Here is a 72,089-nt window from a genome sequence, read left to right on the forward strand (position 1 = left end):
ATGTCATGGCTCCTTTGCATAGAGTGGTTGAGAGTAACCGGCACTTGATTGGGCCCGACACCCCTCTGTAATCCAGAAGGGCGTCGATGTTCTCGATGTGCTCGTCTGGGTCAGTTGTCCCGTCATATGTGCCTAGTGGCAGGGGCTTTTCAAGACCAGTCGGTAGGGGTGTCTCCAAGATGGCATGGGACAGAGGGCCCCGACGCTCCTCCTCCTCGTCATTGGCGGAAGGGGTGTGGACCGGATGCGGCTTCCCCTGTGCTGCCTACGGTTGTCGTCATGCCTCGCGGGAGGAGACTAAGATCTTCTTTTCGGTCGAGGAGAGTGCAAACAATGTCGGGAGCGGTGGTCGCTAGACCCTTTCTTGGAAATGGGAATTGCGTTTTCCCTAGGGAGGGAGAATGAGGGCGTTTCTTGGGGATTGTCTCGCGATGGGAGCGAGTTTTGTGGCCGGGGGGTATCTTCGAGCGATACTTTTGCTAGAGTGCCCCGATCTTATCGTTCTACTGTTGGATAAGGGCGTTCGTTTGTGCAAGGACAGCCATGACGGAGGCCATAGTTTGATCCTGGGGAGTTGGGCCCTTGGATGAGAAAGGGTTTTCAAGGACCTCTTCATGGTTGTCTTTGCCGCTGGTACCCACGATGTGATTGGCGGTGCCCTCGTGGAAATCTTTCAGGGAAGGAGACGCCGTGAGGCCGTCTCGAGGAACGGTATTTCTGGGTGGAGGAATGACAACAGAGATGCCGTTCTTGTTGATCATTGTAGCGTCCAGAGAAGAGGAGTCTTTGTTGTTACTAGCCATGAATGATGGTTGAATTAGAGCTTTGGTTTTTGGATTCGTGCAGGGGACAAGAATGGATCAAGAAGTGCAAAAAAAGGAAACGGGGGAGCTGATGTTTCCCATAGACGGCACCATTGATCTTACCAAGCAGATCAGATGGCCAACAACGGGGAAGCTTGATATTCGGAATGGTTGAAGAAGAAAAAAGATGGTTGTACCTGAAAGGAACTCCGATGGTAAAGTAAGTGTTTGAACAACAAGGTACAACTAAGTGAGAGATTTTGGGTAAGAAAAAGATTACCTTGCCCTCTAGGGCTAGATGGCCATTTATAGGATTATCCTATACGGAAAAGGCTCCATCTTCTGAGGACCCGTGCGAGGCGTTAGGCTGGAAATACGCGAGCTAGCTGTTACCGAGCACGAGGTTTCTGCGTGCTTGGTTAGGTTTGATGTTTTCCCGGAGCAGGCCGAGGAACGTTGTCGTGCGCGTGGGCCATGGTGCCTTGGGCCAAAGAGTGGGTTGGCCCAATTTAGATAATTGGCCCGGTCCAGAACAATATTCAATAGTTGAATTTTATATGTCAGACTCTAACTCAATTCTTTTCACCCATAAGATGACATTGTATTTTTGTGATTTTTTTACAACAATGTCCCATATATGAAAAATATACATCACATTGCCACTAGTTCAATTTTTTTTTTTATTTTTAAAATGTCACATTATACTTTTTGGGATCGCTCACATCATGGATGACCTGGTGAATTTTTTCTGGGCCTGTTAGGGTTCGGCCAGGCTTGGGTGACCCTGAACTGTGCCTTTTTTTGTTTGATTATTTTAAATAATTAAATAGTATTTTTCATTTATAAATATTATTAATTATTTATTTAAATTGTTAATTAAATTTAATATAATATTTAAATATTAATTCAATTATATAATAATATATGAAAAATGTAATAATAATAATTCTTTTACTAAGAGACATAAACAATTTACAAAAAAAAAATTATTTTTTCTCGGCTTTGGCTTTAGCTCGACCATATGTCCTCTAGTGTAACAACGGGGAGGCATTTTGTGCCGCTGCCCCTTGCCCAACTTGGGTTCATTGTTTGGTAGAGGTTGCGTTGAAGGAGAATCGTCGTATAAAAGAAATTCGTTCTGCTGGGTTGTACCGCCCATTGCAAATTTCATTTGTTCTTTAGTTATAGGCGGTAAATCCAGAAATTGATCATCAGTGAGTGTAATGTTGGGGAGTCGTTGGGATAGAGGTACATAGGTTTGTGGCTTAGACTGTTGAATGTCTAGATAATAGGCATTCACAATGTTATATGTGTATGTGAGTTGGGAGAGTGAAGGAGTTAAGGATTGTGGTTGCGACTGGGAGGACAATGGGTTAAAGTGATGTTGTTGGGACTGAGAGAATGAGTAGTCGAAGTCGGCTTAAGGGATTGGGTTCAATTGTAGTGGTGGTCAAAGTGCTGATTGTTATCGATGTTATTGTTGATGGTAGTAGTAGTTTGTGTGGGGGGTTGGAGTGTGAGGAGTTGGTTGTTGAGAGGTGGTGGCAATAAATGTGTATTGTTGTATGGTTTGGGTGTGATGGTATGTTTGTTAGGGGAATGAAGATGTTTGGGTTTTGAATTTTGTAGGGTTCATTTGGGGGATTTCTTGATGAAAGGGAGGCACGAATGTTTGTTGTGTTAAGGAAGAGGAAGCATAATGACGGGGGTCTGCCGGAAACTGTACTTGAGACATATGCACTAATGGAATATTTCTAAACCATTGCATATATTTTTTGTTGTGTTCCATAGTAGTACTCGTGTCCCAAACTAATACCACTTTTTTCCAGTCATTTTTCTCACTAATGTGCAAATTTCTCCAATTAGCATCCCTTGCATTGTTCATATATGTAGTGTGGTGTTCCCGAAGACATATTGGTGGAGCAGAGATGGGTTGAGTAAACCCAAATTGAAGTTTGGACATGTCTGCTTGATTCGTTTCCACCACATAAAAACATATAATATAAGTATTCGCACTCCACAACCGACTATCTCGTCGAACACAAGAAGGGTAATATGGGCAGGGCCTCGACAAAAACTCTAACACAAAATTTAATAATTAAAGTTCAAACTCGCATCCACGTAGATGAAAAAGTTAATATATGGTACAATTATAATCTTACATCTCCCAGAACCATGTGATCTAGTATGAAATAGTATCCACTTAGATAAGAACGAGGACTTTTGTAATATTCCATACCTTGTTGAGCAAATCCTACATTTTTAAACAGTGTAATTAAAAACTAAGCGATAAATATATGTATGCCTATACGATACAAATAATTTCTAAAATAAATTTACCTAACACCGTATGGATAGAGGGCACCACATCACTCTGTGGAGCAAAAAGTGGAATGCGCCAGAAGGTCCACAAGGCTAGAAGGGGCATCCTCTAATACTCATGACTCCTTTTTTACTTGCTTTGCACATATCCCTATAGATTTTATCCAAACAAGCAGAACCCCAACTATGTTGTCGGCATCTATCAAGATCTCGGACCAAGGTATCCAAGATGAATGCAACAAGATCTAAAACCGAAATGGACGACGTGGAAAAGGAAAAGAGAATGTGTGGGATCTGTCGTGAAGTAGGTTATATCCGGAGTAAATGTCAAAATATAGTTGGCCCTTCTAATAGGCCATAGTGTTTACGTCAACTAACTTTATTAATGTAATATATTGTATTTTTAATTCACTTTTCATTTCAATTATAAATAACAACACATAAAACAACATAAAACATAATTAAAACAACATTCGAGGGAACAAAATAAAGACAACCACAAATAAAACAACGAAAAAAACATAACTAAGCGATTACAACCATCAACACAATATCATCTAGTCCTACCATCATCATACGCACACAAGCATCATTTTTCACGGGTTTCTAGGAACGAGTTACTCCATTTGGGCCTGATACCGTAACTTGCTTGTCAATTCTCCTTATCTTTTCACCGTCGATAAGGTTTTTGTCTAGCCATAGAATCAAGTGCATATGAAGATGCTCAAATGTGTGTGTTCCATAGTTTGATCATCAATGGAGGTTTTGCAGCCAAAAATGTTGCATCTCTCTTCATAACTGGGAACATTGAAAAGCTGCCTAAAGATATCTTCAAGAGTTAAAATAAAATTTAAATGGTAAGTGGTGTGAGTACAAATGAGCAAGACATTGTTATTTATAGGCAACAAAAAATTTATAAAATATATGCGCTCGGCCATCCCTTGGCCGATCCTACACATGCCCGCATCTTCTTCACATGCTCATCCAACCTATGCCTTTTTGGTAAACTCACTTCACCAGATTGGCCATTGAAGCACCGACCTAATTATATTAAATTAATATAATAAAATATCATATTAATTATTTTATTATTAAACAATAATTCAATTAAATTTGTTATTAATTAATTATTTAATTAAAATAATATTTTAATATTATATTATATTCAATTAATAGTTTAAATAAATAACTAATAATATTTATAAATGAAGAACAATATTTAATTATTTAAAATAAATAAGAAAGAAAGAAGACACAGCCCAACGTCAGCTCGGTAGACCTCCACGCCCGCTTCACCAAGGAGGAACTAAAGAACAAGGAAGATCTTCGGCCAGAGACTGATTATCTTGTCCGACCTATCTCGGGGAACTTTTACTACAACGTAATGCCCTTCGACCTTAAGAATGCCGGAGCGACGTACCAACGCATGATGAACAAAGTGTTCCAGGGTGAGAGTAGCGACACACTCGAAGTGTATATGGACGACATGATCTTCAAAACGCGAGGAGACACCAACCACACCAACCATCTTGAGCGCGTTTTCGATCGAGCATGGCTATGAAAAATGAGGTTCAACCAAGAAAAATGCATCTTCGGCGTCCGAGCTGGAAAGTTCCTCGGGTTTTATCTCACCGAGCAAGGGATCAAGACAAACCACGACAAATGCGGAGCTCCCAACCGCAAACACAAAAAAAAATCATCCAAGTATTAAACGGGATGCTCACCGCTTTGTCAAGATTCGTTGCAAAATCCTCCCAACACGCTCTCCCATTTTTTAAACTCTCTTACGAAAAGAAGCGTCCTTCGAATGGACCGAGGATTATGATCGAGCTATCCTCCATCTTAAGCAGGTCGTGTCTCAGCCCTGTGTCCTCACTCGACCAGACGACGGTGAAACGCTCTACCTCTGCTTGGTTGTCTTAAACGAGGCCGTCGACGCGGCCCTGATACGAGAAACGAACGACGGTCAAAAACCCGTAGAATTCACTAGTAAAGCACTCCAAGGACCCAAGATTTGATATCAGCAAATCGAGAAAGTCGCTTTGGCTTTGATCACCGCCGCCTGGCGGCTTAGATACTCTTCCTAGCCCACACCATCGTCATCAGAACGGATCAACCCATCAAGCAACTCCTCAAATGACCAGATATGGCCGGTAGATTGATCAAATGGTCACTCGAACTATCCGAGTTCCATATCCAATACAAAATCAGGAAAAATCTAAAACCCAAGTCTTAGCCGACTTCGTCGCGGATATGACATCAAATGAGCACCATTCCTCTGTTTCTGATATACGGTCCATCTTCGTCGACGGAGCCTCGAGCTCTTCAAGAAGCGGTGCGGGCAACATCCCTGAGAATAATGACAAACTTGTAATTGAAGTATCCCTAGTTCTATCATTCCCCACCTTGAACAATCAGGCAGAATATGAGGCTTTCCTAGCCGGGTTGCGAATAGCCGAAGACATCGACGCCCGAGAAATTAAAATCTACATTGACTCTCAGCTCGTCGTCTCTCAGGTTAACAACGATTATCAGAAAAATAACGACACCCTCATCGAATACTTGGCCCTTGTCAAAGAAAAAATTAATAACTTCGCCCGAGTAGACGTCTGTCATACCCCAAAATTTGCCCAATCAAATTTACATCATCAGGGGTATTAAAATAAGGGTCATGGGGTTTTACATCTCTATTGTTAAAACACATTCTTTTATAAACCATTTTTTCAATTTAAGATGGGGGTATACAGTGGAGTATTTAATTGGGCTTATTATTCATAAAATATAAGGCCCAATTTCAAAATTCAAAATTATTTTTAAACTTGGGTTTTATAAAATTTCCTGGTTTATTTACACTATTTTGGATTTTATAATTATTAAAAGTATAATAGTTTACTCTTAAACTATTTATATTTTAATAAATAGAAAATATTTGCCTATGCTTCATACACTTTCAATTGGCTTTTTATTTAGGCAGAACCCCAGCTCGCGATGGGATCGTTCACACCACGAGCACTTGACCCCGACCGCAGCCTCGTGCTCAATATCAAACGGAGTCAACCCATTTACCCGCCATTCCCCCCCACACAACCGGGCATATGAGGTCGAGCATTAAAAATCCAAACTTAAACCAAGTGAACAACACTAGCAATAAATCCGACGGGCATACATAATTCAAGCTATGCAAAAAACACAAGTATGCAAAAAGGTAACATAATTCAAGCTGCAAGAAAACCATCCAAACGGTCGGCAATATCCAAATATTACAAACATGTGGGCACGCAGGCCCAAAAAAAAATTGAAAATAGGCACGTAGTCCCCTATCCAACTACGACTAAAACGGCACGCAGGCCGAACAAAAATCGACGCGGAGGCCCGAACGAACTATTCTTCCTCTTTTTCTTCCTCTTCCTCCTCCACAGACGAACTTGGAATCAGCCGGCCGTCGACTATCTTCGACCTCAAGCCTATACCCTTGGAGAGGAGTCCGGGGTTCAGGATCCTTAACTGCTCCACCGTAATCACGAAGCCCGCTTTACCCATTTCCAAACAGTCAACTCGGAAAGGCTCGATCTTTTTTACCAATGTCGCCCGAGTCTCTAGCTCTTTCAGATCATCGGCGTCATCATCAGCGGCCCTCCACTCGGCCTTGAGTTCCTCGATTATCTTCTTTTTCTCGGCGTCCCACGCCTCGATTTTCTTTTCACGATCCTCGTTCTTCTTCTTCAGCTTGTCCATAGAATTTTCAATAGCAATCTCCACCCAAAAGAGTTTATTCTCGGCAGCCTTCCGAATATCTTTGGACTTCATAAAAGCATCTGTTGAGACCGACTCCCCCCGGGCCAAATCATGCTCCATATCCAGGATCCGAAGAATTAAAGCACCTTCATCATGAAGCTGCTTCACGAGAGCGCCCAAAAAATCCAGGCTCAACAAAGCATTGAGGCAGTAAAAATCCCCGTTCCATATTTTCCTGCTAGGTATCCTTGGCAGCCCCATTCCGCTGCCTCTTCGTCCTCCTAGCATCAGAACCACCGATTTCCTATTCAAGGTCGGCGATAGGATGAGGGGAACCACTGCTCGCTTGCTTCCCGATCATGGTCAACTTCTTTTTGTTTTTTGGCATCCTAGTATCGTGCCCTAACTTTGGTGTTTTTTAGAATTAAAATGAAAGAGATATTAATTTTTGAAGTTTAAATCAAATAAGAAAAGAAAGTAAAAACAAAAAATGTGGACCACTGGATGATATCAAAACACGTTAGTAAACAAATCCAAGGGATGTGGCATACTGTGCATATCATTGACTTTAATGAATATCACACTGGATCAAACAAAATAAAAACAAATTTGAAAAAGAAGCATGGCACAATGTCATTGGTTGAGAGACGCCAACATGGTCGTCTTCAACCTCCAACCACTACGAACGAATTTGCAGGTTCTCAAACTGTAAAATCAGGAGCTCAAACTGGCAGCATTCTCTTCGTCTCATCAAGATGAAAACAAATATACCTTCGCGAAATATTTATATAAACTGTAGCTCAGTCGTTTTGGAAAAGACCAGAGAATTTTGAAAACTTAAAACTCAAAAGAGATGCACTAAATGCATTAATCTTTCAAAATTAAATAATTAGCAAGCATTAGTGATCATCAGAGTTCACTCTTGTAATTTGAGTTAGGAGAAATGATGCCTTAAACTACCTGAATGAAGTAGCCGAAATTTGCTCTGAAAATCAACTAGCTAGCATAATTTAAGACTCCTCAAGATTTGATTCTTGTTGGAGAAGCTTCAGTTGATCTCAAGGATGAAGACTTAGGTGAGAGATTTAAACGGGAAGGTCATTTTGTAAGAAAACAAAGTTATGGATTTCTCTAAAATTTGAGAGATGGACATAGGTTTGTTGGCTCTCTAAAGCTTGTCAAATGAAGTGGAGAATGCCTTTATTCAAAGTTTGGCATCCAAAATGACCTATAATGTCTTGCTTTCATACATGGCATTCCACTCATATTTTGCTCTTGACCATAAAAGATGAAATGAAGTAGACTCCTTAAAGACCATCATGGCTTTGGAATCACTCAAAAATCATTAAAATTGAGAGATTTATGGTTCCTTGAAGTTGGTGAAAATATCTTGAAACAGCCTAAATGACCTATAATCTCTTCAATCCTTTGAGTGTCTTCCGTCCATTTTTTGATCTTGTCATATCGAAATGAATTGTAGTAGACACCTTGAAGATCAATTTTCAAAAATGATGAGCTCAAGGTGATAAAAATTGACCAAGTTATGATCCTTTTATATGGACACACAATTCCTTGAACTTTCAAAGGAGGACCTATAATGTCTTCTCACTTTTGATGACTTTCTTCAAAAAAATTCCTCTTGACTTGTAAAGAGAAGTTGTTGGTGGTGTCGAGGAGAATCATTTTAAAAAAGAAGCACTTAAAATGTTGAAAATTGAGGGAGTTAAGCCCTTGTGATCATAGAATCAAGAACTTGCCAAATTAGGCCAAACTTCTTGAATCAAATTTGAATCTCTTGAACTTTCTTTGCATGATAAGGCATGAGGAGGTACATAAGATATTTAACTTATGTATTCTTGAAGCATACTTGATTGAGAGGCTCATGGCTCGATGAAACTTGTTGAAGATGGCATGAAAATAAACACATGAACTATGGAGCTTCTTGATGAACCAAGCCACATAATCTTGAGATGAATATGACCAAATGAAGTTGAGAGATGATTAAAATATGACACTTGATGATAAGAATATCTCTCTTGAAATCTTAAGTCATTTAGCTTCCGTGAATGATCAAATGATTGAGGGTTGATCCTAAAAAACTTAGTTTTAGGAGAGGTGTGGATGCACTTGGTTCAATCACCTACAATACACAAAGCTTTTGAAAGAGAAAGACATATTTTTGTATTTTGGTTCGTAGAACATAACAAATATGTATTCACAATTTTTCAACAACCATGGGTGTTTGGTGATCCCTCCAAGACAAGATTAGCACAAAGCTAGAGGTCAAACTCAAGATTGTGATCTTGATATGAGGTACGATTGAGGAATTTAGCAGGGTAAAATTGAGATCAAATTCATTGATTGACTTGACTCATTATTTTATTGACCAATTTTTTACCACACTAGCGTTGGCTTAATTTTTTTATGCCATGTAAATGAAGTTTACTCTACATATCAATATCACTCGGGGACTATAAAATATAAATTAAAAGAGGAAAAACTTGAGGGGCTAATATCAAACAATTGAAATTTTAGAGCCAAAATTAAACAAAGGGAAAAGCTAACATGTGCCTCAAAGACACAAGTTAATGAGATATTTATAAAAAAAAATTCTTAGAACTTGTGCATTCAATGTATCGAAACTTTAAATATGACTTTATTGCATTTAATTACTTTTAACTTTTTCTAATTATAGTATCATTAACATGTGCCCTTAGGGCACATGTTAGCATGACCCTTAAACAAAATATAAAAACTATACCATATCACACAAACGGCACAATATATATTCTATTTTGTAATTCGAATTGGTTTGTAATTTTTTTTTGTCGGATAATCCTGTTTCTGAGTCTAAATAGATGGGAGAATCCTTAGTTCTCCTTTATATATATTCTTGCTTACACAAAAGAAAACAAATTGCACAATGTTTAAAAGCTACATTTTATCCATACGGTCCATTATTTTATAAATATACCATTTTTAAATATAATTTAGCTTTTTTATTTTAATCTTTCATGTCATAAAAGGTTTGAACTATTTAACAAAATTGACTAATTTTTTTAAATCTAAAATGTCTACTAACTATGTTAGAGGGGCAAATTCAACATATCGACGTATTTGTAAACAATCGATTGTATTTTAAATTTTAAGAATAATCTTTTACAACTATATAAAGGACAATAATATTTAATAAATGCAAAGAGAATTCATACTTTAAAAATATAAATTGTTAAAATCATTTTTTAAATACGAAAGAAAAAATATGGTAAAAATTGTCAAATTTGTTTACATTATAATTATCTTCATTTCTTTATTACCGGTGCCATCCAACTGTGGAAGAAGTAATCCATTTTTTAATATTTGCAAATTTTGTTTGTTAATTTATGCAAAATATTTTATCAAATATCATCTAAATTTTTATTCTCATTTTGTAATATAGGAATTGCTAAATGTGTAAAGGATGATAATTGTTACAATATGCATTATTTGTGCCTGCCACCAAAAGTAATGAAGTGTGTCAAGAGACTTTGCACGTGTGCTAGTGTGACCGCTCTCATCTATTATGTTCCCGAATAGTTCTGTATTAGTTTCTTATCTAAGCCTATAATTTTATAATCATGCTATATAATCAATACACTTATCATCTATCCCACCATCAATTCATATTTCTCTTAGATTTTAATTTTATATTAATCTCATAAATGTCATTCAATTTAAAAAAATATATATAAAAAATAAAATTTTCAATACCACGAAGTTAAAATCTATTACAATAACTACATATTTATTAGAAGATATGTATGTGTTTAATATTATTATGCAAGGTTACAAGTAATCATAACATTTACATGTGATTTTAAATCAACTAGAATATAATCTTTGTGATTCACGGGCAAATATTTAAAAATTATTAACTTGAAATATGATAAACAATTAAATTAAATCATTCAAAAGTAGTATATATTATTAAGAAATGTGAAACTGAAATATATGATAATAATATTTTAGAACTTGAACTTTCATAGTAACATAATAAAAGAAATAGTACAGTTGGCACTTAATATGGAACATATGCTTATAATTATTTAGGAGAAGAAAGTTTGCTTTTTTTTTTGTTGTAAATATATATTGATGTGTACTAAAAACATTAAAGTTCTAAAATATAACAAATTAGGTTAGAATGTATGGTAGATAGCAAAAATAAGTTGTGGTAATATTCTTTATCATAATTTTTATATAAATTTATGGTAAGAAATGAAATATTTAAATATTTATATAACATTTCATTTATAAAATTATATTTTAGAATCAATTTTATATAATGCAATTGAATTTTCTTTATTGTAAAACGTTTATTCAAAATGGGGCAAAATGAAACATCAAAAATAAAATACAAAATTTTAAAATGTATCCGACATATATAAAACAAAATAATGAAAAAAAAAGAATATAATTTTTTTGATAAACACAGAATGGTGTGAAAATTCCTTTTTTTTTTTTTTTTGGGTGATTACATGTTGTAGAACAATTTCTTGTTGATGAACTTAGAATTTGCTACTTCTATAAATTTTTAACATAAGTATATTATATGTTAGGGTTTTTACAAATTGTGGTCCATTAATAGAACTATTATAAAAATTAGGATTTTGAGAAAAAAATTAAGATGGAGTCACATTCTATAAAAAAAATCTTTATCTTGTAACGAGTTTGAAATTCTATTACAAGTTTTACATATACTACGACTCTCGTGATTTTCTTAACGAAGCCGAGCAGATATCTACCATTGTATGGTTGGAGGATGGAACAAAGTTTTACCTTTCGATATGCTTTATTATATATACATAATATCACATGAGTTAGTGACCTACAAATATGTGGTCAAATATGTCATGCACTGTTGGTGATTTTAGTATCATCAATATAATTTTAATAGTAATGTGATTTACTGAAGGCCGATGCAATTATGCGTTAAGCTTGAAACGAGTTAGGGTAGTGCGGAGTGCACGCTCGTGGAGCCAAACGTGCAATTGAATACGATTAATAGAAACGGGGTTCCAAGGGGCGGAGCCCCTGGCGGGGTGCGGGGCAGCGCCCCGTCGGGATCCAAGGGGCGGAGCCCCTGGCGGGGTGTGGGGCAGCGCCCCGAGCAAAATTTTCGTTTGAATAGTTGCACCCTTTCCCAACGGACATAACCGCTTTACCGAATAGGTGCTTCGTTTCCCAACCAACATAACTGTTTTACCGAACAGGTGTGTCATTTCGGTTTCTATTGTTGATCTTCTATATAAGGAGTCATTTGACCTCGGTTTCGAATACAAAAAACACACTTCCTCTACATTCTGATCTGTTCTCCATTTTCAGAAACAGATTGATTCTTCAAGAATTATCCCTGCAAAGATTTCGTGAACCCAGACAAGAATAGGGTCGAAATACTTTGTTAGGAAAGTGAACGAACACAATTCTTGAAGATATCCAGGATTATCATACAAATATCTAACATACACTAATCATCACTTTGATAATGATTGAAGCATGATGATATGTGAAATATTTTACTAAACTTTGCCAAAGAATGAAAGTAGGGTTTGTCATTTGCATGATAATTTGTTATGGGCGCCTCCTTATGAGAGTAGGCAACAACTTTTTCTTAGTGCATTGAATTCATCGATATCCATGCTTTGAAGATCGTTCTTTAATTTTTTAAGAAATAGAATCTCCATGCCCATGAAAGATGATCCATGGTGGGCAGGTAGTCTCACTGATTAGGTGTCTAGCTAATGGGTATGCTATTAAAGGAATTATGTTTCTTGATTGCATGGAACACCCTAATTCATCGAGGTTTTTCCTATGATTTTTAACATTCTTACACATTTACATACATGTAACACACAATAATTTATCTTGTTCACTTTATTTCCACTTGAAATTACATGTTTCATACATGTTTGAGTTATCCGTGACACAAACACATGGATTATTAAGTTATTTGAGCCAATTTCAAACCCACTCTAGTCAAGGTAGGATAGGGATCCGACCAATACAAAAATATAAAGAACAATTGGCATGTTTTTTATAACTACACTTCATGTTTGTCTTTATCTCTCTTTTAGATTGTTTTTAAGATAATTTTTTGGTTAATTTTATATTCGAATCCTTCAAATGATAAACAAATCCTCCGAATAAATATTTATACATTTAAATTTATAAATGAAATTTTTAAACATGTATTTTAATTAATTGAAATATATTTTATTATAACTATTGATAAATTTGAAGTCTTAAGTTCATATTACCTTTAACCTTGATATAAAGAAGAGAGAGAAAGAGTTTGGTTCTCTCCCTTCTCTCTAGGTTTTTTCTTCTTCTGCAAAGTTATAGATTGGTGGAGAGTACACAAGAAAAATTTTAGGCACATTACTTCAAGGTGGGATACCTTTCCGTATGGCGGGATGCAAGTGGGAGAAGGGGAGGAAATCTCTTCCTTTTACTTTTCGGAGTTTCCTGAGAGGAGCAGGGTGGTGGATATTTTCAAGCTTTTCACTTGTGTGGGAGAGGCGGTTGAGGTGGTGATTCCTCCCAAACGTAATAAATTCGGAAAATGTTTCGGTTTTTCAAGATTTAAAGAAGTGAAGGAAGAGAGATTATTTGCTGTTAAATTAGATACCATTTTAATAGATGGAAGGAAAATTCATGTAAACCAGCCGAGGTTCGCGAGGGACGATAAGGATGGAAGAATCCCGGGGACAAGTCAGAGGACAAGTCAAGAAGAAGATTCATGGTGGAAGCCGAAGGGAGGTGAATCCGGGGAGTTTCAATATAAGGGTGGAAAACTCCTTTTCCTTCGTTGACATTGTTCAGGGAAGAGATCCGACGAAAGAAGTTGCAGAAGATAGCCCTTTGCTATATTTCAATTCCTCCTCTGAAATGAAGGAAAGATGGAAGAAAGCGTTCATTGGTGAGGTTCTTTTCTCGGGTGAATCGTATAACATTCAAACACATCTGGAGATAGAAGGTTTTTTCTCTATAAAAGTTCATCCGTTGGGGGCAAATCTATGCCTGCTAGAGGAAAGGGAGAAAGGGATTGTTCACGAACTCTTAGATGAAGGAGAATGGTGGTGGAAGCAATGGTTTAAAAGTATCAGACCTTGGAAATAGAACATTGTTGATTCTGAGAGGGTGGTATGGGTGCAGTTGTATGGAGTCCCTTGCCAAGCTTGGAGCATTGAGTTCTTTGAAAAAATAGCTAATCATCTAGGTTCGTTCATCTATGTGGATGAAAACACTAGTGCTGCTACTAACATGGATATAGCAAGAATCATGTTAAGGGTCCCTTTCAATTTCACTCTAAAAGAGTAGATGGTTTTCTCAATTGACGAAGAAAGATTCAATTTGGTTTTACGCGAAGATACTTATGGCCCGATTAGGATTATGGAAAAGAAGGTCTCTGAATCAACCCTAAATTCTAACTCCTCGTCTAATTTCGATATGGATTCACACAGAGATAGTGAATCTAGTGGGTATGAAGATGATGAGAATATGGAGGAACACAAAGATTCAGTAGGTAAAGAGATGCAGGAAAATGGCGTTGGATTGGGAGAGACGAGGAAGGAATAGAACGACGAAGATGAGCAATTTTCACACAGCAAAGGAACAAGCGATCCTTTGCACGGTAGGGATAGAGTTAATCATGGTTTTCCTAGGGAAAATAAAAACTTTTTGATAGAGTAAGCAAGTAAAGCAGAGGGCTCCTCTTTCGATAAAGCAATCCAGGCTATTCTTGATCTTAAAAGAAAGGAATTGGCAAATCTGAATCACGTGTCCGAAAATTCTTCTGAACATACCATCTCGGTGCTGCAACAACCAAAGACTCATGATGGATCCTCAAAGAAGTATGGTGGGACCATTTCATATGATGTTGTTTCAGAATCTTTTTTCATTGAAAGAGAAAGATCTCGGTCTGCGTTTTTGAGTGAGGGAGGAATGTGACTTGAAACAAAAAGCGGTGATTAAGAAAAAGCCTCTGCTTAAATAATTAAATGAATTGGGTGGGACCAAGGACGGTACAGTTGATAGGACAAGTAAGAGATCTTCTTTACTTAAGCCCAATAAACTAATGAAGGATGATTCTAATGTTTTGGGTGGCCCAATCCAGGTTTTATCCTCTAATCCTATTTCTCGCGCTTTTGTTGTTTCTTTTAGTTCCAACGATATCATTGAATCTGCTTCTTCTGCCTCTCAACCGGTCGACTCTGATATTGTTAGATGTAAAAATAGGACCCTTTCCAATTTTGGCATAAATAGTGATGATAGGATGATTAAGGAAATGGCTAAGTTGGGAGGCTTTTATGCTCATAATGGGAAAGGATGCTCTAAAGAAATCGTTGGATTTAGACGTGTTGTCTAGGGGAGTAAATGGAACTGATGGAAGAAAGGCGCCTCTAAATTGTTTTAAATGATTATTGGGAGTTTTAATATTAGAGGGCAGGTAGTCTAATTAAAAGAAGAAAAACAATAAGAAGTTTTTTTATCAAAAGGAAGGGCCGATTTCTTTCTTATCCAAGAAACGAAATAGAAAGATATAACGGTTTCAATGGTTAGAAGTATGTGGGGGAGGATGATATGGATTTTTCTTTTTCAGGATCGAAGGGCCTTTCTAGGGGTTTTTTGTCCATTTGGAGAACCCAATCGGTTACTATTTTGGCTAGCTTTCGTGGCCCGGGGTTTCTTGGTTCAAAAGTTATGTGGAAAGGAGATTGTTACTATATTTTCAAAGTGTACTCAGCTTTCTCCATGCCTCTTAAGCTTATTTTATGGTCACGGTTGATTGAGTTGAAAAACAAATATCAAGATGGTGAATGGATTATAGGGGGAGACTTTAACATGGTGAAAAATAAAAGTGAGAGAAGCGGTGTTTCTTATAGAAGTAGCAATTTGGAGTGGAGGGAGTTTTCGGATTTCATTGATGAAACTGGCCTAGTAGATGTTCCTTGCAAAGGAAAGAGGCTCTCTTGGTTTAGTGGGGATGGAAAATCAAAAAGTAGAATTGATAGATTTCTAATTTCCAATAATATTATCTCTTCTTGGGGAGTGGTTGGCCAATGGATAGGCATGAGAGATGTTTTTGATCATTGCCCGGTTTGGTTGATGGTTGACAAAGAAGATTGGGGTCCAAAACCGTTCAAATTCAATAATGAATGGTTTAATGATAAGAGTTTCTTTGACTTTGATAAGAAGGAATGGGAAGAGATCATTGTTCATGGGAGAGGAGATTTTGTCTTGAAGGAGAAATTTCGGTTAATTAAGGAGAGATTGAAGTGGTGGGAAAAAAATGTTTTCGGAAAGATAGATTTGGAGATAGAGGAGAATGTGAAGGATTTGAACGAGTGGGACGATAGGTATAATTGGGAGGAAGAGGTTCATCTCGATAAGGTTAAAGCTTCTAAGAACATTTGGTTTAATCTCAAATTAAAGGAGAGCATGCTTATTCAAAAAATTATGTTGAAGTGGCTAAACGATGGAGATGCTAATAGTAGATATTTCCATAATGTTGTGAAGGAGAGGAGGCGTAGAAACCGTATTTGCTCGTTAAATACTAATGAAGGAGTAGTTAGTTCAGTTAATGAGGTGAAGGAAATGGTGAAGATTCATTTTGAAAGCAAATACAAGGAGGATTGTTTTGAAAGACTTTTGTTGGGTGGAATTTCTTTTAATTCTTTGAGCGAGGAGAAATCTTTGTCGATTGAGGTTCCTTTTTCTATTGAAGAAATTAAAGAGGCGGTGTGGATTTGTGATGGCACTAAAATTATGGGGCCGGATGGCATTTCTCTTCTTTTTATAAAGAAGTGTTGGTCTTTCCTAAAAGAAGACGTTCTTGCTTGTTTTAATAGTTTTTTCTCCGGAGCCGTGTTGTTCAAATGTATTACATCTTCTTTTATTGATCTAATTCTGAAGAATAGTAATCCTGTAGTTTTAGATGAATACCGACCTATATGTCTTGTGGGGAGTATTTACAAAATGGTCTCAAAACTTTTGGCTTGTATGATTAAGAAAGTTCTTCCTTCCATCATTTCAAATTTCCAAAGTGCTTTCGTTCCGGGAAGGCAAATGATGGATGAAGTGTTAATTACTAATGAGTTAGTTGATTACACGAGTAAGGAAGGAAAGGAGTGCCTTCTCTTTAAAGTCGATTTTGAAAAGGCCTATGACAAAGTGAGTTGGAGTTTTCTTAGGTACATTATGAGAAGGATGGGTTTCGGGAATGTGTGAATGAGGTGGATGGAGGCTATAGTTTTCTCTAGCAAGATGTCGGTGATTATTAATGGTAGCCTAACGAAGGAATTCATGGTGGAAAAGCGTCTTCGTCAAGGAGATCCTATCTCCCCATTTCTTTTTGTTATAGCGGTGGAAGGGTTAAAGGCCTTTGTTGGAAGAGCGGTCAATAATAGTGACTTTGTAGGGTATAATGTGAATGGAAAATGTTTTGTAGATATTCTCTGATTTGCCGATGACACGCTTTTAATAGGAGATGGGAGTTGGAATCATCTTTGGGCCATTAAGGAAGTTTTACGGAGCTTTGAAATGGTGTCGGGCCTTAGTATTAATTACCACAAGAGCAAGTTGATTGGGGTCAACATTAACTCGCACTTTATGGGAGTTTCTAAAAATTTCCTTAATTGGAGGGCGGAGGAGAAGGAATTCAAATTTATCGGTATTCTTATTGGAACAAATCCTAGGAGAATCCCTTCTTGGAAGCCTCTCTTGGATAATGTTTGGAAGAGATTGAATACTTGGAAAGGGCGGTGGCTTAGTTTTGGAGGGATGATAACTCTTATAAAGTCGGTTTTAAGTAGCTTGGAAATATTCACTCTCTCTTTCTACAAAGCTCCAAAGAAGGTTATAGCGGAGATTAATAAGATGCAAAGTAACTTTTTGTGGGGAGGGTTGGAAGAGAAAAGGAAAATGCATTGGGTTAAGTGGAATGACATGTGCCTTCCGGTGGAGAAAGGCGGTCTTGGATTTAGAAGGTTGGATCAATTTAATAAAGATCTTCTCTTGAAGTGGAATTGGAGGATTTTCGGTGCATCTAATGAATTATTGTATAGAATGTTATAAGCTCGGTATAAGGATGTGAATCTTAGGTTGAGTTGTGATAATTTAAATGCTCGGTACGAGGACATCGTCGGTGTGGTGGCCGAATTTATCCTCATTGGGGAAAGATTTACCGGAGAATTTTTTTGCTAACAATTTTCATTTTCAGGTTGGAGATGGGCACACTATATCATTTTGGAAATCTCATTGGATGGATGACGGTCCCTTAAAGAATCTTTTCGTGAATTTTTACAAGTGCTCTTTGCTGCAAGATGTTTCAATTGATGCATTAGGTGAGTGGATTGATGTGGCTTGGAATTGTGGAGATTTAGGTATTTCCGTTAACCAGGTTTTAGGCGAGGTTGCTGCCCCGAATGCTGGCTCTGTGTTAGGTGATGTTGCTGCTCCGGATGATGTTGTTTTGGCCGTTAATGTAGGTCTTGTTCATGCTGTTCCGAATGGTGATGTTGTCCTAGAAAATGAGTTTAACAACATCTCTCAGCTGTTAGCCGCGGCTGTGCTGGTAGATTCCCAAGCGGTTTCTGCTGTCTGGAAGCATCAAACGGATGGAGTATACACCGTCGCATCATGTTACCATCTTCTTTGTAGTCATTTTGTTCCGTTTGGTCCGGCTAATCGATATGATTCGGCTTTCTTATATATTTGGAAGGTAGATGTTCCTTTGAAAGTGAAGGCTTTTGGTTGGAGATGCTTCATCAACAAAGTTCCGACTAAGGATTCTCTCTTGACTAAAGGTGTCCTTACTTATACCTCGAACCTAGATTGTGTTTTTTGTGCCGATTGTAATGAATATCTTCTACATTATTTCTTATCTTGTCGGAATGCCGGCATTGTGTGGAGGGACATGGCCGAGTGGATTGATTTACCTTTTAAAATCGGTTTAGATTTCAATGGGGGTTTTATATATTGGAGCTCTTTTTTCCGGTCTAAGAAAGTCAAAAGAGGAAAAGTTTGTACCGTTTGGTTAGCTATTTTGTGGAGCCTTTGGATGCATAGGAACAACATAGTCTTTAACAACGGCTCGTGGAATTCGAGGGATGTGGTTTGGAGTTGTAAGGCTCTTGTGTGGAGGTGGTCGTATATCGGTCTATAATTTTCTTGTTTGGTTTTTTTGTGGTGTAATTTCGAATGGTTTGAGTTTTTTAATGTATTTCTTGATTTAAAAAAAAAAACCTTTAACCTTGATGTTACATGTGATGCAATCAAAACTAATAAATTGTTTTTGGTAGTTAATCTTGATAAATAATAGGTTTACATGCGACTTTGGCCCTAAGTTTTCCAATTATTTGATTCTAACTTCTCAAATTTCAATTGTTTTATTTTAACTCCACAACTATGCCTCTTCAACATATGACTTATGGACAAAGTTAATAATATAATAATTTAAAAGTAAAGGTAATGACCAATATTTCTTATGAGGTTAAACAGAGAATTTATTTTTGCTTTCAAAATAAAAACACGTACATAACAAAAATCAATTTTATTTTGTTAAGACTAAATATCATACATTTTTAATAAATTACGTAAAGGTTCTACAAACACGCATACAAATGAAGTATCAAACATAAAACTCTAGTAATGGTGGAATCTCAAAATAAAATGAAAAAATTTATTTTGAATGTATTTGAGAAGAATCTATGTTGATTGATCATTGTAATGCTCGGAAATTCGATTATTCGTTTAATCTAGACGTTCCGAGTGTTTAGTGAAGTTTTCGTATTTTGAGACGATTTAGTCAGTATTAGTTCATGATAGTGGATCGATATTTAATCAAGAGTTTTAATATTTTTAGTATTAGAAATATTAGTGGAATAATATTTGAAGTTTTGGGAATTTTCTGAGTAATTATGATTAGACCTGAAATATGATATATTGGTCGAATTTGGATCGTCGGTGTTATTTTAAGAGCGTATTTGAATTTATTAAGTTAAAAGTCAGATTTTAGTAGGACGGTCGAAGAATAATATTAAGAATAATATTATTTACAATTCGGAATTTATTATATTGTTTGAATAATAACAAAGTGATATTTTGATTTAATTGGAGTTATTAGACTTATTGAGCCTAAAATTGGTTGTGAAGAGGAAGTGTTAACTAAGCCCAATTGAAATAACAAAATTAGGGTTTTAGAGATATGAAGTGTAGTGTTATCATTTTTGGAGAAAACAAAGATTGCAGAGAGAGAGAGGCAAGTCTTGGAGAAGAGGAATGAGCTTGAAGATTTCTATTCATGGTGCCCAATCGAAAATGCAATCGGAGACCCATTGAGTTGCTTCAATTGATAAGGTAAGGGTTAGATTCTCTTCCTATAATGGGGCTTATGAATAATTGTATGTAGGGAATTGGGTGTGTAGGTTTATTGCATTATATTGTGTTGATTGATGTTGTTCATAAAATTGAATTTGAGAATGATGTTGGCGTTCATGATATGCATTATTTAGATTTCCTCATAACAATGTTTACCATTAAAATATTTGACTTAATAACAATGCAGGGTTAATAATTTGACAGAACTACATGGATAATATTTTGACAGTGCATGGTTGAATGTTTAACACATAAGAAGAAAATATATGAGTATTGTGCATTTTTTACTCTATGGTTCGTAACTCTTATTAAAATGCTATCCTGTGAATTTTCAATGAATATTATTATATACTAATTCCTTACTAAGTTTTCTTTATAAAAATTGATTTAAATCCTTTAAACCAATAGTTATGTAATATAATTTGATTTTCATTTGATCTACTTTGGTATTTGAGTTATGGGATCTCTTATATGTTTTAATTCATGTATGATCTAATTTGGCACCATTTATAAATGACAACCAGAAGCAGTACTGTGTCTTGAGCTACGCTATGCTGTTTCTTTTGTTTTCGTTCAAGTTTTCTTATATGCCCTGTTTCCATGTTTTCTTTATGTGACTTAATGAATCATGATTTTAGAAAGAAATAAATTGGAAACCAGTAGGATAATGAATTGTGAATTAGGTAGTATGAGTAGAATAAATGCCTAGCCACAATAATGATTATAGAGCTAATAAACAGTCTCGTTTGATCAAATAGCCGAATTAAGTGGTATATTTAATTGTCCGGAATTTGATGAAAATTGACGTGCTAGCTAAATTTAATTAGTACATTATGTAGCAACCTGCCTAAAATTTAAACTTAGAGAGTCGCCACCTATTCTACCAAGGCGAATAGGAAACCTTTATCAATTAAGAGATTTAGGGTAAGATACTATATTCGGGTTAAGGGAATGTGTTAGGCACCAAAAACCCTTTCCTAAAGGTTAACATTACAAAGATAAGGGTTATGGCATAAAAAAAAAGGGTAACAGACAATTATTAGGGTTAAAAGTTTAATTATTGAAAATGATAAAGATTTAGAGGAGGGGGACTCGCCTTGTTGCCAAGTGCCTACGTATCTCCTTATGGAGAATTAGAGTCAACGTAGTTCGGGGAAGGGTTGTACGCCCTTAAGGTTGTAATTTGATAGGGTTGGGAATTTGCCCCAAAGGCTTTTGAAATAGCCTATGATAATGTGTAATTTGATACTGGAAGTTTTGAAAAGTTTGGGAATGTGCTTTAAGAGTGGGCGTACAACCCTGATTTAATTTGTACTATTAACCGCAATGATCAATAGATTTGATCACCATAGTTAAAAGATTTGAAATTGCATCACTACCAATTTTAATCGATTGATTCGATTATCACTAATAATGAATTAAGGTATTTTTTAGTAATTTTATAGAATTTTTATATGCATTGTTACCCCTCGTAATCGATTGATTCGATTAAAAAGAATAACAAATTAAAGCGAGAGAAAGACGGTTAATCATCACAACTAATAAAATAATTGCAACCATTTAACCAAATAATAGAAACCAATTTTTACTTAATTAAATAACATTTTAATTAAAATTATTGTTGACCATAGCGATTAATCGATTTAATCGGAACGAACGACAAATTAGAATTTATTATAATAATATCATATATTTTTTATTTACAAAAATAATTATTACACATAATTAATTATATAAAAAGAATTAGTTAAAATCAATTATATTAATTAAATTGAATTAGTTAATTAGATTTTGATTCAATGAGGTTGTTATTAGGGTATATGGTATAAGGGAGTCAATCAGGGACGTTAGATCAAAGCTGGGATGAGAATCAAGGGATGGATCATGAGTGTGCATGGTGGAATCTGAGGCTGGAGGCACATGGGATCAGTAATTGAATTTTTGAGAAAAATATATGAAAGGGTTGGGTATCGAACCCAAGCCCTTGGGGACGCTCAATGGTCACGCACGCCAACTAAGCTATGGCGCTGATGTGTTTAAGGGACGCACTCACTAAAACAAAAACAAAAATCATCAAAGCATATAGAACACACGCGAATTTTTGAATCCCCCAACCGGATGATGCCACGCCATCATCTTCCCCACCAGGCCTGTATTTATTCTGGGAATTAGCTACGATTTTGCTACAGTTTTGGTTCGTAGCAGACCGATTTGAAAAAATAACGAACGGCTCATGCATCGATATAAATCTTTCGCGACCTTAACATCTCCTTCGTCCCAACCACGCGAACCAGATTATACCATTAATTAGCCTTAATTTAACCTCTACAAAAAAACCCCAATTAAAACCCTAAAAAGCTCAATCGGACATCAATGGCGAAACAAGATCAAGGCACACAAACTCAACACAAACAATCCAGAAACAATCAGAGTACCAAGAGCAAACATAATATACGATTAAAACACCATGGGAATGCCTATATCATGCTAATCGAATCAAAGTTTGAAGTGACTTACTTTGACAAAATTGAAGTAATTCTGGGGGTGTTGATGCTATGCTATCGTCCAGACACGTTCCAAATCCTTCAGTGAAGCTTTTGCAACCTTCAGTTCTTGTTGAAACCTCTTGAAACTCAAAAACCGAATCCAAGTTCTTTGGTGATTTTTTGTTCTGGCAAGTGTGCCTCTCCCTCAATTTTCCGTCCCCTAATCTGGTCCCTTGTGTTTGATACTTATACTGGAATGAATTAGGTTAAAAAAGAGAGCCCAAGGATTATTGAATCAAATTTTGCCATATTTGAGAAATTTGATTTCTTTCTTGAATGGCAAGCTACTATTTTTGATCAATATTGTATCAAATCTTTCCAATCCATGTATGCACGAAATTAAATATATTTTAGACATTAATTGTGATTGGAAATACTTAGAATCTATTTTCCATCAAAATATTTGATTTTTATGTTAATTAAATCATTAAAATGAAATAAAAAATCATATTAAATCAAATATAATGTTAAATTTCGTGGAAAGTAATTTTGGGCATGCTAATGTCTTGTGGACCAAGAGTGTAACAAAAAAACCATGGGCCCATTTGCAAATTTTCTCAACTTGAACCTCCTTTTTTCATATTTGGTCTTCAAAAATCACCCAACTTTGATCAAGCATATCTCACTCAATTTTCAAGCTATGAGAGAGTTCTAATACTTTTTGGAAACATCAAAGTGTCCTCTACAAGCCACTTTGGAACATATTTTTCATTTGGAGCTTTTATCTTGATCATATCTTCTTTAACAAAAAACTGCTTTTGAAGGATGCCTTAAAATGACCTGTAATCTTTTGTATTGTACCTCTCAAATGAAGCATTTCTAGCCCTAGCTTGTGAGAGACAAAGTTGTAGAGAATCCAATTTCCTTCAAAATAGGCTTTGAGTGGGGAATTTTTGATGTTCTAGGTGAAAGTTATGCCCATTCAAAGTTGGGTTGACTTTCTCCTAAAGAAACCCGAATTTGAACCTTTTTGTATTTGTTCATCTATGAGTTTCTATTAATGGAATCATGATCAAGCTTTGATCAAATGATGGATATACATCCCCATACTTGTTGTGTGACCAATGGTTAGAAGTTTGGATCATGCCTTGACTTTGGATTTGAATCAGTTTGTTTTGTAGATCTTGGGACTACTTGAACAGGTAACCTTTGGAGTGGTGCCTTGACTTTTGCCATGGAGTTAAATTAGATCACTATAAACTATATACCCTCGATTAGGAGCCTCATCTCATTGATCCTTCTTTTGAGGAATCTCAACCCTAGCCTTAGGAGGCTCTTGGCTAGGAGTATTGCTTGAATGGAACCCTAGTCTTTGAATCTTTGTAGGTGAAGTAAATGGGGCAAATTTTGGGGTATGACAGCTGCCCCTGTTCAATCTTCTTAAACCTGAAGAGGCGGACAGGCCCGCTCGCCTGTTGCGACATGAAGGTGGAAGATTATTGAACACTGGGAATGCCCCGAAATTTGCTGATATTGCGGGGTGTGGAGTATATGCGTTGCTGGCCACAGGATTAACGTGGTAGGGCATGTTTGGGATTGGAATCTGAATTGAAATTGAAATGAGTTTCCGGCTACTGCCAAAGAACGTGGTGCCATATCACTGCCGTGATAAGACGTAATGCGAGGGTTACGATTTGGATTGAAGTTGAAGGTGCCATTATCACTGCCAAGGTACTAACGTGATAAGACGTAACGCGAGGGTTACGATTTGAATTTGAAATTGAAGGTGCCGTTATCACTGCCGTGATAAGACGTAACACGAAGGTTACGATTTGGTTTGAAATTGCCATCATCACTGCCGTGATAAGACGTAACGCGAGGGTTACGATTTAGTTTGAAATTGCCATTATCACTGCCGTGATAAGACGTAACGCGAGGGTTATGATTTGGTTTGAAATTGCCATTATCACTGCCGTGATAAGACGTAACGCGAGGATTACGATTTAGTTTGAAATTTCCATTATCACTGCCGTGATAAGACGTAACGCGAGGGTTACGATTTGGTTTGAAATTGAAATTGAAAATAGAGTTTGAAATAGGATTCAAGAGAAGCTAAGATTCATCTGTAAAATGATGCTCTGCGGATGTATATGCTTATGATTTGTTGTACATGCATGCTTATGCAGATGGTACATAGGTGAGTGCATATGAATAGGGATATGTATGATGACTTTGATGTATTATCTTTTGTCACCCATTGGATTTGTTTAGCTTTCTGAGCAGCTTTGCGGGTCTCAACTCAGATTGTCTGAAGTTAGTCTACTGGGATATTGCAATGCTTTCGGGGCCAGGTGTAAATCGACTACCGGAGATGTCGTGGTTTCGTACCCTCTATTTTAGTTTGATGGTTTGTAAGTTTCTTGTTTTAAGTTCAAAGTTTAATGTTTATGAGAAATAAATTATTCTTTGCGCTTGGTATTGAAATGATGAAAAGATAGGTATGAAAAGGAAAAACTTTTATTGATTGTTGCCTTGAATTGGCGAATGTACAAAAGGTATGAAAGAAAGAAAAATGACAAATAGAAATGATACTAATACTGCTATTGCTCTTTTTTGCTATCGAGGGCCCCAGTAATCCTTTGACTTTGGAAGTTGATGATTGCTCGATTTCCTATCCTTTACGAATTGTCTTGGGCTCGTAGCTTGGAATCTTGCCCTTGCTAGGCGTAGTATTTCTTGACTGCATTTGAATTGATTGGATGTGGTAGCTCGTCCCCATCCATGGTAGTGAGAACGGGTGCTCCTCCTGAGAACACTGTTTTTATGACATATGGACCTTCGTAGTTGGGTGTCCATTTTCCTCGGGCGTCAAGTCGGGGTAGTAAGATTTTCTTGAGAACGAGGTCTCCTTCTTTGTAAGTTCGAGGGCATATCTTTTTATCGAATTCCTTTTTCATTCTCTTCTGATAGAGCTGCCCGTGGCACAAAGCCGTTAGTCGCTTTTCTTCAATGAGATTAAGCTGATCAAAACGGGTTTTTACCCATTCCGATTCTTCTAACTTTGTGTCGGCTAGGACTCTTAATGATTGGACCTCCACTTCGATAGGGAGTACTGCTTCCATACCATAGACCAGAGAGAAAGGGGTTGCCCCTGTGGAAGTGCGCACTGAAGTTCTGTAACCGTGCAGGGCGAAGGGAAGCATTTCATGCCAATCCTTGTACGTGTTCACCATTTTCTGTACTATCTTCTTGATATTTTTGTTTGCGCCCTCAACAGCGCCATTCATCTTAGGCCTGTATGGTGAAGAATTGTGGTTTTCAATTTTGAATTCTTCGCACAACTCCTTCATTATGTTATTGTTCAGGTTCGACCCATTGTCAGTAATGATTCGACTGGGGATCCCATATCGACAAATGAGGTTATGTTTGATGAACCGAGTAACCACTTGTCTTGTTACATTAGTGTAGGAAGCAGCTTCGACCCACTTGGTAAAATAGTCTATGGCAACTAATATGAATCGGTGTTCATTAGAGGCTTTGGGTTCGATCATTCCTATCATGTCAATCCCCCACATTGCGAATGGCCATGGCGAGCTTAGTACGTTCAGTGGATTTGGTGGCACATGTACCTTGTCAGCATATATTTGGCATTTGTGACATGTCCTTGCGTGTTGGAAGCAATCGGCCTCCATTGTTAACCAGTAGTAACCGGCTCTTAGTATTTTTCTTGCCATTGAATGTCCATTTGCATGAGTCCCAAAGGTTCCTTCATGGACCTCCTTGATGATCTCTTTGGCCTCATTTTTATCCACACATCTTAGTAATACTGAATCGTAGTTTCGCTTGTACAGGACATCGTCGTTAGGAAGAACTTAGATGCCAACCTCCTTAGCGTCTTTTTGTCAATTGTGGAGGTGTTTTCTGGATACTTTTGTTTCTCCAGGTATTCCCTAATATCATGGTACAAGGGTTTGTCATCAGCTTGTTTCTCGATTGTAAGGCAATAGGCTGGTTCTTCAAAGTGTCTAACCGTTATCCGAGGTTCGTGATTTGGCCAATTTACTTTGAACATGGAGGAGAGTGTTGCCAACGCATCAGCCATTTGATTTTCCTTCCTCGGGATATGGTTAAAAGTGATGGTCTCAAACTCAGCCATTAGTTCCAGTATGAGGTCTCGGTACGGGATTAGCTTCGCATCTCTTTGGCCTCATTTTTATCCACACATCTTAGTAATATTGAATCGTAGTTTCGCTTGTACAGGACATCGTCGTTAGGAAGAACTTAGATGCCAACCTCCTTAGCGTCTTTTTGTCAATTGTGGAGGTGTTTTCTGGATACTTTTGTTTCTCCAGGTATTCCCTAATATCATGGTACAAGGGTTTGTCATCAGCTTGTTTCTCGATTGTAAGGCAATAGGCTGGTTCTTCAAAGTGTCTAACCGTTATCCGAGGTTCGTGATTTGGCCAATTTACTTTGAACATGGAGGAGAGTGTTGCCAACGCATCAGCCATTTGATTTTCCTTCCTCGGGATATGGTTAAAAGTGATGGTCTCAAACTCAGCCATTAGTTCCAGTATGAGGTCTCGGTACGGGATTAGCTTCGCATCTCGCGTATCCCATTCTTTATTGACTTGGTGGATTACTAATGCTGAATCCCCATATACCTCGAGTAACTTAATCCTTAGATCGATCGCGGCTTCTAGACCCAATATGCATGCTTCATATTCTGCAATATTGTTGGTGCAGTCGAAACATAATCTCGTAGTGAAGGGTATGTGACGATTGTCGGGAGATGTCAAGACTGCCCCCATGCCATGTCCTAACGCGTTTAAGGCTCCATCGAACATAAGGGTCCACACCAATCCTGGTTCGGGTCCTTCATCGGGCCCAGGTATTTCATAGTCCCTTACCAGCATAATGTCCTCATCGGGGAAGTCGAATTTCATAGATTGATACTCTTCGATGGGTTGATGAGCTAGCTGTTCTGCCAGTACACTCCCCTTTATTGCCTTTTGAGTGACGCACTGAATGTCATAATCGGACAGTAGCATTTGCCATCTAGCGATTCTTCCTATAAGAGCCTGTTTTTCGAACACGTATTTCAAAGGATCCATCCTCGATATTAACCATGTGGAATGATTTAGCATATATTGCCTTAGACGTTTGGAGGCCCATGCTAGGGCGCAACATGTCTTTTCCAATGGTGAATATCGAGATTCGCAATCGGTGAATTTCTTGCTAAGATAGTAAATAGCGTGTTCTTTCCTGCCTGTTTCATCTTGCTGCCCCAGTACGCACCCCATAGACCTTTCGATGACGGTGAGGTACATGATCAATGGTCTTCCTGACACAGGAGGTACGAGTATTGGTGGTTCTTTTAAATAGCGCTTTATGGTTTCGAAAGCTACTTGACAATCTTCGTTCCACTTGATTGGTTGATCTTTTCTTGGTAGTTTGAATATGGGCTCACACGTGGCAGTTAAGTGTGAGATGAACCTTGAGATATAGTTCAAACGCCCTAAGAAACCACGGACCTCCTTTTCTGTTCTCGGGACGGGAATTTCTTGTATAGCTTTAACTTTGTCAGGATCTTCCTCTATGCCTCGTTGGCTTACTATGAATCCCAGCAACTTTCCTGATCTTACGCCAAACGTACACTTGTTCGGGTTCAACCTTAGCTTGAACTTCTTCAAGCGTTCAAACAACTTTTTCAAGTGCGTGAGGTGTTCCTCTTCAGTACAGGACTTAGCGATCATGTCATCCACATACACCTCGACTTCCTTATGTATCATATCATGGAACAGTGTGACCATAGCTCGTTGATACGTTGCCCCAGCATTTCGCAATCCAAAAGGCATCACCTTGTAACAGAAAGTACCCCAGGATGTCATGAAGGTGGTTTTCTCCATGTCTTCGGAAGCCATTTTAATCTGATTATACCCCGAGAATCCGTCCATGAATGAAAACACTGAAGCTTGCGCGGTGTTGTCCACTAGTATGTCTATGTGTGGCAGTGGAAAGTCGTCCTTTGGACTTGCCTTATTCAGATCTCTGTAATCAACACACATGCGCACCTTTCCATCCTTCTTAGGCACTGGCACTATATTGGCGATTCATGGTGGATATTCAACTACGGCGAGGAAACCTGCGTCAAACTGCTTGAGCACTTCTTCTCGGATCTTACTATCCATGTCGGGTCGAACTCTTCTGCGTTTTTGTCTGACAGGCGTACAACCCTCTTTGAGTGGTAGCCTATGCACAACGATGTCTGTATCCAACCCAGGCATGTCACGGTATGACCAAGCGAATATTTCCATATAATCATGGAGGAGCTTGACCACTGTTGCTTTTATTTCCTTGTTCAGTGTTGCCCCAATCTTGATTTCCTTGGGTTCTTTGTCGGTGCCCAAATTTATGATTTCGATTTCTTCTTGAGGAGGGAGCATGCTCTTGGATTCCCTGTCCATTAGCCTTGACAATTCTTCTGGAAGTTCATCGTCTTCCTCATCCCTTTCCTCAGACTGATTAGCAAGAGCCTCGAATTTACATTGAGTTTCACCAGTATTATTATCGGTGATGTTAGAAGGTGATCTGCACAAGTTTATGTTTTTGTTTTTTAGTATGCAATTATGATTGTGCTTTTGTTTTATGCAAAATGTTATTTGTCATTTTGAGAAAGTGAATGCAAGAACGAGATAGAGTTTTCAATACCAAATGCAAACGACAATTTTATTAATAAACTCAACTTTGAAAGTAAATGGTGCCCTTACAAACCAACTCTATGCTTCGGGCGAGGCATGAGCGACATTGTTTTTTTATTAATTGAAAGGGAAATAAAACGCACGTCAAAACAAATTACTTTGAAACATAAACTATCTCCGGTATCTCCAGGCTTGTCCAATTTTGAAGTTGTTCTCCTGGTCTAATCATCCTGATGAAGTTGGACGTACCCTCCATGCTAGATATCATGGATACATGCTCATATCCCCCTGTGACAAAAGTTTGTGCGATCGGAGGGAAACGTTGCTCTTCCTTTGCAGCCTTCTTTGTTGGCTGGTATCCTAACCCCAGACGATCTCTTTTCTCTTGCACTTCTGGAACTTTTTCCCCAGCCTTCCATCTTTGTGTCTTGCAGGTCTCTCCAAGATGTTATCGCCCTTCGCGTTTTCTCAATTGGTAGCGTGACAGCAGTTGCGATCTCTAATGCTTGGAACGAAGTCTCTAATGCTTTTTCTCCAGCCTCAATGTATCGGTACGAGTCCAGATTACTGACAAATATGTCCTCCTCCCCATTCACAGTTACTATAGAGTTTCCATCCACAAATTTTACTTTTTGATGCAGAGTGGAGGTAATTGCCCCAGCAGCATGAATCCAGGGACGTCCCAGTAAGCAGGTATATGCAGGTTCAATCTCCATTACTTGGAAATTGATGCAGAAAGTGTGGGGGCCTATTACCACAGGGAGGTCCACCTCTCCAAACACCGGGCTTTGCGACCCATCGAAGGCTTTGACCACCAGACGGCTTGGTCTTATTACTAGTCCTTCCAAGTCTATCTTGTCCAAGGTGGCTTTTGGCATCACATTTAATGACGAACCTGTGTCAATCAGAACCCTAGATAGATGGGCTTTCCCGCATTGTATGGAGATATGCAAGGCTTTGTTATGCTCTCTCCCTTGTGAGGGTAGCTCATGATCACTAAAGCTTAGGCATGCCCCAGCAGTGAGATTAGCCACCATTCCATCGAATTGATTTACAGTGATGTCCTTAGTTACATGGGCAGCGCTCAAGATTTTCATCAGGGTGTCTCGATGTTTTTCTGAATGTATTAACAACGAGAGGAGTGATATCCTGGATGGAGTTTGGTGCAACTGGTCCACTACCTTATAATCACTTTTCTTAATCAACGCCAAGAACTCTTCAGCATCTTTGTTAGTGGTTTCTTTGTCTTTGGGTGTGTTTTTCTCAGTCGGGACCACGGTAGCTTGCTCACTTGCTTGTGCTAAGTTCTCCTTTGATTTTTCCGTATTGAATATGCGACCACTACGAGTCATGCCCCCATGCCCAGCGATGTTTGTCACATCGGTACTAGTATTAGACTCATATTCCCAAGGGACTGCTTTCATTTTGTCCATAGGGTACGGATCTATGACTGGGATGATCCTAGTGTGTACTTGTGTGGGTATCAACAATGGCGCTTTGGCGCAAGGGATGATCAATGTCTTCCTTGCCCCTTGCCTAGGTATCATCAATGGTTCATTCCTGTCCAGCATGGCCACATATTCCTCTTCGGGATGTTCCTCAAATTGGATTACCCCTTGATCCACCAGTCTTTGCAAGGTTTTCTTGAAAGCCTCGTTATGTTCTAGGATGAACCCTCTTGCGAGTAGATACCTCTTAAGGGCGTCTATGGGGGAACTCCGTTGTTGAACTAACTCTTGCTCTGTGACTACCTCTATTGCATTGACTGTGCCATCATGGCGAGACATGGGGTTCGTCTTTACATTAGGTTTGTCAAAATCCATTGCCCCTGACTCTATTAGCTCCTGAACCTTGTGCCTAAAAGCCCAACACTTTTCCAATGTATGTCCAGGAGAATTGGCGTGAAATTCACACCCTTCATTAGCTTTGAAATTGGGTGTAGCTTTTCTGGGAATCGGAGGTGGCATAGGCCTGAGTTCCACTAATTGCTCAATTAACAGATATTTCAAAATTTCACTTTTAGAAGTGGGCAAAGGGTCGAACTTCCTCGGAGGGCCTTGGAACCTGCTTTGTTGAGGTGGGTAGGACATAGGAGGTCTAGGCTCTTGATGCACTACTGCGTTGGTCTCCCCTTCCTTCTTTTTAGCGAAGGTCGAGGTGGGCCTCTTTGAGTGATAAGAGTTAGATGATGCTCCTTGTATTTTCCCATCTTTGATTCCGTCTTCAATTCTTTCTCCGATGACCACTAGATCTGAGAATCCTGAGGATACGCTTCCGATCAATTTATCATAGTATGGTCCTTGTAGAGTTCTCATGAACATGTCAACCAGTTCCTTTTCTAGCAATGGAGGTTGGACTCGGGACGCCATTTCTCGCCATCTTTGTGCGTATTCCTTGAAGGACTCTTCTTTTTTCTGAGACATGTTCTGTAATTGCATTCGATTGGGTGCCATGTTCAGATTATACTTGTATTGCTTTAAGAACATATTAGCAAGGTCGTTCCAGCTTCTGATATGTGTTTTTTCCAATTGCATGTACCACTCTACAGATGCCCCACTCAGACTGTCTTGGAAGAAATGCATCATTAGCTTTTGGTCATTGGCATAAGCAGCCATCTTCCTGACGTACATGCGTAGATGACTCCTAGGGCATGTAAGTCCTTTGTATTTCTCGAAGTTGGGTACCTTGAATTTATGAGGAATGGTTAAATCTGGCACCAAGCTTATTTCGTAGGTATCCACATCAAAGACATCGTACCCTTCTACTGCTTTCAGCCTTTCCTCCAACGCCTTGATTTGTCCATTGTTTCTAGCACTTTCCTCAGAATCAGCTTGAGTTTGCTTATGTTGGGGTTCCTGGTTTGTCTCATCCACCTCTCCATATTGTAAATCCACATAATCCTCATCCTTAGGCGGATTGTTAGCAGGAATACGAACAGTGCGGGGGGCGCCCTCCTTCTGAGTGACGGGAATGAATCTTTCATGGGAAGTTTCTCCTTCCTCATGGGTTTTGGTAACTCTCTTTGATGAGTGGGCGTTTGACTTATGAGGGTCAAAGCCTTGAACAAATCCCAACAGTGGGTTGCCGTTGTTTGGCATTTCCTCATACAGATTCCGAACTTCCCTAGCTCTTCCCTGTTCATGCTTAATGTCCTTCATGAAACTCAGCATTTGAGCCATTCCTCCCTTAATCTCATCCACAGTACCTTTCAGCTGGGTTACTTCTTCGCGAAGGGCGGCTTGGTTGTGCTCTAGTTGTTCCATCGCTTTCTTCTTCTGAGCTCGGGTTTGGTACGCAGGTATGGTTGCTTGATTGTCTTCTCCAATGGCGTGACTGGAGATAAAGATAGTTTTTTTTAATGCTTTGTAATTAAATATGACATGCATGATATGAATGTTATGCTTATGCTATGTTCATGTCTTATCCACATTATTATAGTAAATATACATTCTTTTTTTTTTTATTCTTTTTCTTCTTTCTTTTTTTTATGCTTATATTTATTTGGTGAATATTATAGGAACAATAAGTAAATGCGAAAATAAACACACTTTATTAATTGAAAGAAATACCACTTTATTGTTGGTTTACAAAAAAAGGAAGGGAAACTGAAATTAAAAATACTCAAAATAAATTAAATTAAAAGTACTTGAAATAAAAGCAACAAGGAAATAACATATAGCTAAGGACGCCTTTGGATGTCTTCTTTGAACTTGTCCACCATGTCTCTACAAAGCTCCATGAATTCTTTGACTTCTTTAGGAAGGTGACAAGAGATGATTCCGCCTTTGCCAAACTCTTTGGAATGTCTAGGATTAAATCATTGCACAAATACACCAACTTGTCATAATTATCGCGACATTTTTCGTAGTCTTCAAGCATCTTGGGAACCATGCTCACATGCTCATAAGCTGTAGAAACAATTGTGTATTGTCTCTTCCAATAATCCCCTTCATCCCTTGCAGCCTCGCATAACTCCGTTTGCCTTAGAAGTAATTGCCTAAGCAAAGCCATAGCCTGAAGTGCTCTATGACGCTCATCGGTGCGCTGTAAAAGTGCTTCTTCTGCGGCCAATCTTCTTGTGCGTTCTTCTTGTCCAGAATTGCGGGCTTCTTGAAGATCAAACTTTAAATCCCTTATTTCCACCTCTTGATCTTTAGTTCTATCCGTTAATTCAAAGACCACAGCTTCTAGATTTTTCTCGGATTCCGCCTTGTCATGGGAAGCCTTTTCATAGCGCCTTCTCCACCTTGCAATTTCTATATCCGCTTGTGCCAACCTCTCATTATGTGTTTCTAGATTAAAATTAGCACTTAGAACTCTTTCGGTGGCACGTTTCCTTTTACTCCTTTGTCTATCATTCTCCTCTTCATTGCTTGAAGTTCTTGGTTTTTCTCTTTAAGGTCAAAGCGTAGTTGGCTCTTTTCGTTAGTAAGTTGATGCAAGTCAAGTTCTAATTTCTCTTTGTCCTTTTGGGATGCCTCTAGGGCAGCCTTGATCCCTTCTATCTCTTCGATGGATAGAGGAACAGGATTAGGAGAATCAGGCTTGTATGCGGGATCCACAACAAAAGGAAGCGAAATCTTTCCAACTCTTTCTTGAACCCATGCGGTATAAGGTGCCTTTGCAATCGCATTCTTTGGCCCAAAATATTTTCTTTGAACCTGACTCCAAGCTTGAATTACTTTTTTCCATGTTCTTGGTTCACCTTTCCCACTATCATGCAAGATCAATTCTTCTATTTGTTGTTCGGAAGGTTCACTATCCATAGAATGTCCTAATTGACGCAATGCTAAAAGGGGGTTATAATTAATACAACCAAGAGTCCCTATTAATGGCACATTGTCGAAATCTCCGCATTTGTAAATAATCCTATCAGAATTTAATTTCTTTGCATACCATAGGATAGAATCTGCTTTAAGAGCCCTTAGCTTTTGAGCCCAATCATTTCTAGTCAATTCTTTGATATGACCACTAGCTTTATAGAGATGAGAAGTCAACCAAGAATATAGCAATTGGACACAACAAAATAGCATTCCCCTCTTCTTTTCATATTTCGTATGGATAGCATAATAAATATTAGCGAGGATAGTCGGAGTAGGATCTTTTCCATGAATCCTAAAAGAGGTGAAAGCATGAATGGCGGCGGGGTCAATATAATCAATATTTTTTGGCAACAAAACAACACCAAGAACCAAGAGAGCTAACATATGTCCACAAATGTCCCATTGTTTCTTTTGAGCGTATATCAAAGCTTGATTTTCTAAATAGGATCTCTTGATCCCATGCACATCTCCGTTAGTTTTATAATTAGACTTCAACTCCGCATCGGATATTCCCAAAGCCTTTGCCAAATCTGAAAAATCAACTTCTTTACCTACACCAGTATAGAATTCCTTTTTAATTTTTGAGAAACCCAACACAGCATCCATCTCTTCCAAGGTCGGAGCCAACTGAAAATCCTGAAAAGTGAAACATCTAAGCGGCGGATCATAGAATTGAACCAATGCGGTAATAGCTTCCTCTTGTACTTTCACCCTTAGCAAGTCCAAAATATTCCCATAGCGGATTACAAACCTATCCAAAGCACTTGATGGTAATTTTTCCTTGATTATTTTCATCTTCTTGATATCCGGAGTGGAAACGGTAAAGTGAACAATGGTCTTCTTGGTACTCATCCTTCCTACACATTCACCAAATAGAATATATTTTTACATGTATATTATATTTTTTGTTTACTATTTTTGTGTGGATAAAACATGATGAAGATGCAAATGAGAGATGATGCATGTAAACACACCAAAAAAAAATAAAAATCATAGCAACATACAAAAAATATAAAACAACCAAACATATAAGACAAAAATATAACATAATATTTCAAGAAACCCAGGTTCATAGGTTCGACGTAGGGGGCTCTAGGGAGCCAACCTTTTTATGGGGGGTTCTAGAAGGTCTCATGGGGTCGTTCGTAGCCTCCGAGAATCTTTGTCTCTTCGGATTTTAGAACGGCTCATTTTATCCATGAGGTTCGAATTTTTGGGCTAGGTTCTCGGAGAGATCAGCCAAGTATCCAGTCCAGTCCTCAACAAAGTCAAGCCTCGTTTTGGACATTTCCGAATACTCAACCCACTCCGAGTGGAGTTATCAATGAGACTCGTAGGCGATTCATACTCCCCTATTGATCTCAAAGTTAACTCCCACACTTAGGGTTTAACACAACATAGAAAATACCAGCAATGCATATAATATATAATCAAACATTTTAAGGCAGATAAATAAACATTTAATAAAAAAAAAAACAAAAACAAATAAATAATTTAAAATTTTAAAAAAAAATGAACCTCCCCCAAACCCTAAAAATGGCAAGTTTGCCAACCCTAAAATGCGCCCAAAACTAAACCCTGCCAAAACCTATAGGAGCATAGTATTCACCATTTAAGTGTTCCCCAGCAGAGTTGCCAGCTGTAGCAACCTGCCTAAAATTTAAGCTTAGAGAGTCGCCACCTATTCTACCAAGGCGAATAGGAAACCTTTATCAATTAAGAGATTTAGGGTAAGATACTATATTCGGGTTAAGGGAAGGTGTTAGGCACCCAAAACCCTTTCCTAAAGGTTAACATTACAAAGATAAGGGTTATGGCATAAAAAAATGGGGTAACAGACAATTATTAGGGTTAAAAGTTTAATTATTGAAAATGATAAAGATTTAGAGGAGGGGGACTCGCCTTGTTGCCAAGTGCCTACGTATCTCCTTATGGAGAATCAGAGTCAACGTAGTTCGGGGAAGGGTTGTACGCCCTTAAGGTTGTAATTTGATAGGGTTGGGAATTTGCCCCAAAGGCTTTTGAAATAGCCTATGATAATGTGTAATTTGATACTGGAAGTTTTGAAAAGTTTGGGAATGTGTTTTAAGAGTGGGCGTACAACCCTGATTTAATTTGTACTATTAACCGCAATGATCAATAGATTTGATCACCATAGTTAAAAGATTTGAAATTGCATCACTACCAATTTTAATCGATTGATTCGATTATCACTAATAATGAATTAAGGTATTTTTTAGTAATTTTATAGAATTTTTATATGCATTGTTACCCCTCGTAATCGATTGATTCGATTAAAAAGAATAACAAATTAAAGCGAGAGAAAGACGGTTAATCATCACAACTAATAAAATAATTGCAACCATTTAACCAAATAATAGAAACCAATTTTTACTTAATTAAATAACATTTTAATTAAAATTATTGTTGACCATAGCGATTAATCGATTTAATCGGAACGAACGACAAATTAGAATTTTTTATAATAATATCATATATTTTTTATTTACAAAAATAATTATTACACATAATTAATTATATAAAAAGAATTAGTTAAAATCAATTATATTAATTAAATTAAATTAGTTAATTAGATTTTGATTCAATGAGGTTGTTATTAGGGTATATGGTATAAGGGAGTCAATCAGGGACGTTAGATCTAAGCTGGGATGAGAATCAAGGGATGGATCATGAGTGTGCATGGTGGAATCTGAGGCTGGAGGCACATGGGATCAGGAATTGAAATTTTGAGAAAAATATATGAAAGGGCTGGGTATCGAACCCAAGCCCTTGGGGACGCTCAATGGTCACGCACGCCAACTCAGCTATGGCGCTGATGTGCTTAAGGGACGCAGTCACTAAAACAAAAACAAAAATCATCAAAGCATATAGAACGTGGGCGAATTTTTGAATCCCCCAACCGGATGATGCCACGCCATCATCTTCCCCACCAGGCCTATATTTATTCTGCTACGATTTTGCTACAATTTTGGTTCGTAGCAGACCGAATTGAAAAAATAACGAACGGCTCATGCATCGATATAAATCTTTCGCGACCTTAACATCTCCTTCGTCCCAACCACGCGAACCAGATTATACCATTAATTAGCCTTAATTTAACCTCTACAAAAAAACCCCAATTAAAACCCTAAAATGCTCAATCGGACATCAATGGCGAAACAAGATCAAGGCACACAAACTCAACACAAACAATCCAGAAACAACCAGAGTACCAAGAGCAAACATAATATACGATTAAAACACCATGGGAATGCCTATATCATGCTAATCGAATCAAAGTTTGAAGTGACTTACTTTGACAAAATTGAGGTAATTCCGGGGGTGGTGATGCTATGGTATCGTCCAGACACGTTCCAAATCCTTCAGTGAAGCTTTTGCAACCTTCATTTCTTGTTGAAACCTCTTGAAACTCAAAAACCGAATCCATGTTCTTTGGTGATTTTTTGTTCTTGCAAGTGTGCCTCTCCCTCAATTTTCCGTCCCCTAATCTGGTCCCTTGTGTTTGATACTTATACTGGAATGAATTAGGTTAAAAAAGAGAGCCCAAGGACTATTGAATCAAATTTTGCCATATTTGAGAAATTTGATTTCTTTCTTGAATGGCAAGCTACTGTTTTTGATCAATATGGTATCAAATCTTTCCAATCCATGTATGCACGAAATTAAATATATTTTAGACATTGATTGTGATTGGAAATACTTAAAATCTATTTTCCATCAAAATATTTGATTTTTATGTTAATTAAATCATTAAAATGAAATAAAAAATCATATTAAATCAAATATAATGTTAAATTTCGTGGAAAATAATTTTGGGCATGCTAATGTCTTGTGGACCAAGAGTGTAACAAAAAACCATGGGCCCATTTGCAAATTTTCTCAACTTGAACCTCCTTTTTTCATATTTGGTCCTCAAAAATCACCCAACTTTGATCAAGCATATCTCACTCAATTTTCAAGCTATGAGAGAGTTCTAATACTTTTTGGAAACCTCAAAGTGTCCTCTACAAGCCACTTTGGAACATATTTTTCATTTGGAGCTTTTATCTTGATCATATCTTCTTTAACAAAAAATTGCTTTTGAAGGATGCCTGAAAATGACCTGTAATCTTTTGTACTGTACCTCTCAAATGAAGCATTTCTAGCCCTAACTTGTGAGAGACAAAGTTGTATAAAATCCAATTTCCTTCAAAATAGGCTTTGAGTGGGGAATTTTTGATGTTCCAGGTGAAAGTTATGCCCAGTCAAAGTTGGGTTGACTTTCTCCTAAAGAAACCCTAATTTGAACCTTTTTGTATTTGTTCATCTCTGAGTTTCTATTAATGGAATCATGATCAAGCTTTGATCAAATGATGGATATACATCCCCATACTTGTTGTGTGACCAATGGTTAGAAGTTTGGATCATGCCTTGACTTTGGATTTGAATCAGTTTGTATTGTAGATCTTGGGACTACTTGAACAGGTAACCTTTGAAGTGGTGCCTTGACTTTTGCCATGGAGTTAAATTAGATCACTATAAACTATATACCCTCGATTAGGAGCCTCATCTCATTGATACTTCTTTTTAGGAATCTCAACCCTAGCCTTAGGAGGCTCTTGGCTAGGAGTATTGCTTGAATGGAACCCTAGTCTTTGAATCTTTGTAGGTGAAGTAAATAGGGCAAATTTTGGGGTATGACACATTAACGTGGTGGTGTTCTTTTGTCGAAATTGTGATGTTAATCAATCGATTAAATTAATGGTTGAATTAATCTCAATTAGTCTATTTAATTGAAAAACAATTAGACTTAGATTAATTATTTGGTTTGTCGATAAATAACGGTATCTTGAGAATTTAACCGAACGAATCGACTAGATAGCCGACGAACCTTTGACGGTCGTTTCTTGATATACCGAGTCTTTAGATGGAGCTTTCAAAGAAGTTGAGGTTTTGGGAGAGGGCGAACCGCCGAATTACCAAATAGCTTGCCCGTCCCCAGACGAGCGTATATGTTCTCGGTTCAACGGGGACAATTTTGTGATGTATGAATATGTATTCAAAGAGCTCGGTTTCCGGTTGCCTTTCTCCGGTTTCCAGACTTCGATGTTGGCGTTTCTTGCTCTGGCGCCGTCCCAATTGCATCCAAATGCTTTTTCTTTTATGCGAGCATTCGAGATTGTCTGTGATTATCTGGGTATCGGCGCTACGACCGCTCTGTTCGGCAGGTTTTTTCGTGTCCAAAGGCAGACGGCAGACGGGCGATATAGTTGGGTCTCGTTCAGAAAAGCCGACCGAAAACTTTTCGGGATATATATTGACTCGGTGAAAGGCTTCAAGGACCGGTACTTTGTCGTTCGTCCGCTCATCCCGACGGCTTATTCTACGGTGTCGGATATGGTAGTTGTGCGGGATGCGGACGGGGAGATAGCGAGGGACGAGGACGGGCAGGTAGTAAGTGTCGCTACCGCGAAAAATGGATCAGAGTCGCCACTAATATATTTATCCCATAAGGGAAAGGAATACCAGGAAACCTAACTCAGAACAAGAACAAGGTCTTTCGACCAGAGAATACGGCACGGGAGTCGGTTGCGCAAGGGGAAGGTGCTAGCACCCCTCACGCCCATCGTACTCGATGGTATCCACCTATGTCTGTTTCTATCTAAAGGGTGTATCTATGTCTAAACCTAAATGCGAATGCATGCAAAAGAAATACGGGGAAAAGAAGGAATTATTTACAAGTGTGCTCGCTTAGGCCCCGCGACCCAATGCCTACGTATCCCTTACAAGGAATCAGAGCGACCGTAGTTCGGCTCCATATATTCTATGTTTTTGTGTTTTTTAGTTGAACAGAGGTTAAAGTCGCACTCCACGATGCTCGACCTTTGGAGACTGATCGGAAAATAGCAAGTGTACTAATTTTTACCGATGTAGTTATTAAAGTGGAAATTTATCCAAGTATCGATCACAAGGACTGCGGATAAAATATAAGCCAGGACTAAATTTCAATTGAACAAAAAGCTATGGTTTGGTTTTTGTTTGGTTTGATACAAACTGAATAACTGTTTATAACTAACAACGATAAGTAAATGATGATTTGGTACACAAATGAGAAGACATGCTAAGGTTGATGTATAAATCTTACGTAACTCCTTGAGAACACCGTTGTTCATGAAAAGATGTGACTACAATTGAGTATCAAATCCATAAAATGGTTTTCCCTAATTCCTTAGTGGAGAACTTATTAATACTTAAAAATCAATTTCAATTCCTCAATAATTGAATTAAGTATTAAGACATTATGCATTGTAATCTAGAATGAATGATCACTAGGGTGAAATCCTTATTCCTAAGCGATTTACCGGTAATGTTTTGATTCAAAACGCATTAGAGTGGTGTGTCACGCCTAACCCTAATCATAGATCAACAAAATATTTTCCAATATGATGAAGCATGAAAATCTTTGAATCATAAACTCAATTTATAAAAACATCAAATTCATCACAACGGTTTTAACAAGTCATTACATGAAAAGATTTAGGGACATCACCCTAGCATAAAATAGTTTAGCTACTCATAGTGTTTAAGAAAATAACAAGAGTAAAAATAACCATTACAAGAAATTATCGGTCGATATGATCTCCAATCGCGAGTGCTCTTGAAGATCTCTTCCAAAACCCTTGATTTCTCTTCCTCTGTAATTCTCTATGCTCAATGATCCAAGATGCCTTCACCTCTCTTCCCGTTAGGTTTTAGTAGTGTTGGCTCACTTCCCCCGCATCCGAAAGGTCTGAAATACCCTTAATGAGATCCATGCTTTCAAAATTACAAAACTTGAACATCTGCCCGCGCCTAACAACACGGTCCGTGTGCAAGAACACGGGTGCCCGTGTTGTTCATCAGGTAAGCTCTCCAAGTTGCCTTTCCATGCATCTTTCCACACGGGCCGTGTGCAGGAACACGGGTGCCCGTGTGAAACCTCTGTTTTGCTTTCCAAAAACATCTTTCCAGCCATCTTTTGACACGGCCCGTGTGCATGCACACTGGTGCCCGTGTGAACCTTTTATTTGGCTCTTTCAGCTTCTTTTTTCGCCCCGGAGTGTCCTAAGTTCCTATCTCATTCCTGGATCAACCTGGCCAACAACAAACTAACAACCAACGCATAAAATGGCACTTTTATAAAACTTAAAACACACTAACATGCAAAACTCAAACAACCGACAAATTAAGAAACTTATAATAAAACCTATAACAATGCCACTTAGTATTACCAAGATTATGACTTTTGGTCGGAAAAAGGTGCGGAAACTTACTAGAAATGGTGACCGATCACAACCCCACACTTATCTCATTGCTTGTCCTCAAGTGATGTATCGAGTCAAAACAAAGGTCACCGACGAGACTCTTTTCTCCACAACACAACCAGGTTTTTCGCAAGATTCCTACACTTAGCAATCGAGTGTAAGGTTTCCTTCTTCAGACTATCAACGGCATTCCCACTTTCGAACACGTTTTTCACCTGCAAGCTTTTCACACTCTCACAAAATCTCTCCGGGTTAAAGTGTCTACACTCATAGTATCAAGGCATGCATATTACTTTCAACTTTGAATAAATCCTCAAATCACTACACACAGAGATTACACACACTTTATGAGGTCTTAGGGATGTAACGTGGCTTTGGTTTGGTGGGTAAACAAGGAACGGGGTAACAAATGGTTTAGGTGCTCGGCATTACATAGGATTCACTTCTCTACTCATTTTGATCTGAATCGTAAGAATGGGGTTTGAACCTTTTTCAGACTAAAAGTGGACCAGGGCAAATATCTTATTCTGCTTTGAAGTTTAAACCTCTTTTTGTTGGCTTTCACAAGATCCATATTCATCTTTTTCTCTCTTTTCTTTATGAGATATTCTCTTTTCTTTTTCTTTTTTTTCTTCTTCTTGCCCCCCTTTTTCAATGGTTCACAACCCCACACTTAGATCTTTTTAGTGTCTTACAAGTGATTAATCATGAATGCCGAGCGATGATATGAACAATGAGAAAACGGGTGATAAAAAAAACTAACACAGTGAACAAAACAAATATTACGGCTCAAAGGGGGTTAACGATGGATAACATGCATACGGGATGGTTAGAAAGGCTCGGGGTTACGGAAAAAAACTTGCCTCAGTGTGCGCTTTCATAGTGTGCTTGTGTTATGAGAAAATACGCAAAATCAAAGTGAATAGTGCCATACCTGACTGGGCTCTCATATGGATGTTATGAATTTGGCTCTGACATCTCACCGGGTAGGTTAAGCTTGCATGCTTCAAAGTGCTCTAGGTGTCCTGCAATTTCCTTTCCTCTAAAGTTCACCATACTCTCTCTTGGTTCAGTGTTTCCTCATTGCGTCCTACCTTCTTTTCTTTGATTGTGTCAACTTCCGTGGTGCCTGTAGAGATCAAGTGTGAGATGTGTTGTTCAACCACTATCTAGTCATTTGCCCCCCTCCGACTTGTATCCAACCTGGTACACCATGGCAGCACTACAAACTTGAAATAACCACAATAACAGAAAGACAAAAGAAAATGGTTCAAATTAAACAAACTAAACTATGAATTCAAAACGGAAAGCAAAGCAATAAAGCAAAATAGATCCTCCCCCACACTTGAACGAAACATTGTCTCAATGTTTTAATTCCAGTGTGACGGAGATTACCAAGCTCACTGATAAGGCGGTGGAGGAGGAGGATCCTGAGGAAATTACAACATGAGGCGTCGCATCATCTCTTGGACATCATCCACCACAGCTCCTTGTCTGAATAACTCAACACCCTGTCGTGTTTGTTCGGTGCGGAGAGCGCCAATCTCCGTTTGTACCCACCCCCATTGATCCTGGGTCATGGAAGATGATCCAACAGTGTGCTGGAAAAACTGCCGAGGAGGCGGGACAGGGCGATCTTGGGCGGGGAGGTCATCCTCCATGTCGTCACCTGCAAAATTATGGTCATGTGGAGGGCTTTCACCCATAAACTCACTTGTAGCTACATACAACCAGTTAGCACGATTTGCAATAGAAACAGTATCAGGTGCAGGTAGTGCCATAACATGCTGTCCATGGACAGTTAGTGAGAAGTACCCAGACTTTACTATAATCATCCTCTGATTTACAAGAGTTTGCAAATCAATTTTCTTACCCGGTAATGAAGGTTCATCATTCAACAAATGGCCATAATCCAAATGCTCAGCCAATTGAGAGATCATTCCCCCAACTGAAATCTCTCCGCAAGAAGCATAACCAACCTGCTTCAGGTGGTTAGCAGCAAAGGCAGCGACATTCACCCTACTCACCTCAATCATGTTATGCAACAAAAATAGCTCTCTTTTCGCACAGACCCCTATACTATCTCCCCTCCCAAACAAGGTGAAAGCCAAACCTTTCTGAGCATAACGGAAACAAGGGTTATGAATCCCCGAGGCCTTAGCCTTGCTTGGATTGTACCCAGCTGCACCTGTGATGGCTTCCCAGAATTCACAAGCAGGAAAAGTTTCAGGGGGGGCGCCCGGTCCAGAGGACGGTAATTCCAGTGCCTCCCCTACCTCTTCCACAGACAACACATGCTTATGTCCAAACATATAAAACTCTAGATCACCAAAGTACTCCATTTCGGAGCCATTCCATTTGTGTCTCAATTTGAATTCTACATTGCTCAGGAATTCCAAAGTTAGGCCCTCATAAGTCGGTGCCTCAAACAGCATAAAAGGCAACATTCCGATGTTGTGAAACATCCGGTAGACTTCATCTTTGAGGCCTAACTTGGTAAGAGTGTCATCACAAATATATCTAGTCGGGAGCAATTTACGTTGCACTAAAATATCATACCTTGCTTTGTGCTCAAGAAGGGCAAACGTAATACCATGGGCATTTTCTTCTTGTGTCCCGCTACGAACGGTTGCGCGACTAGGAGCGCGACGGACCCGCTGCCTCGGTTGGGAGGGTTCGGCAAAATCATCCCGAACATTGCGGCGTTGGGTTGTCTTTCGGGGAGGCATTGTAATAGCTCTGCAAGAAAAAAAATTAACAAAAACACACAAATAACACAAGCAAAAAAAATTCGGAAAAATAAAATTGCACAAAATCAAAAACTAAACCGATAGAAGTGAAGAGGATGGAGAGTAGAACAACTTTTTTGAAGGCACTATAGTGTTTAGATGGGTGGTTGATGGTGGTTGAGAGGGTTTAGTGAAGGTGGAGGCTAGGGTTTAATGGAGGAGGCACAAGAAAAGTTTAGAGAATGAGTGGAAAGAAGAAGAAGATAGTTATAATGGAGATGGGCCCCACATGGGGTTTTTAAAAAAAATTGAAAAATCTGTCCCGCACAGCTCACGCGGTCCATGTGGCCGCACACGGGCGGCCGTGTGAAAAAGCTGCTTTTTCCATTAGGGCGTGCTGAGGGGCAACACGGGCCGTGTTGCTGCACACGGGCGCCCGTGTTGCTGGTACTGAAGCCTCTTTTCAATTTCTTTCTTTTTTCCTGCATTTTGTCTTCAACACGGGCCGTGTTGCTGCACACGGATGCCCGTGTTGATGGTCTTCTATGCATCAAAAATGGATACTCTCCGTGCCTTTTTACTTGAGTTGCGTCTACCGGTCCAAACTCTACCACCTACAAAATAAACGAGATAAACAAAGAAAACAAAAGTTAAATGAAACAAACGTGGGTTGCCTCCCACTGAGCGCTTTGTTTAACGTCGCATGGCTCGACGGTCCATCGTCCTACTAAGCAAGACGAATGACATCAACCTGTCCAACTGGTTGACCTTGGAATTATGGCTTTAATCTCTGACCATTAACTTTAAAGATGTCTCCATTAGCTTGATTCTTGATTTCAACTGCACCGTAAGGGAATACCTTATGAACCACAAATGGTCCTGACCATTTGGACCTCAATTTTCCCGGAAAAAGCTTCAAACGGGAATTGTACAGAAGGACCAGCTGTCCTTCCCAAAACTCTTTTTTCTGGATCCTCCTATCGTGCCACTTCTTGGTCTGTTCCTTGTAAACCTTGGCATTTTCGTACGCACGATTCTGAAACTCTTCTAATTCATGCAACTGTAGGATTCTAGAATTTCCTGCTAGAGACAAGTCCATGTTCAAGAATTTAGTTGCCCAAAATGCCTTGTGTTCAAGCTCTAAAGGCAGGTGACATGCTTTTCCGTAGACAAGTTGGTATGGTGACATCCCGATGGGCGTTTTGAACGCCGTTCGGTAAGCCCATAACGCATCATCTAGCTTTGTTGCCCAATCCTTTCGCGACGAACTCACTGTCTTCTCGAGAATTTGTTTGAGCTGTCTATTAGACACCTCTACCTGACCACTTGTTTGAGGGTGGTACGGAGTGGCTATCCGATGCTTCACATTGTACTTTTGAAGGAGCTTCTCCATGAGGTGATTGAGGAAGTGAGTTCCTTCATCACATATCAGCGCTCTCGGTACTCCAAACCTAGAAAATATGTTCTCTCTCAAGAACTTGACTACTACCTTCGCATCATTAGTTGGTAAAGCTACCGCTTCCACCCATTTTGATACATAGTCCACTGCAACTAAGATGTAATTCTTCCTGAATGATGGTGGAAACGGACCCATGAAGTCAATTCCCCAAACATCGAATAGCTCCACCTCTAACATGACATTTTGGGGCATTTGATTTCTTTTTGATATGTTCCCAGTACGCTGACACTTATCACATTCTTTGACCATCTCTTGGGAATCCTTGAACAATGATGGCCAGTACAATCCTGACTGCAAGACTTTGGAGGCAGTACGATCCCCACTGAAATGCCCTCCATATTCAGAGTCATGACATGCTCTCAACACATCCTTTTGCTCCTCCTCAGGCACACATCGTCTTATCAGCCCATCTACTCCTCTCTTGTATAGGTATGGGTCGTCCCATAGATAGAACCTGCAATCATGAACAATCTTTTTCTTGCGGTTAGAATCAAAATCGTCAGGTATTATACCGCCAACAAGGTAGTTTGCGTAATCAGCAAACCAAGGCACTCCAATAACAGCTAGGATGTGTTCATCAGCAAACTCATCCTTTATTGGACGCCGCTCTTCTGTCTCCTCAATGGGTGACATTCGCGAAAGGTGATCTGCAACAGTGTTCTCACACCCTTTCTTGTCGCGAATCTCTACATCGAACTCTTGGAGAAGTAAAATCCACCTCAGGAGTCTGGGTTTCGAATCCTGCTTGGCAAAGAGATATTTTAAAGCAGCATGGTCAGTGTAAACAATCACTTTCGAACCCAACAGATATTGCCTGAATTTATCAAAGGCATACACAACAGCTAGCAACTCCTTCTCGGTAGTTGCATAATTGATCTGTGCAGGGTTCAAAACATGACTGGCATAATAAATAACATGAAGCAATTTTTCTCTCCGCTGACCAAGTACAGTCCCCACTGCAATGTCGCTAGCATCACACATGATCTCAAAGGGTAGAGACCAATCAGGGGCAATCACAATGGGTGCCGACACTAGCTTATTTTTCAGTGCCTCAAATGCATCGGCACACTCTTTATCGAATACAAAAGTCCTGTCTTTAACCAACAAAGAGGTCAGCGGTTTGGCTATCTTTGAAAAATCCCTTATGAACCTACAGTAGAATCCCGCATGGCCTAGGAAACTCCGAATACCTTTCTCATTCACAGGTGGTGGTAATTTTGAGATAACCTCCACCTTAGCTTGATCAACTTCGATTCCCCTGTGGGAGATCTTGTGACCAAGAACAATGCCTTCTCGTACCATGAAATGACACTTCTCCCAGTTTAGGATCAGATTACTTTCTTGACATCGCTGCAAAACAAGTGAAAGGTTAGCCAGACAGTTATCAAAGGAGGAACCAAAAACCGAGAAGTCATCCATGAAGACTTCCATATGCTTTTCAAGCATATCAGCGAAAATAGAAGTCATGCATCTTTGGAATGTCGCTGGAGCATTACACAACCCGAACGGCATCCTTCTATAAGCGAAGATACCGTATGGACAAGTAAAGGCTGTCTTCTCTTGATCCTCCGGTGCAACCGCAATTTGGTTGTATCCAGAGTACCCATCCAGAAAACAATAATAGTCATGCCCAGCCAATCTTTCTAACATTTGGTCAATGAATGGCAATGGAAAGTGGTCTTTTCTTGTGGCCAGATTTAGTCTTCTGTAGTCTATGCACACCCGCCACCCAGTGACCGTTCTGGTAGGAATCAACTCATTCTTTTCATTAGCTATCACCGTTGTACCTCCTTTTTTAGGTACCACATGAACAGGGCTCACCCATGAACTGTCTGATATCGCGTAAATAAGTCCTGCATCTAACAGCTTCACGACTTCCTTTCTCACTACCTCCTTCATAACTGGGTTCAATCTCCTTTGAGGCTGCACCACCGGTTTGTGATCTTCTTCCATGAGAATTTTGTCCATGCACATCGTAGGACTTATTCCCTTGAGGTCTTCAATTTTCCAACCAATAGCTCCCTTGAACTTTTTCAGAACTTCAATTAACTTGTCCTCTTGTATATTTTTCAAACTAGAGCTAATGATGGCGGGACATTTTTCCTCAGAATCAAGGAAAACATATTTAAGATTCTCCGGAAGCTGTTTCAATTCTGAACTTTTTGGCTTTTCTTCATTGCAACCCAATGCTATTGGTTGCCTTAGATCTTCCCACCTATGTGTTCGAGAACCTTTAAAGATAGGTTGCGTTTCCAACATTGATACCACCTCCAAGTCATTATCATTGGCTTCTTCATTTTCTCCAAAAATTGACATGCTCAAAACTCTTTCGAGAGGTAATTGCGATACATTCTCCACATGATCACTTTCTACCACTTGTTGTATCACTTGTATATTGCTACTAGTGCCAATATCCTCTTTATGCTTCATGGTATTATGAACATTGATTTTTAATTCTTCATCATAAACCTTCAAAGTCAGAGTGCCCCCATCCATATCTATCATGACTCTCCCTGTTTCCAAGAATGGTCGTCCCAGAATTATCGGCATCTCTTCATCTTCTGGCATTTCAAGAATTACAAAATCTACCGGAAACAAAAACTTATCCACTTTCACAAGGACGTCTTGGACTACTCCGTAAGGTCGCTTGACCGAATGATCTGCAAATTGGAGAGTCATCCGAGTGTCTTGGATTGCACCAATTCCCAACTTTTTGTAGATGGATAGAGGCATGAGACTGATACTTGCCCCCAGATCAATTAGAGCTCTCTTGAAAGATCTATCTCCAATAGTGCAAGGGATAGTAACTGCTCCTCTATCCTTCTTTTTCACTGGTATCTTCAGGCCCTGCAAAATAGCACTACAAGTTTCTGTTAGAATAATGGGATGGTCTGCAATGGTTCGCTTTTTAGCGATGATGTCCTTCATGAATTTGGCATAGGTGGGCATTTGCTCAAGTGCCTCCAACAATGGAATATTCAGCTCCAGCTTTTTGAATAATTCCAGGAACTTCTCAAAATTCTTTTCTTGCTGCCCCTTTTTCTTGTTTCTTTGAGGGTAAGGCAGCTTGATTTCTGGTGTTGGTGTTAACACTTTTTCTTTTGTAACCGGTGCTGGTGTTACCACTTCTTCTTCCACTTGCTCATTCTCTCTTATGTCCAGCTCCACCTCAAGCAATTGATCCTCACTCTCCGAATCCTTTTCCACCACTTCACGTGGTTTCCCTCTCCGTGTAGTGACGACATTGATTTTTTGATTGTCTTTAGGATTAGTAACAGTTGCGCTTGGGAGGGCTCCTGGTGCTTGCGGAATTGCAAGGTGTTGAGCAATTTGACTCATTTGTACTTCAAGATTCTTGATTGAGGCTCCGGTGTTCCTTAAATTGCTACGTGTCTCTTCTTGGAATTGGGAGCTTTGAGCGGCCATCTTTTCAATGGCAATTTCCCAATCCGCCTTTCTTGGACCCTGTGGTTGGTATTGTTGTTGCGGTTGCTGGTATGGTTGTTGTTGCGGACGATATTGTTGTCCCTGTGGTTGGTATTGTTGAGTCTGAGGTTGATATGGTTGTTGTCCTTGAACCGGCTTTTGGACGTTTCCTTGCTGGTCTTTCCATGAGAAGTTCGGATGATTTTTCCACCCCGGATTATATGTGTTGGCAAAAGGATTATTCTGCCTCAACATATGAATCTGCTCAACCTGTTCTTGAGTTGCCACACAATGCATAGCAAAGTGCGGTCCACCACATATTTCACAAAGAACCGCTTTAACTGGTTCCACCTGTGCCACTGTCTGAGTTCCAATATTCATCTTTTTTAGCCTTCTCTCTACCTCTGCAGCAATCTGATCCTCCATCTTAACAACCTGCTCTGGCAACTTCAAGTCAATTTTGCCCTCCGGTTGGCTCATGGTCCGATCATACAACTCAAGATGCTCATTAGCAGCAATTGCCTCTATGATCCTTTTCATAACTGTGGCTGTAGCAAAATTGGTTGAACCACCAGCAGCGGTATCAATAAGCTGCTTTGTCTTGAGTCGCAACCCATTTACGAAATTCTGCATCTGCTCGGTAGCGTCCATGTTATGAGTAGGACATGCAGTCAAACACCTTTTGAACCTCTTGTATGCATCCCCCAATGATTCCCCCTCTTTTTGTTTGAAATTTACAATATCGTATCTTTTTCGGATAAACACCGAAGCAGGAAAATATTCATTGAGGAATGCTGTTTCCATCTCTTGCCATGTCGTGATACTTGCAGCCGGAAGTGAGTAAAACCACTCCTCTGCGTCATCAGTAAGTGTAAACGGGAACATAACAAGTCTCTTGGCTTCCTCTGAATGACCTTCGATCTTCAACGAAGTTGTCGTAGTGAGAAATCTCTGAAGATGCTTATTTGCATCCTCGTTTATTCTTCCGGAGAACGGCTTGCTCTCTAACTGGCGAATGGTTGATCGATGCAATTGAAAATGTGCCACATTCACGGGTTGATTAACAATAGTCATCCGGTTGGGGTGAGCATTTGCCCCTCCATAGTCCCCTAACAATCTCTCCGCAGGAAAATTTAGCTGAGGTTCTGTGTCAAAGGAAAATTTAGCTGAGGTCTGACCTCGCATAAACAGTTAGACAACAGTTAGAACAGAAACAAAACTGCAATGAAATTAAAATAACGGATAAAAATAAAATTTTGGTCGCAGAGCAACAAAATTTCAATTGACTTAAAGTTTGGCTTATAGTTTGGCAGTCCCCGGCAACGGCGCCAAAAACTTGATCGGAAAATAGCAAGTGTACTACTTTTTACCGATGTAGTTATTAAAGTGGAAATTTATCCAAGTATCGATCACAAGGACTGCGGATAAAATATAAGCCAGGACTAAATTTCAATTGAACAAAAAGCTATGGTTTGGTTTTTGTTTGGTTTGATACAAACTGAATAACTGTTTATAACTAACAACGATAAGTAAATGATGATTTGGTACACAAATGAGAAGACATGCTAAGGTTGATGTATAAATCTTACGTAACTCCTTGAGAACACCGTTGTTCATGAAAAGATGTGACTACAATTGAGTATCAAATCCATAAAATGGTTTTCCCTAATTCCTTAGTGGAGAACTTATTAATACTTAAAAATCAATTTCAATTCCTCAATAATTGAATTAAGTATTAAGACATTATGCATTGTAATCTAGAATGAATGATCACTAGGGTGAAATCCTTATTCCTAAGCGATTTACCGGTAATGTTTTGATTCAAAACGCATTAGAGTGGTGTGTCACGCCTAACCCTAATCATAGATCAACAAAATATTTTCCAATATGATGAAGCATGAAAATCTTTGAATCATAAACTCAATTTATAAAAACATCAAATTCATCACAACGGTTTTAACAAGTCATTACATGAAAAGATTTAGGGACATCACCCTAGCATAAAATAGTTTAGCTACTCATAGTGTTTAAGAAAATAACAAGAGTAAAAATAGCCATTACAAGAAATTATCGGTCGATATGATCTCCAATCGCGAGTGCTCTTGAAGATCTCTTCCAAAACCCTTGATTGCTCTTCCTCTGTAATTCTCTATGCTCAATGATCCAAGATGCCTTCACCTCTCTTCCCGTTAGGTTTTAGTAGTGTTGGCTCACTTCCCCCGCATCCGAAAGGTCCGAAATACCCTTAATGAGATCCATGCTTTCAAAATTACAAAACTTGAACATCTGCCCGCGCCTAACAACACGGTCCGTGTGCAAGAACACGGGTGCCCGTGTTGTTCATCAGGTAAGCTCTCCAAGTTGCCTTTCCATGCATCTTTCCACACGGGCCGTGTGCAGGAACACGGGTGCCCGTGTGAAACCTCTGTTTTGCTTTCCAAAAACATCTTTCCAGCCATCTTTTGACACGGCCCGTGTGCATGCACACTGGTGCCCGTGTGAACCTTCTATTTGGCTCTTTCAGCTTCTTTTTTCGTCCCGGAGTGTCCTAAGTTCCTATCTCATTCCTGGATCAACCTGGCCAACAACAAACTAACAACCAACGCATAAAATGGCACTTTTATAAAACTTAAAACACACTAACATGCAAAACTCAAACAACCGACAAATTAAGAAACTTATAATAAAACCTATAACAATGCCACTTAGTATTACCAAGATTATGACTTTTGGTCGGAAAAAGGTGCGGAAACTTTCTAGAAATGGTGACCGATCAGAGACTTATACGCCTAGTTATGGAATGGATTCAACATGTTCTTAAGAATGCCACGAGGGCGAGAGATAGAAGAGAGTTTGAGCGTTTCGAGGAAATCCCTAAAGCAAGGGAAACTCGAGTTACTCTATGGTTTGTGTTTTTTAGAATTTGGGAACTTACGCCCGAATGGAACCCTAAAGCAAGGGAAATCCAGGCACTCGAATGATTCCCTAAAGCAAGGGAGATTCAAGCTTCCATTCCCTTTTTAATGATTTTCACTTTTTTATTAATGTTTTTTAAGTGTTTTCTTTGTATTTTTTATGGGGATTTTATTTGAGTATTTTTAGATGTTTTAGAGTTGAAAAGAAAAAGAATGAAAATAGGGGGACTAGCCTAATTTCTAAACCTAGTGTCATTCTAATTCCTATCTAAAATCTAAACTGAAACTAAGGAGATTAACTAAAAAGAGTTGTTCTAACAACTAAGGGCATTTTAGACATTTCACAAAGTGTTGGAAAATATTCACAAAAATAAGGAAGATAAAACTATAATACTCAATGAAATATTCACAAGCAAATTGTATTTTTTTATCATGTCACATTTTCAAAAATTAAAACTAAAAACTATTTATTTATTATTAGAACCAATCAAAATTCAAAGAAATAAAATTCTAATCAAAACAATTACTTCTAAAAAATCTAATTGGGTGAAAAATATTTTTTATCAATTTATATTTCAAAAATCAATCAACAAGCAATGGAACAAAAATAAAAAGGAACTATTTTTATTTGTTTTTTTTATTATTATCAGCATGGGGTGTATTAGTAAAAGAGACTGAACTAAAATCTAGTTATGATGCACGCCTGGGCCCAAGATCAGGGGGTGTGGAGAGTATTGCGCTGAGGCCCAATATACTTTGATTCTAACTTTTACTCTATTTTCTATTTCATTTTTATTTCAGTCAGCATTTATTTCTTTTATACATGAAGAGAGTGTATAACATGGCATAGTAACATATATCAACTGGTGCAGTGGGATTTAAGTCACAAAAAACAAAATTATTGCACGGACCAATCAAAACGTGACAACTCACCGGCTAATGATTAAGATACGGACAAAATAGCAATCAAAATGGAAAACTAATGCCAATCACTCGGTGCCACGTATGCAGGTCTGAAAAAGCTCATGAAACACACAGGCGCCGGAGATTCCCTTGCCGGTCGTCTTCTCCGGCTAGCCTGGCGGCGGAGTTAACCAAAATTTCCAGAAAACGTGAAAAAGGCCACCATTCCCTTTGTTTTTCTGTGTAGATTGCAGATCCACCCCTAGTTTTCATTGAATCGTCCTCTAACATGGAAACTGAACGCAATAAAAAAACCCTAACCTAATGACACTTCATCTGAACGCGTACTACCGGTGGCAAAACATTCATAATCATGTATAGAACTTGAATAGCATATCTAAATTCAGGAACAACCAATATTTCTCTCCATACAAAACGATTCAAAAAGCACGAAAAATCTCACGCATAAGCTACACATAATTGGACTCATAATGCTACTCAGATTCGTTTCTCAAGCAGATGAAAGTTCATGCACCTATTTACATTCCTATATGCAAGGAGATTTCGGAGCTTACTCGTGATTTGCTGCAAGAACTGATACAAGATCTTCGCCGCTACGGTCCGATCCTTGCTTCTTGTTGATGAAGGTGAAGAAAGCTGGTTGAATAGGTGCATTCCTTCGAGAAATATATCCAAGGAGATTCGTTCTTCTTGATGCTTTCAGGTGAGAAAATCCACGATGGCAACTGAGGATGATGATGAAAATATACTAGTGCGTGGGGGGGAAGATGAACACCATGGATGAAGCTTGGTGGAGGCGACGGTTATGGCTATCAGAGTTTGTTACAGTTTGTAACAAACTTCTGTTTTGGTGGAGGGAGTGAAGAGAAAGAGAGAGAAGAGAGAGTGTTCGAGGGAAAGGAGAGTGAGAAGAGAATGAAAGTGAGTGTGTAGATTTCAGAAAATGAAAGTGAGTGCGTGAGGTTCTTTGTGAAGGGTATACATTTATATAGTGTGAGATATAAGTGTTATGGTGAGGATTCTTTGGAGTGGGACCTTTTCAAGACTTAGTGAGCAAGGGTTGGTAATTGAAGTAAGTTTGTAGTTATCCTTTTTTACGTACCAAACTTGGCATGGTGGAATAAGGTAAGTGATGATTGGTTGTGTTGCAGCAAGTAAAACCCATGCATATGTCTCACTTTGCCTGCTCATATCTCCCTCCATATGACATTATTTTCTTTAAACTCAGATGCATTGTGAAGAGGACATATAATAGAAGAGTTTTGATATTTGTAACTTCTCATAATAATGCTTGGAAAGATGATAAAAATGCCTTTAAACTCATGGTGTCATCACTGCAGGAGCTTTACGCGCGCGTGTCTTGAACTGGCCTCAGGAACTTGGTAAAACGTGACTAGATTAAGGCATGACTTTAATGCCTCGTGAATGATTGCACACACATCCGTTTTGCTTGATTCCGGTTTTAATGGATAAAGGGCAAGAAGCAGAAGAGGATTGTGTTGGACTTGCTCTCATATGATGCTTATACCTCTCTACAATTGACTTTGAAAACGACCCGCCACATGCTTGACAAAATGCCTAATGCTTGCCTTGGATTTGTGCCCCTGGCTTGGCTAGAACATGACTTGGTGGGATCATGACTTTAAAGCCCCATACACAACTCAATAACTACTCAATTTGCTCTATTCTTGTTTCAATGGATAAAGGACATGGAGTAGAAGAGAAGCATACCCAATCTGTACCTGATGGACCTTTATATTTTTCTGAAATCAATCTCAAAGTAAGCACACCACCTGCTCGATGAAATGTGTCACGCTGCCCAGAAATTTTGTCTTGCCAAGTGACTTGTTTCTAATGGGAACCTTCAACTTCAAACCTCAATATCTTTTCAACCATACTTCAAATGAAGAAACTTTCAACTACAAAGTTGTAGATCTCCATGAATTGAACAAATTTGGTGTTGAGCTTGTCTTGAATTGAAGCCTTGATCCACGTGTAAATCATCCATGAAGTCAGCTGCTCAACCAATTTCCAAATCCTCAAATATTTTTCTAAGTATTTTTCCCTTCTATTTTTGGTAACTTCATATTTCAACTAACTTCCATAAATGGCAACTTTGATTATTTTCTTGATTTAATCGCCCTTTGACTTTTCTTTGACCGATTTTCCACCATAAGTCCATATTTGACAGCTGACTTTGACTTTGACCAAAAAGTCAACATTTCCTGATTTTTCTGATTTCAGATGAATTTCCCGATTAATCCATTTCTGATCTGATTCTCGATCATCTTTCAGCCAAATAAAACCCCAGTGAATGATATTTCTACCAGACAGCCATATTTTGCGTCCACAGTCATTTTCCCGATTGAATTTTGACCAGAAAGTCAACAGGGTTGACTTTGGTCAAAAACCCTAATTTGACGACCCTGATGAACTTGAGATTTGTATCCTTTAACCTGAGCCTTGACTCGGAGAGAATAAAACTCTGACTTTTAAGAGTATGCTGCTGGAAATGATCCTCTGTAATCAGACTTCATATCCCTTCTTCTGAACCAAGAAACTTTCTCAATAAGAGCTCTGTTTGTTGCTCTTCTGGAACGGTAACTGTGATATGGATGAATGAAATGGATGAATGTCCTATATGAGGTATGTACATGAATGTGACCTGAAAGCCAGTTGGAAATAAATAAGTGGGAAAATTTTGGGGTGCAACAGCTGCCCCTATTCAATCTTCTTGTACCTGAATGTACGAACGACAAAGGTTTCAGACATGAGAGGTGTAAGTGGATTGAATACCCAAAAGTACCATCAAAATTTGCGTCTCGGAGTAACAACTCTGAAGAGACATTTGCAATTGTGATTTTGAAAGAGGATGTCATTTACTACTGGACATTTGCCGATAACAACCGGACCTTGAAGGAAAGGACCAATAACAATCAGACCTAGCCAAAGGATGCCTGTAACAACAGGACTTTTGTTGGTAACAACCAGACTTTGAAGGATGCCTGTAACAACAGGACTTTTGCTGGTAACAACCAGACTTAGAAGGATGGGACCAATAACTATCAGACCTAACCAACGGATGCCTGTAACAACAGGACTTTAAAGGAGAAGACTAGTAACAACTAGAACTGACCAAAGAATGCCTGTAGCAACAGGACTTTAAAGGAGCAGACTAGTAACAACTAGAACTGACCAAAGAATGCCTGTGACAACTAGAACTGACCAAAGAATGCCTGTAACAACAAGATATCTATTAAAAGAGAAGAGGCTTCTCAACTGCAAACTTAAAAATGGAAAGCCTCTACCTTCCAAAACAAAGGGAAGCATGAGTATTTCAGGTATGAAAATTACATCCAAAAAGAAACGTACAACAAGATGATAGCCAAATCCAAGATCTAAATACAATGGCTGACATACAATCATCAAAGGAAGGATTAAGATGGTTAAATATAAAATCATTTCTAGATAACCAAATACTCCAAACAGACACTAACCAAACTACTGCTGTGATTTTTCTTTTCTTCCCACTCTTGACTTTGTCGACATGAAGGAAAAAGGACTTGAACTCATCTAAAGTTAATTCCTCAAAATAATTCAACCACAAAAAAACTCTACTCCATATATAGTCCACGAAAGTACAAGAGCCAAAGATGTGTTCTATAGTTTCTGTTTGAAACAAACAGAAAATACAGTTAAGATCATTGCTCACCGGGATTAAGTTTCTCTTGAAAATATTATCTTTGGTTGCTATCCGATTGAGTAGAACTCTCCAACCAAAGAATTGCAATTTAGGCGGAGCTTCTACCTTCCACAAAGATTTCAAAGATTTCTCTATTTCTTCCTAGCATATGGTATCAGTAGCAACCTCTCTAAGGAACAACTCATAACAAGAATGAACCTTAAAGACTCCTTCCTCTTCCAGCATCCATTCGTGAACATCTTTTTCATCGATGTACAGAGGCCTATCTTGAAGCAGCTCCAAAATATTATCTCTGGCCATATGAAAGAATGGATCATTGGCATCCAAACAAACCTCCATGTTCCAAGTCCACTCTTGGTCGCTCTAGTACATCATCTCTGCCACACTGCTATTAGGATTAATAGCTACTGCAAAGGCCTCTGGATAGACATCCTTGATAGCTTGATTTCCCAGCCACTTTGAGTACCAGAAAGCAGTACCACGACCATTGTTCACCTTAGACAAAACAGAACCTGTAAAACTATTGGCACCATTATCATTTGAACAACCCGATAGCAGTATGTCACGCCACCATATAGAGTTCTTGACTGTTATCACCGACTTATTTCCTATTAAGACTTTGATGATCGGATCCTCGTATCTCCCTCTAACAAAACTACTCCAAAATGCACCCTTCTCCTTAATAATCCTCCACTTCCATTTTTGCAGCAAAGCCAAATTTAATACTTTGATGTCCTTAATGCCAAGTCCACCCTCATCCTTAGGATAGAAAACAGATTTCCAACTCACCCAGTGGATCGAGCGTCTTCCCTGAGATCTGTGCGCGAGAAAACTGCGTTGTATCTTCATAATCACATTGATCACTTTAAAAGGGGCTCTATAAAAAGATAGGGAATATATGGGTATTATATTCATCACTGCATTTGTTAACATTACACGCCCCACCATCTTCAAATATCTTCCTTGCCACGTAGCCAATCTAGTTTTCAGCTGATCAATTAAATCCTTCCACATTGATATCTTTCTTGGACTATCCCCAACTTTAACTCCTAGATATTTAAACGGTAAAAAATCTATGTCACAGTTCAAAAAAATCGACGCCGCCTCCATAAGCCAACCACTCACATTAACACCATACAACTTGCTCTTTAAAAAGTTTATCTTCATACCCGTCATTAGTTCAAACCCTCTAAGTAACGACTTCATCATCCATAAATTATCACTACTCCCATCCGCCACTAAGATCGTATCATCAGCAAACTGTACTAAGTTAACCTCTACATCTCCATTGAACTTAAATCCTCTGTAAGAACCCAGCTCCACTGCCCTTCTCATTAAACCCGCTAAAGCCTCCATAACCAAAACAAATAGAAATGGTGAAATCGGGTCCTCTTGACGGAGGCCCTTTCCCACCTTAAAATCCTTGGCAGTGCTTCCATTGATGATGATAGAAGTGTAACTTGTGAATATGCAACTTTCCATCCAACTCAGCCATTTGTTTCCAAACCCCATTTTGGTTAAAATCATGCGTAGAAAATCCCAACTCACACAGTCGTAGGCCTTTTTAAAGTCAACCTTCAGAGAAACGCATCCTCTTTTCTCTCTTTCTGCCATATCCAGAATCTCATTGATCAACATCACACATCTAACATATTTCCACCTGGCACGAATGCTGATTGATTACCTGAGACGAACTTGCCTATTACTCCTTTGATTCTTGCAGCCATGAGTTTGGATATTATCTTGTACAGACTTCCAACTAGACAAATAGGCCTGAACTCATGAAGGAATTGAGGATTATTTGTCTTTGGAACAAGGGTTATAAATGAAGAAGTAACAAATTTAGTTAAGCGATCATCCTTGTAGAAATCAGCCACAAACTTTAAAACATCCACTTTAATAAATTCCCAGCAATTCTCATAGAAAGAAAAAGAGAACCCGTCTGGCCTCGAGCTTTTACTCCCATCACAAGCCCACAACGCATCTTTGATTTCATCTTCCGTAAATGACCTATCCAACCAACAACTATCCACCTCGCTTAATCTTTTAAAATTTATGTCAACCGGTTCAGGTCTTCTCCTACTATCTTCCTTAAAAAAACTTCTCAAAATGGTGTTTCACTTCTTCTTTCACTCCATCCACCCCTTCTAATAAGCCATTGCATCCCATAATAGAAGTGATAGCGTTCCTCCTTCTCCTTGTCTTCAAAGAATTATGAAAAGATATGGTATTCTTGTCTCCATCTTTTAGCCATAGCTGCATTGATTTATGTCTTAGCATGCCTTCGTTTAACTTCAAAGATTTCCAGAATTCCTTTGTTACTTTATACCTCTCTTCATCCAAAGTTAAAATGTCCTCCCCGTGTTGATCAACAATCATCTTGTCTAGAGCATTCAAGTTCTCCACTTTTTCACTCACCTGAAGGTCAATCCAACCAAAGACATCACAATTCCACTTCCTTATGATAGGTTTCATTTTTTTCAGCTTCTCATATAGCACAAATAACCCCCCCCCTTCTACACTTACCTTTCCCCATTCTTCCTTCAAGAAAGATAGAAAACCTTCATGTTTGAACCAAGAATTATTAAACCTAAAAGATTTTGGACCCCAATCTATCTTCCCCACATTGAGCCATATATGACAGTGATCTGAAATATCCCTCTCTCCCACTCTTTGATCCAAAATGCTTGAGTCTTCTATCATCTTATTAGAAACTAAGAACCTATCAAGACGACTCATTGCCAATCCATTCCCTTTATACCACATAAACCTTCCTCCAATGCACGACAAGTCCACAAGATCCATATCCTCTATGAATTTCCTGAAACCATCCATATTTATTCTGCTATGACTACCACTAATACCAACTCTTTCCTCCCTACAACATACCTCATTAAAGTCCCCACCCAAGCACCATTCACCTTGATCTCTACCCTGCTTTCTATCCACCAAATTACTCCATAAGGATCTCCTATCCGAAGCATTACACGACGCATAAATGTTAACCAGATTATAGACACCTTCTTTCCAATTAACATTAATACCAATATAACCACTCCCTAAAAAGCTATAGTTAACAAAAATTGCATCAGAATTTTTTCTCCAAATAATTTCCATACCTCCTAAAGCGCCCTGAAATTGAGATGTTGTCCATTCCACTTCTTGATTTCCCCATAAAGAAGAAGGAACCAAATCGTCGAAATCACTAAGCTTTGTTTCCCAAAGAAAGTAAAAGTCGAAATTCCCTGATTGAATTAGGTGGCTCACCATTTTCCTCTTCAAAGAACTCACTCCTCCTCTAGTTATGAATGAAAGAATATTCATCAAGACTTAGTGAATTCCGCCATCTTAGCTCTTCGTGTTTCTTTATCTCTAATCTCCATCCCCTCCACTTCTTTGATAATCTCTCCCTTATTTGCTCTACTAACCATACCCAACTTAGCAATAGTGTCCCAAATTTTCTTCCCCACCTCTGAATCTGTCATGGAATTCACATTTGAGAACGAACTAATTGAAATATCATCACTCTCGTCAGCTATTTCTTTATTTGATTTTGTTGGCTCCACCCTTCCTCTTGGGACTAGACAAGCATAATATGAAGGAGTTATGTTAACTCTTTTCCCCAAATTCCCAACCTTTTTCAGATTCCTTCTTCTCGATAGTGTTTTCCTCAAGTTACTACATTCACCGTCAAAAGAGATTAGGTCATTGACAAGAATCTGATTTGAACTAGGCCCATTAACATTCAAATGAGCTGAAGGCCCACTTGACTTAGATTTCCTCTTGGCCCCACCACTAAACTCGTCATTACTTAAGACTTCACACGTTTCCCCCACAGAGCTTCCTTTGTACGAATATTCCCCACCATTATCGAGACAATTTTTAACATTGATCATTTATGTCACCTTTAAGAAACATTGTCAAAGGGTAAGACATAAGGGACCTTTTGCTGCCAAACTCACCTATATTCCTATAACCATCTTCTACCTGCTTCTTTTCAGTCCTAGGTAACTCATTATTTGACTTTTCCCTTTCAGAGTCCTGCCTTGTCTTAATCTCATTAATGAATGTCTCTTTATCGATTTGTTCACCTTCCTCGAGACCTTCAACCTCTTCCCCATCGTCCCCCTCATCGGAGATGTTCTCACTGGAGGAATCATTATAATCATCCTCTGTCTCCGAAGCCTTCAGATGATGTAATAAATCCGCCTGACCTGAGAGATCTTCAACCACATAAACTCTAAAAACCGATCCATTAACCGAAATTGGAATGACTTCGTTGATAATTGCCATGCACCTTGTTCTTATTCTTAGCCTAGCTACGTCCATGCTGAGTTTAATAAAAATGTTATCATCACAATTTACAAAAGCTCCCAAAGACTATGACAAAGTGTAAAAAAAAAAACCATTACTCCAAGCATAAAAGTGTCTCATCTTAGTTTAGCACCTGCACCACAATCATCATCTTCATTTAAAATTTCAACAAATATTATTCATGAATTATGTTTATGAAGTATTTCTGTATACTATGTTTTTTAAGATTAACATAGTTTTTTTAGATTAACTTTAAGAAATAGTATTTAAGAATTATGTTTAAGAAGTGTTTCTGGAAACTATGTTTTTTCAGATTAACATAGTTTTTTTAGATTGACTTTCAAGAAATATTATTCATGAATTATGTTTACAGAAGTATTTCTATAAACTATTATTCACATTTGTCTTTAATTTTTCTTTTAATTTTTTTAGGCTTAAATGCACTTTTCATCCCTGTAAGTTAGCGAGTTTTTGATTTTTGTCCCTGTAAATTATTTTTTTTGGTTTCAGTCCCTATATTTCACTTTCACGTTCGTTTTAGTCCCTAAAATCAAAATCCGCAAGAAATTTCACAGGAAAATCCGCAAGTAACCTGCAGATTTTCCTGCGGATTTTGGCTTTAGGGACTAAACCTCAAGCAAAAAGTAACATATAGGGATTCAAACCAAAAAAAATAACTTACAAGGACGAAAATCAAAAACTCGCTAACTTACCGGGACCAAAAGTGCATTTAAGTCATTTTTTTATTATTAAAATTTTATTTAATTTTTATTGCACTCCTTCGAATTGATAAATAAATAAATATTTCATAGTTTTAAATATGCAAATAAAATGTTTTTCGTGCATTTCCTTTAACTTAAATGGACATTACTAATAATCATGAACTTTTCATATGATTATTTATGAGCTGGAAGTCCCAAATTCATTTTAACTATAACCTAGGGGTCACATTAGAAGAAATCAAAACAAATATACTTTGCTTAGAAGTTAACTTAGAACAAAATATACATTCTATAGCAACTCTTGCACTGGATTTGAAATTTAAATTGCACCCAACCACATTCCATATATTCATTAATAATTTTTCTTACAATATTATTTAGCTTTTGTGTTTCAATCTTTCATGTTATAAAAGGTTTAAACTATTTAGTAAAAATGGTTGGATTTTTTAATCTAAAATGCTTACTAAATATGCTAGAGGGACAAATACAACACATTGATATATTTGAAAAAAAGATATAAATTGATGTAAGGTGAGCAGAAACTTTAAAAGATAAAAACTGATAAAACCATTTTAGAATAAACATGGTTGAAATTGTCAAATTTATTTATATTGTGATTATTTTTATTTCTATATTGCTAGTGCCATCCAACCATGGAAGTAACAGTAATCCATTATTTAACATTTACAATTTTTTGTTGTTAATTTGTACATAACGGTTTATCATATATAATCTTAACTTTATTCAAAAATTTTCAATATAGGAGTTGCTAAATGTGTACACGATGGTGATTGCTTTACTCATCTCTGCCCGCCACCAAGGATAGTGAAGTGTGATAACAAAAAATGTAGTTGTGTTAAAGTAATCTCTATCTTTCATTAAGTTTTCATATGATTTTGCATTCATCACGTTTCTATATGATTTTACGTTAGTTTCTTATCTAAAAGAGTACACAAATGCTCTTCAAGAATATTTTAATAACTATAATATAGTTATTATATTGTCATATTATAATTTTCTTTTTTTTTCTTTTAAATAATGATGTTTTAGGCTGAATTACACTATAAAAAAATTCGCTTCAAGTGACAGGTTTATCGACCGAAAAATTTCGGTTACTATAGTGATCGAATTAGTCACCAAAATGTGATATTTGTGAGCCAATTTTAAATGGTCACTGACTCGGTCACATAAATAAATTAGCCACGGATTAAAAGAACAAAATTTTGTGACCGCCTATTTGGTGACAAAAAAATATTTTTATATTCAAACTTAATTTATATATATAAGAATTAGAGATAGAAATTTCGGTCACTAACATTTTTTATTTTCTTCTTTTATTTTTAATTCTCTTTATTATGTTATTATTTCATTTTCATTTTTAAATTTTTTTTATTTCTCTTTTAATTTTTACTAAAAGTTTTATTTTTTTTATTATTTTAACAAATAATATATATATATATATATATATATATATATATATATATATATATATATATATATATATATATATATATATATATATATATATATATATATATATATATATATATATATTATAACAACAGATGTTAAGTGGTGTAGTGACAATGTCTTAATAAAAAACGTGGAGGTCATGAGTTGGATTCCATCTTATAATAACTTTTAATTTTATTTTATTAAAATTGGTCATTAAAATTGGTCACTAAATTCAGTCACAATTTCGGTCATTAAATTTGTCACAAAAGCTTACCGACTAGTACTTTTTCAACCACAAATTAATGGTTGCTAAATCCGTCACAAATTATTTTAGTGAACAGTTTTTAAATTTTTCGGTCTTTAATTCCATCATTAAAAACAAATTTTCTAATAGTAATTATATATAAATCGTGTTCCTCTCTTAATTTCAAACCTCCTAGCTCTCAATTGGGCGTCTTTCATATTCATTACAATCTTATCATCTATTAGAATATCTTTAATAGTTGTTAAAAAATAATATGTTTTAATTCTAAGCCTATAAGTTTATATTCATGTTATACTATCAATGCATTTGGGTATTTCCCACCACAATTTTATATTTCTCATGAATTTTAATTTTATATTGCTCTCATATGTATCACTCAGTTTGAAAATATAAAAATAAAAAACATATTCTCTTCAAAAAATGTAAAAATTTACGGCAATAACTACATATTTAATAGAAGATTTGTCCATGTTTCTACAGACAAAGTATAATGTATGATTAATATATTTTCTATTACAAAATAAATCTTGCATAAATGAGTAGATTTTTCATAAGATTTACATGCAATTTAAAATGAGCAAACACTCAAAAGACTAGTTTTCTTTATGTCTATAATTTCCCATAACTTAATCTATTATCTATATTAAAAAAAACTAAATTGATGTCACTTTAATTATTTTGTATAACATTATCTAAATTACTATGTGGCATATTCTAAAATTCTTCTTCACTTATCAAAAAGATAAAACACATATTTATTCTCTATTAAAGATCATGAATTCGAACCCTAACAAATACAAAAATATATTATACTAATAATTTTAAAAAAATTATTTATATTAATTTTGCAATTATATGTTTTTATAAAAATAAAATAATTATGTATTAGTTTATGTATCAACTATTCAGAATTAATTAAAAATTTATATAAATTTTCACTACATTCTTTTTTATTATAGTTCATATGATAAAATTTAAAGTTTTACTTTAACAATTTTAAAACTTAACTAAAATAAAATATCAAATAAATAAATGAAGACATATTGAGCAAATTGAAAAAAATATTAGAAATTCTATAAAATAATTAGTCAGACATATCTGACTTATCTTTTATTACATTATTTTTAATGTAATTCTATAATAAAAAGAAAGTGACTTTCACTAACTATTGTATCTATTGAATTCTCACTACAATATCTTATAAATTATCACTACAATATTTTTGTAATATATTTATATAAAATAAAAATAAAATTTAACAAATAAAAAACAAAACTTAATCATAAAATCGTTAAAACACAACATATAATAAGTTTAAACTAATTTCTATCGGTGCATTGCAATGGTATCAATTATTTTATTAACATTATAATTTTTATATAAACAATTTATGATATCTTTAATATTTATTTAAAAATAAAAAATTGATTATAAAATAATTAAAACTCAATATATGATAAATTAAGAAAATTTCTTTAGCCACCTCCCTATGGGGGGTCACCCCCAGCGAAAATTCCAAAATACCTCTCCTTCGGAAGTTCATTTCCGAAAGCGTCTTTTTTTGAAAAAATTGACTTATTTCGGAAGTTCATTTCCGAAAACATTATTTCGGAAGTTCACTTCCGAAATACTGCGATTTTTGCAGATTTATCAAAACACTCCCCCTCCCCCAATCATTTACCCTAAATCAAAACAAAAAGTGGCAAAGGCGAAAATTTGTGCAAACAGAATTCCAAAGCTGCATCAAGGCTCCAATCACACTGTTAAACAACATTCAAAAGCCGTCAATCCTAACAATTTGTAAATTTTGAAATTTTTAGATCTATTATTCAAATGCATGTTATTTAGGGTTTTAATTGCATAAATGATATATGGTTAGGTTGTTAGTAGTATTTAGGTTGTTTAGAAGCATTTTGATTTGGTTTGAAGTTTGGTTTAGGGGTCTGCCATGGAAGTTGCAGAAAACTCCATCGCAGGGGTGTTTCGGAAGTTCATTTCAGAAAACACCTCCATCCCAGTTTTCGGAAATGAACTTCCGAAATGTATCAGAAGTTCAAATTTTTTTGTTTTTTATTTTGTCTCGCATATTAATCGATTTCAATTTTTTACAGAAACATGTCAGACAATCAACCAGCACGCAGGACTGCGTCCTCTAGAGAGGGTAGGGAGTGTCCGTTTTAATTTGCAAGTACTTTATTTTTAACGCCTTTGTTTATTGTGCCTGTTTCTTTGAAGTTTGTGTCCCTTTCTTCTTTTATAAAAGGAGGTCTCATGGACCTTTCTTTCTTCATTTTTACGCAGGAATGGGTGGCGCTAAGGGAAGAAAGGGTTCTTCAAAGAAGGAGGTGAAGGAGGTGAAGGAGGTGAAGGAGAAGAAGAAGGTTTTGACTGGTTCTGCTTCTCGTCCCCTGGGGGTCCATGGCTCGGACGTGCAGACTCAGTCTTCAGGCGTGATCAACGCTGATGGTTCTGATACTGAGTGGGATGAGGATTGGTATAATTATCTTCACTCGGAGGAGTTCGCTCGTCGGGAAGAATAACGTGTTTTTATTTTGTTTGATGTGTATTTTGTAACGCTCGTCGGGTAGAATAACGTGTTTTTGTTTTGTTTGACGTGTTTTGTTTTGTTTTGTTTTGTTCTGATTTCGGATTGTATCGCACAGTGTTTTTGTATTGGATTTATCATCTTAGTTTTTGGATTGTTCTGATTTCAATATGTAGATTCTTGGATTTCATCGCCGCGAACACTATCCATCTTCTGGATTATAAACATAGAACTTTGACTTTCCCAGCGCACCCCTTTGTTTGATTTTTTTGTAATGACGTCCCCTGATCAGGTATGAAATATGGACACATGTGCCTACGTAAGCCTTCTAAGACGGTTACCTTCTAAGAAATGTGGTAACAATTTCCTACTTAAAAGCCTACGTAACAAAAATTGGGAAGCTCCACAGCCACGCCCTATTTAAAAGAATAAAAAACCTTTTGAAATTTCGAAGTTCCCTTTTCCTTCTCCCCACCACTCTCAGACGGTTAACTTCTAAAACACTTTCCTATTTAAAAGCTTCTCACCCATTTTTCTTTCAAAATATCCCAAATCATTTTCGATCCTAAGTCTTCTTCCTTGCTTTAACGTTTTCTATCTCTTGTTACTGCTTTCATCACAATGTCTCGCCGCGGTGGAGGAAATCATCCCGAAAATCGCCGGAGTCAACCATCTCCTGCACATTCTCAACAACCATCCATCAATGCTGCAGGATCAGGCCGTGGTGGTGGTGGCCGTGGCTCTCGCGGTGGACGTACCTCCAATCCTTCTTCCTCCGGACATCCACCTCCTCCGTCATATGCTCCGGCCCTGGTTACCTCTCCTCCGTCTGTTGTTGCAGCTCCGGTTGTTCGTCCATCTGTTTCAGCGGCGTTTGTTCCATCTGTCGCAGCGCCGGTTGCTTCATTGAGTTCGGCTCTGATCTCCATCGAGAGCCTGACTGCCGAAGTTAAACAGATGGCTACTCTAGAGTCGGCTCCATCGTCTCAGAAGGAAAATTGGGAAGGAAAATTGGGAAGGAAAATTCAAGTTCGTGCTAATCATTTTCAGTTGCGAGTGGCTGATAAGGATCTACACCACTATGATGTAAGTATAGTTTGCTCATAAGTTTTTTGTTGTTGTTTATTATGTTGGTAAGTTACAATGTGGTATGGATTTCTAGAGGATCAGGACTTTCTAACCTTTTGCAGCGTCTCCTCCATCGTCTTCATCTGATTAAATAAAGCGAATCGTTCTTGTTTGTTATTTTTCTTCTGTCCAGACCTTTTTTCGGAAGTGCATTTCCGAATTCCTCCAAGGGGGGTGAGTTCGGAGATGAACTTCTGAAACACCACATTTTTTGAAAATGTAACTTTATTTCGGAGATGCATCTCCGAAATCAATATTTTATATTAAAAAAAACACGTTTTCGGAAGTTCATTTCCGAAAACACATTTTTTTCAAAAAAAAATACCTTTTCGGAAATGAACTTCCGAAACAAGGGGTAGTGTTGTAAATTCACCAGGGGTGAGCAAGAAGATTAGGAGGTGGGTGAAGAAATTCTCTAAATTAAAACTAATTTGCATTTGTGCTTGCGCTTGTCACAATATAGTTAGTCTTACGTAAGAGAGTCTTAAATTTGCATTATTTTTATTGTTTTAGTGAGGATATAAATTTTGTAAGTTTAATATTTTTACATGATATTCTCAATTCGTCTTCTCTTTTAGAGGATGTCTAAATTCTTAAATTTTAATATTTAAATTGAGGTGTCATTTTACTTGTGAGTGCATGTGGTCGAGAATTTTGTAAAACTTAAATATGTTATGCGCTTTAGGTTATAAAAAATTGCGAGTTTCAAGTATATTGTACATGGAAATGTTCATTTTGGAAGATTATAATCTTTTCAAAAAGTAAATAAATGTAATTATTGAAATATCTTAGTTTAACTTTATCTAGAAAACACAGGTTTTGAATAACATATGGCAAGTTGTAGAAAGTAATCTTTTAATTGTCTTTTAAATTTTTCAAAGGACGATTAAGATGAATTTGTAAAACTTTCCACATAATTAATAAACTAAGATACAAATATACATCATAAAGATATAAACATCTTAAGAGTAAAGTATTGATCCTTAAATATGTACAAAAATACACAAAATAAAAGGGTAAAAATTAAGACCTATTAACTACAAATTTTCTTAGCCTGTCATATATACAACAATGTGACAAAAATTCCTATTCATTTAAAAGGTAAAAATTAAGACCTATTAACTACAAATTTTCTTAGCTTTGTTTCATATATACAATGTGACAAGAATTCCTATTCATCTATAAGTGTAATTAAACACGACCTCCTATTTCAAATCACACTATAACAAATAATAGGAAGGATGCCTTTTGCACACATTGTGTGAAACATGTGATAGCGCATTCAACTAGAAGTAATCTCAATAATATTGGAATCATAATAAAATCGCATATCCTAAGAAGCCAAATCCATAAAAGCTAGGGGCTATTTTGGCATGGGTTCCACACGGTATATATTCATTTGAACCACATTTACTAACTTATTTTTCAAGTTCCACATCTTGAATGTTTAAACATTTTATTAAGTCTAAGAGGGGAATGTGCCTTGTACAAAGTCCAAGGTTGAGGCTGACTGATTTTAATGGGGAAAGTGAAGATGGACACTAGGTCACATAAGTATCTAAAGAGTTTCACCGGGAATAATGCCGTTCAAATACCAGAAGAATGTTTTGAAAACAGAGAGAAAATTTTGTAAATACAGTTTTTGAAAACAAACTATGAAAAGAAAAAGGTGTTGGGTCTTACACTCTATTAGAGGCCCAGAAGACTTATTCACCGTTTATGAGAAACAGCTGAATGACTGTATTTGAAAGTTGAAAATAAAATGAAAAGGGGTTGGGACTTACAGTCTATTAGAGGCCCAGAAGATTTATTCACTATTTATGAGAAACAATTGAAAAGATGATTTGAAATGATACAAGGTTTTGTTGTTTGAAAACCTTGATCGTCTGTATAATTGGAGATTGAAAACAGTTTTGAAAAATTGATAAAAATCTACTTAATTATGATAAAGGCAAAGCCTATACCTTATTAAGACCTAAGTGATTAGGGTTTGATCCCAAAATATTTACAAGAGATTAGGTTTTTTTTGAAAATCAAATGAAAAAAAACTATATTTAAAGTATTAAAAAACACTTAAAAATAAGTCATTTTAAACCTAATAAAAGTATATCAAATAAATATTATTTTTGTGATTTTTTTGGATATTCATAAAATGCATATATTAAATGAGAAGTGTTCAAAAAAATTAATTTAAAATAAATTAATTTGATTGGTAAAATGATTAAATGAAGTTGTGAAGAAATTGAAGAAAACAAATGTTAAAAAAAAGGCTTTGGTCCTTGGAGGGTTTGAACCCACGCCCTTATGGTTACCTACCTAAAATAACACCACTGGGCCAAGCACCAATTGGTGACTATAGCATGCATCCAATTGGTTATGTTTCAAAACAAGTTGAAAATCTTTGAAAAATAAAAGAACTAAAAAGTCTTGTGGGCAAGAGAGACTAAGAGCGCATGTGAGGCCACTAGGGCAAACGATGATATCGTTTATAAAATGCATACCATTCAAAATAAAATAAACTTTACACAGAGATTTGAATTTTGCGCGCCACAGCCATGGTCGTCTTCAACCTCAATCTTGAAGAATTTGAATTTTCTAACTTGCTCAATTCTCAACCAAACAGGATGATGTAAACATCAAACTTGTTCTAAATTCACTCACGATTTCAAATATGTAAATAACATAGATTTATATTAACTACATCTATTGAATTATCTAAAATACGTGAAAAACCCTAAAAATTAAAAATGAAATTAAATGGCGATACTGGAGAATAAATGAATGATGATAGAGGGTTTTTAATCCTCTGATGATGCTGAATGGATTGGTATTGAGTTTTAACACAAAGGATACACGAATTAAAGAGATAGAGTTCAGAAACTTACCTCTGAAACTGAAGGTCGTGGGGATGGTGGAGAGCTTCTGGCCTTGAATGGATGATCATAAAAGCTTCCTGGGACCTTGTTGATGCTATCTGGACACTTAGATTGCTTTGAGAACCTCTGAATTGTTTTACTCGACCCCTCTTGCTTGAGCTTCAAGTAGAAATGGGTGATGATGATTCTGCACCTACAGATGACCTGCGACCATCTGGATAGCTTCACTACACCCTAAGGAATGTGTATGAATGCTTAGATTTGTTTGACACCCTCTGAATTGATCTACAGACCTCCAACTGACTTTACTCCAAATTGAAAGTGGATATGCTGTTCTTGCACTTACAGAAGTGATCCAAGTGCTTGGATAACTTCTAATGAACCTCCTTGAGATGTTAGAAGGCTTACTTTCAAAAGAAGAGCTCTAGTTTGAAGAATTCGATTCTTCCTGCCAAAGAACTTTTGAAAACCATAAGCATGAGGGAGAGAAGGAGAAAGCAAGAATTGGAGTTGATTTGGTGTGGCTAATACTGAGGAGGGCACTTGTATTTATAGGCAAAGATCTCTGTACAGATTGAAGAGAGTGAGCTTGCTTAGTGAGGTAGTTTTGGTTTCTTGGCCATGAAGAAATTCAAGGAATCTTACAAATGTAACGATGGCAAACTTGGGCTAGCTCCCTATCCATTGATCTCTTGTGATCTTGGGGAACATTTCTGATGCAGAGGAGAGTTCTAATTGGTTGGGAAGAGATTCCTTTGATGATTCACCACTTGGCCATAAATTTCCCAGATGTAATCATTACATAATCACATGTTCTTGTTTTGGGAATATTCTCTAATCTTTATGCCATGGTGAAAATGAATGCATGGCATATCTACTGATGTGTTATGGGTCATGTAGCATCAATTGGTAGAGCCATTTGCACAAATTTGCAAAATTTCAAATTGTACATGACCTATAATTTCTCTTCACGAGGCCAACTTTGAACAATCATAACTCCTAGCTCAAAATGAATTTGGAGAAGGTTGAGCCCAATTTGGAAATCCCTTAACATGTACTTCAATTCATTAGTTTGGAGTTTCTTCTAAATCATTTGGGAAATTTGTGTAAAATGGGCCCAAAGTTTGAAGAAAACTAGGTCAAAAACACTTAAAATATTTCTAAGTATTTTATGACCTATAACTTCCAAAGCTCAAATCTCTTAAATGATTGATCTCTTGAAAAAATTTCCAATGTAAGAAGTTGTTTTATTTTAAAAGATCTACAACTTTCATGTTGGAAGTTTTTTGAGTTGTGTAGGTGAAATTTTGAGATCCATGAACTAGGTCAAAATGCACTAGTTTGACTTTTTGTTGACTTTTTAATTCTTGATGAATTCTCTTGCTTTTCTTTGGTCAAATGACTTCAATAATCATATATTGATGATATTGATCCTTAAAAGTCATAGTTTAACCCAAAATCCTAAAATTCAAAGGTGATATTGTAAAGTTGACTTTTTCCAGATGAAGTGAAATCTTCGACTTTTGTGATGAGTCAAGTTCTCCTCCTCAGAGGAATGGTATGAATGTATTATATTGAGGTAATAGAAGTTCTCCAACCATGTTTTGAGTTGTAGACCCATGTCTTGATTAAAAGTCAACTGTCCAGGTGAATCAGGTCTAAAACCCTAATTGTGGATCAGATGAAAATGATGATTGTAGATCTTGAATTGAGGTACAATGCCCAGTGGATATTGTCATATGGATCATTTGAAACTGATTGAAACCTTTGAGTGATGCCCTGAAGCTTTTTACGATTTCCCAAATGTGGTCCCTGATTTCAGTCCTTGATGGGCTCAAAACCCTAGTCTGGTGATCTGAGCAATCCTGAGTCTTAATGACTGGTGTCTAATCAATCATAGGTGAATGAATTAATCATTTGAGTCTTGTGATTGTATTAGAGGTTAATCTTATACTGGTTGGTCCTTTGCCTGAACTCTTTTGTCTTTGAGCACCCTCGATTGGGTACCAAATGAACAAGTGACTGCTCTGAGTTCCTG

At 37.6% G+C, this 72,089-nt stretch overlaps 1 long non-coding RNA gene across 1 annotated transcript; it reads left to right on the forward strand.

Annotated features, from left to right (window-relative positions):
* The first annotated feature begins 10,040 nt into the window (after window positions 1–10,040).
* On the forward strand, window positions 10,041–10,607 carry LOC131625970 (uncharacterized). The gene is made up of 2 exons (XR_009291003.1): window positions 10,041–10,201; window positions 10,300–10,607. It is a non-coding gene; the product is annotated as an uncharacterized LOC131625970 (long non-coding RNA).
* Window positions 10,608–72,089: the final 61,482 nt, after the last annotated feature.

Source organism: Vicia villosa, unplaced genomic scaffold (genome assembly GCF_029867415.1).
Source record: "Vicia villosa cultivar HV-30 ecotype Madison, WI unplaced genomic scaffold, Vvil1.0 ctg.000252F_1_1, whole genome shotgun sequence".
NCBI classification, from domain to species: domain Eukaryota; kingdom Viridiplantae; phylum Streptophyta; class Magnoliopsida; order Fabales; family Fabaceae; genus Vicia; species Vicia villosa.